Here is a 72,089-nt window from a genome sequence, read left to right on the forward strand (position 1 = left end):
AACCTCCCCCCCCCCCTCCTGGTCTTGTTATAGTGTTTGGATGCATTTTTCTAATGATTAGATTGAATTCTACAAGCAGAGGGTTGCTTTAAGAATATGCACTGTTGATTGCAAGAGGTTTATCAATTGAATTGAAAATAAGCAATTCTTCTATGTAAATAGTTGTCTTGTTTGATGTTTGATTTTTTTTTTAAAGTCTTTGTTTTTATGTTGTATTTAGGTAATGTCAAACGAAAGTATTGTTGCCCCAGTATTGGAACTTTCATAGATTCCCATGCTTTTGTATCATTCCCCGTCGTCGGAATGGGAGTCTCGGTAATAAAAAATACCATAGTAGTAGGTACAAAAGAGAAAGGAAAGGCCTAGGCCTCATTCCCTTTTGTAGCATATCAGCCTCTTTTTGTAAAAGAGACCAAATTTTAGGCATCAGCCAATCAGAAGAGCCTCACCCCTGGAACCTTCCTGAAGGAACCTCAGAGCCTCAGATTTTCTACCGCACGTTGTGCTAGGGAGTCTCCATTGAGCTCTGCTCTATTTTCAACTCTTTCAAGTGGATTTCTACAGTTTTGTCTTCAGGATTTCTTCAGTTTACTTCAGAAATCTCTCCTTTTCATCAGGATGTCTGAAGTTGAGAAAAAGAAAGCCCTTTTCAAGCCCTGTTCCACCTGTGGAAAGAAAAGGCTGTTTGTGGAGGACAAACACAAAGATTGCATTTACTGCCTTTATCCGGATCACAAGGCAGAGGACTGCAAAATTTGCCGCACTCTCTCCACCAAGACCTTGAGAGATCGTGCTGGAAAACTGCTTACATGGCTACAGAGACAGAAGGAGAGGAAACATGGAGTTTCCAGTGATGAGGAGGAATCGTCTTCATTTGCTTCCTCAAAAAGGTCAGTGAAAAGGGGTAGAGGTTCCCCATCTTCCTCTGTTGGGCGCCCCTCAAAGGCTTCTAAAAAGACCCCCGGAGAGTCTGATAGCCGGGGTTCAGGAAGTTCCCCCCACCGCAGTGAGAAGGATAAGGCAGAACTGGTTTCGCCTCCTAAGGGTGAGAAGACAGACCCAGCCTTCAAAAAACCCTCCTCACATTCTTCAGAGAGGAGGTCTAAGTCCTCTACGACGAAGACATCGTCGACGGTGGGTCCGTCGACGAAGAAAATGAAGCCCAAAATCCAATTGGTCCCGTCGACGGGCTCGTCGGCAGGAGAATCGTCGACGAAAGCTTCGTCGTCGTCGTCGTCTAAGAAGGTATCGTCGACGGCAGCGTCGACGGGGGGGGGTGCCGACGACATCGTCGATGAAGACGTCGTCTACGGCTTCATTAACATCCTCGACGAGGAAACCATCATCGTCGACGGCAGTGACGACGACGGCGTCGACGACGGTATCGACGACGGTGGTGTCGTCGACGAGTGCATCGACGACGACGACAATATCTACAACGTCAGCGGGCTCGTCGACGGTGGTGTCGACGACGACATCTGTAATTCCAATATCGTAGACGAGGATATCTCCGGCGTCGACGGAACCATCGACGATAGTGGCTACGGAGAGACGAGTGACGGTTTCTTTAACGAAAATCACTCCTGAGATGACATCCCCGAGAAGGGGAACCTCTTTACCGCCAACTTTGTTGTTGGACCAGGGAGAATCTGAGGAAGACGGACAGGATACTTATGACTATGCCAATAGCCCGTCTCAGCTACTAATCAAAAGTCAAGAGACAGATTCAGAAGGGGCATATGACCAAGGGGAAGGAGAATATCATCAAATGGCCCACTCTAAGGGCTATGAGCCACAAGACATGATTTCGGTTCCTACAACATTCCTGCATGACCTCCACAAGATGCTGCAGGACTATAAGTCAAAAGCAGAAAGACCAACACCACGTAGGTCTGCTCCTTCGACACCAGTGAGGAACCCCTCATCTGTAGTCCCTCTGGTACTTCCGATTCAGACACCACCTCAACCTCAGCGGCCGGTGCCTCAGGCTCCGTCAGAGCCAGCTGATGACCCGGATGGGGATGATGATGATGAATCATCCAATGGTAACCAAGAGTCGGATCATGATGGGGATGAATATGATGAATACATCATCCCAGACCAAGCTTCGCCTCATCCAGACTTGGTGGATTCACCTCCTGTTGACATCGGCAGTTTTCACCAGCTGATGGAACGTGCAGCTGGGAGATTTAAACTGGTGATGCCCGCTCAAACCACGGACTGTTTCTTATATGATTTCAAAGAAACACACTGCAAGACAACAAGGTCGATTCCAATTGTGGATCATTTGTCGGAGGAAGGTTTGAAAGCTATGAAAAACCCAGCGACGGTGGTCCCTGTACTACCGCGTCTGGATAAAAAGTATAAAGCACCAGATGATGGACCTGTAGCGCTAACGGGCCATCCAAGACCTGACTCTGTCATCTCACAAGCAGCACAGAGGAAGTCGCGGAACCCCTCTGCTCCCTTAACGGCCCCTCCTGACAAGGATGAACGACGACTTGATAACACGGGCAAGCGGTTTTCATCGATGGCTAGCCTGCTAATACGTGCCGCCAATGCTTTGGCGATATTAGGACGATATGATCGCCAATTATGGTGTGATATAGCTCCATATCTCGAACAGCTTCCACCGGAGTCAGTGGCGGAAGCAAAGAAGACTTTACAAGAGGGTGAGGCGGTCTCTATGGAAATTATAGACTGTGCCATGGACATTGCCACGACGTCCTTTCGGGCGTTAGCAGGAGCGGCAGTGTTAAGACGCCAAGGGTGGCTGAAAGCAACTTGGTTTAGACCAGAAATTCAGAACAAGGTCCTTGATCTGCCCTTCGATGGCGAAGCCCTATTCGGGAAATTATTAGATGATACTCTTCAAGAGATCAAAAAGGACACGGAAACAGCCAGGTCGCTAGGAACCCTCCAATATCGCAAATCTCCCTTCAGAGGTTCGAGAGGCAGAGGAGGTGGTTATAGAGGTTCATACCAACAACAGCAGCAACGCTATTCTTCAAACAGCTCAGGATACCACCAAAACCGCCTGTCATACCAGCAAAGACAGGGCCAATCTTCGGGTTACTCGAGGCCTTACAACAAGGGCAAGCAGGCTGCCCGTGGACGGGACACGTCCAAACGCCAATAGCGGCCTCCTGGCTCTGCCTACTGTTCCCTCCTCCAAGAAATCATCAGTTGGAGGCAGGGTGTCAAAATTCCTTCAAAATTGGCCCAAAATAACATCGGACCGTTGGGTGATCAACATCATAAAGCGAGGACATACTTTGGAATTTATGGAAGTCCCTCCACCCAGGCCCCCGGCAGCCATTCCATCGAAACATCTGCGTCTCCTAAGGCTCGAGGTACAACAAATGCTCCGCAAAGGGGCGATAGAGCCGGTCCCCTCCAAACAACAGAGCCAAGGTTTCTATTCCAGGTTCTTCCTGGTGAGAAAGACGCTGGAAAAATGGCGCCCCATCTTGGACCTCAGGGAGCTAAGTACCTATCTCGTCTCCCTATCCTTCCGGATAGTATCCCTACAGGACATATTGAAGATGATCAGCCCGGGGGATTTCATGGCCACGCTCGATCTGGAGGACGCGTACTTCCATGTCCCGATTCACCCAGCACACAGAAGGTTCCTACGCTTCACAGTAGCCAAGAGCCATTTTCAGTTCAGAATTCTGCCGTTCGGTCTTCGCTCTGCCCCAAGGATTTTCACGAAGGTGCTGGCACCGGTGGCAGCATTTCTGCGAAAGAACCACTTCCAGGTCTTCCCTTATCTGGACGATTGGTTACTGAAGGCCCCGTCCAGAAGGTTAGCGCAGGACGCTGTGCAGGCTTGCACCAATCCGTTCTAGAATCTGGGGCTCACTTTGAACAGAGAAAAATCCACGCTGATGCCCTCAAGAAGAGCACGGTTCCTAGGAGCAGTGTTAGATTCAAGGCTCTCGAGGGCGTTTCCTACTCAAGAGAGGATAGAGAAACTACAACGGTTGGCACGAAACCTTCGGGAAAAAAGGTGTCTTTCTGTACACAGCTACAAGTCGCTGCTAGGGGTGATGTCATCATGTATTCCCTTAATTCCACACTGCAGACTGCGGATGCGTCCCCTGCAGGAACAACTGGACCTCCAATGGAAACAAGTGCACGGATCGTTCGAGGACAAGGTGGTTGTCACTCGGGAGATGAAAGAGGCAGTGATTTGGTGGTCACATCAAGACAATTTGTGCCAAGGTCTATCCTTCGCAAGCGTACCATCGCCTCAAATACTAACGACGGATGCGTCATTGGAGGGATGGGGAGCAGTGATGCAGGATCTGCAGATCAGCGGCCATTGGTCTCCTCGCGAGCAAAAACTACATATTAATCTGTTGGAGCTGAGAGCGATCAGGCTAGCTCTTCAAGCCTTTCTTCCGCGACTCCAGGGTTCACAAGTGCTCATCAGGACGGACAACACCACAGCTATGCATTATGTGAACAAAGAAGGAGGAACGAGATCACTCCTCTTGTCGCGAGAAGCTCAACAGATATGGGAATGGTCAATTCTTCAAAGAATTTCACTAAAGGCGGAGCACTTACCAGGAGTGCTGAACGAAGGCGCAGACAGACTGAGCAGGTTATCCTCAGTCAGTCACGAGTGGGAACTAAAACAGCAGGTTCTGGATCTACTATTTCAGACATGAGGCACACCGGAGGTGGACCTATTTGCAACGCCAACCAACAAGAAATGCCGGTCATACGCCAGCAGGTTCCACCATCAAGGCTCATTTGGCAATGCCCTGTCAATAGCCTGGACGGGGAGGTTTCTTTATGCGTTTCCACTAATTCCCCTGATTCCACGCCTCATCAGGAAGATGAAGACGGAACCATGCAAAATAATCCTGATAGTCCCGGCATGGCCGAGACAATTTTGGTACACGGAACTACATCTGCTGTTGCTAGTTCCTCCATTGCTACTGGAGGTGGTTCCGGATCTTCTGACAATGTCCGGAGGACAGGTTTGGCATCCAGACCCAAGATCGTTACACCTGACTGCATGGCTCCTGACCAGCGAGAATTCATGAATGTCCCTCTTTCCAAGGAGATCAAGGACATCCTTTCCCAGGCAAGAGCACCTTCAGCAAACAAGACATACAGATTAAAATGGAAAAGATTTTGTATTTGGTGTGAAAAGGTTGATCCTTTTACTTCGAAACCTCATCAACTCCTGCCTTATCTACTCTCGCTAGCAAAGTCTAATCTGACCCATTCTACGATCAAGGTCCATTTGGCGGCAATTTCAAGATTCAGGAGATCTGACTCTGGTCCTTCATTATGGTCTTCAAGAATTGTCAAGCAATTTCTCAAAGGCCTGTTCAGGGTCTATCCACCAGTGAGACCTCCTCCTCCAACTTGGCATTTAAACCTGGTCCTGGCTCAACTGATGAAGGAACCATTTGAGCCGATTCACCGCTCAGACTTGAAATACTTGTCATGGAAATTGGCTCTACTCTTAGCCCTGACCTCGGTTAGGCGAGTGTCGGAGTTGCAGGCCCTTACTATCCAAGAGCCGTTTTTACAGTTCAAAAGGAACACAGTCATCTTTCGGACGAACCCAAGATTCATTCCTAAAGTTCCTACAGACTTTCACTTAAATGAGCCAGTAATTCTAAAGACATTTTTTCCAAACCCAGTCACTCCAGCGGAGAAGACATTGCACACTCTGGATTTACAACGATGTCTAAAATTCTACTTAGACCGTACCAAGGAATTTAGAAAGACTTCGCAATTGTTCATTGCCTTTGGTGGTCCAAGCAAAGGTCTCCCTCTGTCCAAACAGGGGATCTCAAGATGGATTTCGAGTGCTATTCTGCATTGCCACAACATGGCAGGAAAACCTCTGGTGGGCAGGATCCGTGCTCACTCAACGAGATCAGTGGCATCCTCAACAGCCCTCTTTGCGGGGGTACATATAAAGGACATTTTCAGGGCTGCTACCTGGAGCAGCGTGCACACTTTCACTAAGCATTAGTGCTTAGAGTCATTGCAGCAGGATGAGGCGGCGGTGGGCCAAGCTGTCTTGAGGAACCTCTTCAAGTGATTGGTGAGCTTTCCTTTCTATCCCACCTTCCATTGGTAACACATTTTGTGATTTCATTTTTAATGTTATAAGGTACTTATTTACAAAATGTGTTTATGATGGTTTACTGCTTGCTATTCTGATACAAAAGCATGGGAATCTATGAAAGTTCCAATACTGGGGCAAGAAAACAAGTTACTTGCCTGTAACTTTGGTTCCCCAGTATTGGTAACGTTCATAGATTCCCATGCGCCCACCCACCTCCCCGGGGAAAGCTCAGCCTTCAGCAAGTATGGTGTCTAGCACACAACGGCTACGAAAATCTGAGGCTCTGAGGTTCCTTCAGGAAGGTTCCAGGGGTGAGGCTCTTCTGATTGGCTGATGCCTAAAATTTGGTCTCTTTTACAAAAAGAGGCTGATATGCTACAAAAGGGAATGAGGCCTAGGCCTTTCCTTTCTCTTTTGTACCTACTACTATGGTATTTTTTATTACCAAGACTCCCATTCCGACGACGGGGAATGATACAAAAGCATGGGAATCTATGAAAGTTACCAATACTGGGGAACCAAAGTTACAGGTAAGTAACTTGTTTTCTTGTTTGTGCTTTGTATGTATGTAAAAAGGTGGGTGTGGATTGTATTTATGAGATGTGCAGATTATATGTTTAAAGTTTTTGATACGAAAGAAAAAGACAATAAGATAACGAATCACTTGAAAATGAAAAAGAATATGAAGTGTAAAAAGTTACTGGTGTCACATTGAGTAAGAGATGTGTCTCCATTTGAAAATAAGGAAAGGAATAGTGAACAGTATTGACAATTCTATTGGTGTGTCATTTTAGAGGTGGCATAAGTTGTGTACTGCAGAGATAATGTCTGCCCTTGTTTCAGAATCCCCTGCACCAGCAATGGACCACAACTAACTTAGCATCGGAAGGCTGGTCCTTTTTTGGGCGAGCTTTCGTGTACAGTGTTAGCAATTTGTTTCCTGTCTGTGCTCGTCATGCACAGGATGGCTGTTCTGGGTCGGGAAAAAATACAAAAAGTCCACCGGCTTTTGGGAGAAAATTCATGCCATGAGATGTCTTTATATTCCCAAAACTTTGTAGGTGTTGTCTTTGGAAAACCCCTAAAACTGCCAGCCAGCTGCCATGCTGCCATGTATCGTATCGTCTCTTTTCACACTAAAAATGCCCTGTCATGCTGCTAAGACAGCATTTTCGGCAACAAAAAACGTCGCCAACAAAGCGGGTAGGTTTAAATATGTCAAGCCGGCGGCGTCGCTGGCGCCTCCTGCTCCCCAAGCCCACAACACCATGTTAAGGCTCTCTCTTGTTTTCAGCCTACATTTTCTCATGCAGTCATACTTTCTATGTACTGTACCTAAAAAATCCTACAATTCTCGAATGTTTCATGTTGCATGTTTATGAAAGTAGAATTGTCTTAAATACAATGCAGTTGGCAGGCCCCATAATGCTTTCTTCACATTTCCTGATTGAAAACAAAGTAATTGACACCATCAAACCACCGAGGACGCTGGTGTTTCCGCCATCAAAAATCCAAAGCTATAACTAGGATCATGCTGGGTAAAAAGTGGCCCAATTTTGTGTCATATTTAAATATTACACATAGTGCATTTTAATCTGTCCAAGCTCTAAAACCGGCACTGCTGAAACTCTCTGTCATTCTTTTTGCAATAATCCCTGCAGCTGCCTGTCGCATTATACAGCAACCCTGAGGAGCAAACTGAATCAATAATCCTCATGCTTTGCACAATAACCCTTTTACCTGTTTTGTAATATACAGTAGCATTAAGAGGCACGAACAGTTTAGACCCTGCTTTCATTCTGCAGCAGAGTGCAGTACTATTTATTTCCCCCTTCACAACAATCAGCCTCCTCCCTCGCCAAGTGGCAGAGCAGCAAGTGGGGGCACCGCTTGCTTTCTACCATACTTGACCTTTTACAGTAAGGTTTTCTGTGATGAGGACGATTTTAAAAAGTGCAATGCCGTACACCAATTTTATTACGATTGCATGTCTTCTCCATTTTTTTGTGGCTGGGTGTGTGGGAATCCTCAAACTACTTTTTTCCTTCAATATGGCGGGCTAATCTCCATCTTTACATCTGGCTGAAAGGTGCCGCTTTCTGAAAAACCTATTTTCACCAGTTTTCTACAACACACTTAGAGTGGGGTTTGGCTCTGCCCCGATCTGTATTCCCTTTTCTGTTTATGCTATTGGATGTTTGGTGTATCATTCGATCTCCAGGTCACTCCTTGCATTGCAAGGCATGCGTGTCTGTTTTACATTTCGAACTTGCTCTGAATCATCAGATATTACATTCTTTATTTTATAAATAAATTAAACGCAGAAAACAATCTTGTTTCGTTTTTCAAAGCAGCAAGCTTGTTTATTGTTTTAGGCAGCACAAACAATTCTAGCTAGACAAATTGGCGTTGGTAACATTGCTTCTCTTCCAGGGGATCCTCATCAATCACCATAAGCACTGAATATTCCCGTCCATGTGCGGGGACCCCAGAAATAATATAAAAATAATAGATAGAAATCATGTACACAGCTCTACACACACATATACATATATATATATATATATATATATATATTCACTAAAAAAACCATAGGTTTCAGGCCCTATATAGTTAGGAATTAGCATTTAAAAAACCTTTAAAATTCACTCAAAAAACTATAAGTTTTAGGGGTGTTATAGTTAGCTGGACATTTCACTCATACAAAACCATTGAAATTGCTCCTATATAGTTAGTTGTACTAACTATATTTCGCGCACCCGCAATCCACTGCTGATGATGTCACATATTACATCATTCATGACATGGTCAGTGACATCACTGATGACATCTCAAATGACATGAGTTAATTTTCATAAAAACCACTGGAGCAGTTTTCACCAAATATAGAAAAGGCACTTCTGCGTACCAGTCCCTACAATTTTGCAAAGTTTGGTGTAATTCCATTCAGCGGTTCGGGCTGTAGCCTTGTCTATTCGTCCTATGATTTGGAAAATTACACGCAAATTCCTCAACCGGCGCCAAAGTTATTCCCAATAGAATGTTGCGGATTTCCTATGGTAGCTAGGTCCTAACTATATATACCTACTGGCTATCGCCAGTAGGTAATATATATATATATATATATATATATATATATATATATATATATATATATATATATATATATATATATATATATATATATATATATGTTCCAACGTAGAGTTTTAGCCCTCAGTGGAGGAAGCCACAAGAATGGTAAAATTTGGATCCATTTCTTTTAGGAGCAGCTGCAACAGGAGACGCAGGGAGAACAGTCACCCTCTTTTCGTGTACAGCCAGACCGGTTTCGGGAGTCTATCCCTTCTTCAATGGCTCCTGCTTGGCAATGATGATGCAGTATGCACTCGTGTTAATTAAAGCCTGCCTCCAAGGGCGTGGTCAGATGAAATGGCCTTGTGGGTCTTGTAGTGCATACACAATTTACCTCGTGTGAGTTCATCATTGTGGCAGTTAATAAAATGTACAATTAAAACCCATGTGGGCTGGTGAGCATGTGGCTCTGGGTGTCGAAGACTTCGGTGATGCTGGTGCACCATCAATCGATAACAAAATCATCGTCGACAAAGGATACACGTCCTCCATTGAAGTCAACCAGGCGATGCTCAACATCGAGAGACAAGTCTCTTCCATCACCGGCTCGGTGTACGACGCCGAGGCACATCACTCCGTCGTCGCAGCGGCGATCGACGTCGAGACACATTGCTCCGTCATTGCCTCATCATTGGCGATCGACGTTGAGGCACAGGTCTCCGTCGAGATCAATTCAACGATCTTCGTTGTCGAGGCACAGGACACCTCCTTCGGCGTCGAGGCAGAAGTCTCAGTCGAAGTCAGTACAAGGCTCTTCGACGTCGATCCGTCATACATCATCGACTTTGAAACAGATAACGACGCCAAGATCAGTACAAGGATATTCAGCGTCGAGACAGAGATCTCCGTCGCCGGCATCCCAACGCCGGTCGACGTCGAGACTCCAGTCTTCTGAGAAGGGGCAGCGGACGTCGAGCCATGACACTCCGTCAGCGTCGAGTAGACGTTCGACATCGAGAGGACTTTCTGCTGCAAGATCAAGTCCACCTTCTAAGAGAAGAAAGTCAACGTCGAGGCACACGTCTCCGTTGAGACGACAGACTGTGTGCAGCCGCTCCGGATCAATGTCGAGGCGCCCTTCCAGAGACGCCTCACCTCTAGTAAGCCTGTCATCGTCACCTTCAGGCTCTCATAGTTCTCACCGAAGATCAACGTCAAGATCCCTGGAGGTGGTGATCTTGACGTCCAGTGTCACGGGGACACCAAGATTCCCCAACCAGGACTGCATGCACATGAAGAGGTTTTTTCTTTAAAAAAAAAAATTTTTTAGGAGTTTTCTATAGCGCTGGCCAGACCCGAGGGTATCGGAGCACTTTACAGCAGGATGTGGAGAAGTCAAATACAGAGTAAAAGAGCAAAATACAAGCAAACATAAGTGTTCGGAGAGTACACATGAGTTGAGCGACTGAGGTGCGACATCGAGGTATAGGGATCAAGGGATCAGAGGTCGTCATTGAGATAGAGCGGTCAGGGTGTATTTCTTGTTGACGCGCCAACGTTTTATCCTGAGAATTTCTCCTAGTGGTGGTGACCCCATGCGATAGGATGGGGAGAGGGGATGAGGTAGGTTGAGGGTGCGTGAAGTACGGTGACTGTCAAGTTAGAGCTTGTGAGTCACGTAATTGAGTTTGGGAAGGCACGGTTGAGGTAGAGGACATTTAGGCGGCTTTTGAACTTTAGAAAGGAGGGGGTCGTTCTGATGTCCACGGGGATGGTGTTCCAGATTTTTGGAGCATTGCCGGCAAAAGAGCGGTCTGCGTTTTTTTGTGTGCGTGTTTTCAGGGGGATGAGAAGGAGTGAGTTGGAACTCCTGAGACTTCTAGGCTGGCTGGCTTTCTTGAGTTTAGAAGCTAGGTATTCCGGTTTCCCTGTGTGCAAGGCTTTGTGTGTCAGGCAGGCAGTTCTGAAGCTGGACCTCATTTCCACTGGGAGCCATTTTAGATCTCTGAGTGCGGGAGATATGTGGTCGAATTTTTTGACTCCGGAGACCATTTTGGCCGCAGCATTGAGGGTGGTTTTTAGGGGTGCTAGGTGGGAGAGAGCTGTATCGGAGAGGATTGCATTCCCATAGTCCAGTCTAGACAGCACCAGAGATTGGGTGGCTTTTTTGAGGTCCATAGGTGGAATGTGGGGTTTGATTTTGTTGAGTAGCTTCAGATTGAGGAAGCTGCTCTTAGCGGCGTTCTTGATGTGGTTAGTCATGGATAATTTGTGGTCAAGGGTGATTCCTAGTCATTTTACCGAGTTTGTCAGGGTGAAATGCCCGTTGAGTGCATTGATAGCTTTCAGCCAATCTGTCATTTGCGGGTTTTCTTCCTTGTTGGAGATGAGGAGGATCTCGGTTTTTCCTTGATTGAGTTTAAGGTGGTTCGATGATAACCACTCTTGGACTTCTTTGAGAGTATTGTTGAGTCTTAGAATGTCTTTGAGGGAGGAGGATTCCAGGTATATCTGGGTGCCATCTGCATATAGATGGAAAGGGATGTTGACTTTATTCAGAATGGTGGTGATGGGTACCATGTATATGTTGAACAGTTGAGGGGAGAGAACGAATCCTTGGGGGATGCTCCTGTTCACAGGGAGAAGGTCAGATGTAAAGGATTTGATTTTGACTCTCTGGTATCGATTCTTGAAGAAGGAGGAGAACCATTGAAGAACCAGTTCGTCTGCACCTACCCGCTCTTTGAGAGCCTTGATGAGAAGACTATGATCTACCGTGTCGAAGGCTACTGACAAGTCAAGGAGGATGAGCAGACAGCAATGGTCTGAATCAAGGTAATTGCGGATGTCATCCAAGATGTTAAGGTTTGCGGTTTCGGTGCTACAGCCTTTTCTAAATATTGATTGGTGCTGGTCTAGTAAATTGTTTGTGTCAATATGTTTGTTCAGTTGCCGGAGAACGCATTTTTCCAGAATTTTGACCAGGAAGGGAAGATTGGAGACCGGTCTGAAGTTATTCAGGTCATTAGTGTCTAGGCCTGGTTTCTTCAGGACAGGTGTGACTTGCCGACCTTGAGGCAGTCAGGTATGGTTTCCGTTTTTAGGGAACTGTTTGTGATTTCGCACCAGATTGGTGCAAGGGTGAGTTTCAGATCTTTGGCCATTTGGGAGGGTATGGGGTCCAAGTTGTGGGAGGAGGGCTTGGAGGAGGAGATTAAGTTGAGGATCTCAGCTTCCAGGACGGGGTTGAAGGAGGACCAGGTAATAGTGGGTCGTCTACTAGAGGTGGTTTCGATTGCTGTGGTGAAGTTGTTGCCAGGAGGATGGGGGTTGATGTCAAGGGAAAGTTCGATCTTAGAGATTTTTTTGTTAAAGAAGTTGGTGAAAATGTCGCATAAGGCTTTAGAGGGCTGGACATGGGTAGTAGACGGCTTGGACGTTTGTTTTTTGATGATGTCAAAGAGTTCTCTTGGTCTGTTTTTTACCTTGTCCAGCGCGGTACAGAAGAAATTGTTTTTTTTGTTATTGATATGTTTTTTGTACTTTCTTCTTGCTGATTTGAGCTCTTCGCAGTGGCTGGAGAAGGGGTTCTTTCTCCAGAGCCTGTCTGTGGCTCTGAGTTGCCTTCTTTCCTCGTTGATGTCCTTGTTGAACCAGGTTCTGGAGGGGATGCTCCTGGTTTTTTTCAGTTTCACAGGAGCAAGTTGGTCTAAGATGGAGGACATTGTTGTGTTATAGTGTGATGTGAGTTCTGTAGTTGAAAGGACATCCGGAGAGATGGGCAGGAGGGAGGATATTCTTTCTTCTAAGTCAGCCGTGTTGATCTGCGATAGGTTCCTAGACCAAGTAGGGGGTCTTTGATGGGGGTTGACACATGATCGGTTGAGAGAGGTGAAATAGGATTAGGTGATGGTCTGACCAGTCGACTGGAAGGATGTGGTCTATAGTAATTGCGTCCTGTTGGGCGATGATGGCATCCAGGATTGCCCCTTTGTTGTGGTTTTTTTTTGAGCAGGGCTGGGTAAGGTTGTTGGAGTGTAATAGTTCGTTCAGGAGTTGACCTGGAGCACTATTCTCATCATTCCAGTGGAGGTTGAGATCGCCTAAAATGAGGTTGTTGGTGTTTCGGAGAGAGCAGTGGGCAATCAGGTCTGACAGGTGCTCTGTGAACGTGACAGTGTTGCCTGGGGGATGGTACAGGAGGTGGCACTGCAGTACATTGTTGTTGGCGGTTCTGATGTTGGCGGTTAGGCATTCAAAGGAGTTGTGGTTAAAGGTATCGATTTCTGAAACTGATAAGTTGTTGTGGATAATTGCCAAGCCTCCGCCTTTTTGGTCTTTCCTATCATTGTTGATGATAGAGAAGCCTGGGGGTACAAGCATATCCAGGATAGGAGGCAAGGAGTTGTTTAGCCTGGTCTCGGTGATGAAGGCTATGTCTATATCATGATTGAGTATGGTTTCTGCCAGCTCTGTGGCATGTTTCGTGGCGGATCTGCAGTTTATAAGCATGCAGTTGGTGTGGGATCTTTCTTCTTTAGGTTCAATAGGGATGTTGATGAGGAAGGCTGGGGGTCTAGGGGTTTTTGGGAAGGGTTGATCACTTCTGAAGGCGGTGATTACTTGAATTGTAGATTGCACGACGCGAGCGATGGTGTATGAGGAGGCCAGCTCGAGGGCTTCCTCGGAGGACATTGCTTCCGCGGTTCTACTTGGTCTCGTGGCATAGGACGCGGAGGGGCAGGGGCTTGGTAGGCCTAGGGTGTGTGGGGGGGGAGGTGGGGGTGGAGTGGGTGTTTAGGGGCGGTTGTGTAGCGTCAAGAGGTTGGAAAGGATGAGATTCAGTCCCTGTATTATAATGGCGACTTGGCTTTCGATACGGGTGAGGCGGCAATCCGTCTCGTCTTGAGTGGGGGAGGGTTGCTTCTGAATGGGGTCACTTCGGCCGGTAGGGGCGTTGATGGCGTTGTGTCGTCTTTTGATGTTAATTACGTTATCTGTTAGGATACTGGGGTGGGTCGTATGGTGCGAGGTGTCGGGATGTGGTGGTTGTTTAGTCTTGGAGGAGGGTAGAGGCCGGGGATTGGGAGCCATGTGGGGTGTATTGCGGTCGTCTGGAGCTGATAGGGGGATGTTAAGCATAGGGGGTAGGTCTGGAGCTGATTGGGGGATGTTAAGCATAGGGGATAGTTCAGGAGGGTGGACTAGATCGGGGGCCGGCCGTGTCCTTGGAGCTGCAGGGAGTAGGGAGGGTTCAGGGTTGAGCGTAGGTGGTTGTGGTTGCTGGGGCGGAATGGGGAGGGTGTTTGGTATGGAGGACTGGTTGCCCCGGTGGATGGGGAACTAAGGGAAGGGAGGTGATGCGTGGATGGTGTTGGTATGTAGAGAAGGGAAGAGGAGATCAAAGGCCTCAAGATTAGGGGGTAATTCTGGAGCTAATTGGGGATGTTAAGTATAGGGGGTAGTTCTGGAGGATGGACTAGATCAGGGGGCGGGGCCATGTCCTTGGAGCTGCAGGGAGTAGGGAGGGTTCGGGGTTGAGCCTAGGTGGTTGTGGTTGCGGGAGGCGGAATAGGGAGGGTGTTCGGTATGGGGGACTGGTTGCCTGGGTGGATGGGGTGCGAAGGGAAGGGGGGTGATGCGTGGATGGTGTTGTAATTTAGAGACAGGAAGAGGAGATCAAAGGCCTCAAGATTGTCGTTGTTGGCTTGGATCAGGACGGTGCCGTTGGAGTATATGGTCACCGAGGTGGTCCCGTAGTTTGGCAGGTGGTTTGGGGAGTAGAATGAGAGTTTACAGCTATGAGTCGTCTTGGTGGTTTTGGTGATAGGGCATTTTGCTCTCAGGGTGGAGATCCAATAGCCGGGTCTAGCTGTGTGAAAGATGAGGTCCATTTTTACTTGACCTTTCGCGGAACAGTGATAAATGTCGGCAAAGGGGGATTCTGGGAATTGCCTGATCAGTTTGTGTTTGAGGGATTTGTTTGATTTAGGTGCGAGGTTGGAGGGGAGGGACATCGAGAAAGAGTTTGGGTCATGCCATTTTATGTAGGGTGAGGAGAGGGAGTTGTAGGGGGTTGTCGTGGGTGCAGGCATTATAGTTGTGGTGTCAGTGAGGATGGAGACTTTTGTGGTGGGTTCTTCTAGTAACCAAGTGGACGGGGCGGGAGTGCTTCCAGGCGGGCTGTTAGGGGTTGACCGATCTCTTTATCTGTAGTATGTTGGAGGGAAGTGAGACGTGATCTAGGGGGTCAGGGGGAGATAGGGAATAGGGGAGCTTGGGTCCGCTTAGACTCTGCAGGGGAGTGGGGTATTAGTGATGACCAGTGCGTTTTGGGGTCGAGGTGCGCTTGCCCCCCAGGACAGCGGTTCGTCAGTGGGCCTGCGGAATCTCCGAGGGGGGAGTAGTAACTGGGTCAAGTGTTAGCTATGACGTGGGGCTGCGGTCTCTCCGAAGACTGGGAGTAGTCACTGAGTATAGTGCTCGCTACGCAGCCAATTTGGGGTCAGGAGGTGAGAGCATTGGGGAAATTAAGTGTTCCAGTTCATTAAGAAAGCACCTAGGAGAGGGGCCCGGGGCAAGAGGTAGTCTCCAGGTCTTGTAATATGGAGCGGCTCACCTGTGCTTACTTCCGGATGCACCTGAAGTTGGGGCTGTGCATCCAGCGCGCCGTCCAACTGGTCTGCCAAATAAGGTAACGGCCAATGGATCGGTTAGGATAAGTTAGGAGTTCCGGATAGGCAGGTGGAGGTCAGGGGCAGGAGGCAGGCTCCCAGGCTTGTGGCAGGCGGGACTCACCTGCACCACCTTCAGGATGCTCCCAGACAGGTTGTGGCCCGGCGTTTCGGGTCAAGCCGTCCTGGCTGGGCCTCCATCTTAAAGTCAGGTGAAGGGGAGGTAAAGGTTAGGTGCTCCGGTGTGGCGAGTGGACATCTATGAAAGAGGTCAGTGGGAGGAGGGAGTCTCTAGGGCTTGTGGTACGGCACAAATCACCTTCAGGATGTTCCCATAATGGTTGAGGCATGGGATTTTGGGTCGGTCTGTCCTGGCTGCTCCGCCATTATGAGGTCAGGCGAAACATGGAGATTGAAGCGGCGCTCCGTTTTTGCATGTGAACACCACCGCGAGAGGCTAGGGGCAGGAAGCCGTCTCAGGGCCTGAGTCAAGGCACTGATCCCTTGCGTTCACTTCAGGGTGCCCCACCCGAGTGATTGTCACCCGAAGTTTCCTGGCGAGCTGTCTTGGTAGGGCCGCCATTTTAAAATCAGGCGGAACGGGGAGTTTGAGCAGGGCGCTCCAGTTTTGAAAGTGGGCACCTCAGAGAGATACCAGGGGCAGGAGACAGTCTGAGGTCTTGTGACAGGGTGCAGGTTCCCCTGCGCTTTCCTCAGAGTGCCCCTCGAGTGAATCCAGCCCGGAGTGTCCCGGCGAGCTGTCCTGGTTTGACCGCCCTTTTGAGGGCAGGCGGGACAGGGAGATTGAGCCAGGCACTCCGGTTTCAGCAGTATACCTCTTGGAGTCAGGCCAGAGGCAGGAGGCAGTCTCCGGGCTTGTGACCGGGCGTTGGTCCCCCGCGCTCGCTTCAGGCTGCCCCCCCAAGTGCTTCTAATCAGGAGTTTCCAGGTGAGCTGGGTTGTTTGGGGCGCCACTGTTAAGACAGGTGGCATGGAGAGAATGAGCAGATTCGTGAGTGATTCGCCACAGAGAGAGTCCAGGGGTAGGAGTCAGTCCCCGGGCTTGTTGCCCCTGCGCCTGCTTCAGGGTGCCCCCTGAGTGTTTACGGCCAGGAGTATCTGGCGAACTGTCCTGGCTGGGCCGCCATTTTCGGTACAGGGGAAGCAGATTCGCTCGCGTCCCGCATTGCAGTGCGCTCCGCAATCCTGCTGAATTCTTCAGATGGACCTGATTGCGAGGCAACCTGTGTCTGGTGTTGTCGCTGTTCCTTTCAGTGCTCCAGCAGTTCCGGGAGGGGGTGTCCTGTGGTCGAGGGAGGACAGGTAGGTGCCGTTCAACAAAGAGGCAGCATTTGGCAGCCAGAGAGAGTTGCGGCGATGCTCCACGTCATCCCGGCTCTATTCAGGCTTATCCTGCTCGGGAAGCCTGTGAGTACTCAAACTTCATACCACGAGTAGGTTGGGGGGCAGAAGGGAGTGATCTTTCATGGTGATTGTTCGTCCATTCTCGGAGCTTGATTTTCGGAGCTCCCTCAAAGGGGCCATCTTGCAGAAAGAGGTGAACCCCCCCCCCCCTCCTGCACAGTCTCCTGAGGGGAGAGAGAGGCGCAGATCGCCTTCCATCCATTTGAGACCAGGATGGAACAGGCCTTTGCATCACTGGTCCACTGCCAAGGTCACGGTGGAGCAGCATTACTCGAGCCCTCTGCACAGATCTCCGTTGGCTCGTCTAGTACAGGCAGTGGATAGAGAACGATCTACTTCAAGAGCCAGAACTCGCAGCCGCACTCCTGTGCACTCGCACAGAAGGAGGTCTAGCTCAAGAAGCAGGAGGAGAGCGCACAGATCCCGACTCCTTCCTGTTCTTCCACTTGTACGTCCCACAGGGACTACTCGCCTACTTTGACCGACAGTCCGCCATCGAGGGTCTCTCCGGTGGACGACGTCTACACTTTTCAGGCCATTTTTGGCAGAGGGGCGTTAAAGCTGGGTATCCCTATGCCAACTCGTCAAAGCAAGTCCTCTGTGATTTTTGAGACTCTACATCAAAGAGCAGCGTCTAAACCTCTGCTCCCATTGGTACCAGGCCTCATTGAACCAGTGATGGACATCTTTCTCACACCGGTGAGTGTTAAGACTGCTCCAGCGAGAATCGTAAAAAAGTACCGTTCACCAGAGGATGACCCATCTTCCTTGGAGCTGATCCTCCCCCGGATTCAGTCATAATTGCTGCGGCAAAGAAGAGCCATGCTGTCGTATCCTCCGCTACTGTTCCACCAGATAAGGAGAGTAAAACGCAGGATTCCTGGGGAAGGAAGGTTTGTGGCACTTTGGCCTCCATGTTGAAGGTCTCCAACGCATCGGCACTCCTGGGCCGCTATGACAGATCTCTGTGGGACTCACTACAGAGATTCACTGAAAAGTTGCCACAGGAAGATCGCAAAGATTTTTAGGTAATCCTAACAGAGGGCAGTCTGGTGTCTAACCAGGTCATCAGTGCTGTGGAGGATGGAGCTACCCTTTCGGCTCTTGCTTATGGGGTATGCGCAAGGAGAATTCTTGGCTCCGACTTACAGTGCTCAAGCCAGAAGCGCAGTCACGCCTCCTCAATCTTCCTTTCTCTGGTTCTTCTCTGTTCGGGACCCACACGGATGAAGAGATGGCCCGGGTAAAAACAGGACTGGACACGCTGAAGGCAGTAGGCCTTGAAAAGAAGAAGTAATTCCGCACGAGATTCCTACCTTACAATCAGTGATCCTCCCAACAGAGGGTTCAAACCCCACATTGGCAGAAAAATCAGGATCAGCAAGGCCAGCAAAGATCTCAGTATCGGGGCAGATGTTTCTCCAGAGGAGGAGGAAATCAGGGTCAAGGCAACAACTCTGCCAAGACACAGACACAGCAATGAGTACTCACTTCCTCCGTCGCCGTTCACCACTCCAGTGGGGGGGGGGGGTATCGCAAATCATCTCGAAGAGTGGTGAGCTATCACAAAGGATCGGTGCAGAATGGGTACTCTTTACGTTTTCAACACCGTCCCCCCTCAATCCCTCCAGTTCCACCATTGTGTCACCAGTTAAAGCTCTTGCAGAGAGAAGTTGCCACCCTTCTCAGAAAGTCAGGCATCGAGGGGGTGCCAGTATCTCAAAGAGGGAAAGGGATTTGCTCAAGATACGTCTTGGTAAAGAAAAAGGGCCAAAAGGCAGAATGCAGACCCATTCTGGACCTGCGGACACTCAACCAATCAATCAAAAAGGAGAAGTTTTGCATGTTGGCTATCCATCAACTATATCCACATCTCAGGTAGGGGAATTGGATGTGTTTGCTGGATCTGCAGGATGCATACTTTCATGTGCCGATCAATCAGCATCTCATACAATACCTACGACTCCTGGTGGGATCCTCTCATTACCAGTTCAAAGTACTGCCCTTCGGGTTGAAGTCAGCTCCCAGAGTGTTCACGAAGTGCATGGTGGTAGTATTAGCCGCACTGCGTCGCAGGGGCATCTTTGTGTACCCGTACTTGGACGACTGGCTGTTGAAAGGTCCTTCTCCAGACAGCGTGAGGAGTCATTTCTTGAACTGTCTCGAGCTGTGTCACCAGCTAGCCTGCATGTGAATTTCGTCAAGTAAACTTCACAGCCAACGTAGAGAGTACATTTCTTAGGAGCTCTGCTAGACTCTGAGGTAGGAAAAGTGTTTCCTTCGGAGGAGAGACAGTGTTCCCTCATACAGAAATGCAAGCTGGTTCTGCACAACAGACAACTGCCTGTGCGTCGGATTGCCTCTCTGCTAGGCATCATGCATCTTCCTGGTTCCCAATCCCAGACTACAAATGCGTCCTCTTTAGCAGGATCTGGAGGACAAGTGGGACCAACGGACAGCTCACTGGGACAAAAAGATAAATCTATTGAATGCAGTACGAGCGCCCATACCTTGGTGGATGGGAAAAGGAAATATGCAAGTCTGAATTTCTTTTCATCAATCTCCGCCTGCTCAAACGCTGATCACGGACACCTCACTGCGGGGCCCACACAGGACCTCTCCAGACTCAAGGACTATGGTCTCCAAAAGAGCGATCCTACCACATCAACATGCTAGAGCTGAGAGACGTTCACCTAGCCCTCAAAGCTTCCTCCCCTCGATTGAGGCAACCTCAGTATTAGTACAGATGGACAATACAACCACCATGTACTACCTGAGCAAACATGGGGGAACTTGCTCACGCACACTTTCACTGGAGTCTCAAACACCCTGGCATTGGCTCCTGACGTGGAATCTGTCAGTCACAGCAGTCCACCTACCGGGAGAACAGAACGTGAGAGCGGATGCTCTCAGCCATCACTTCGAAGTCAGATAAGACTGGGTTCTCAATGACGAGGTCGTCGAAGACATCTTCCAGTCATGGGGTTGTCCCACCATTGACCTCTTCGCGGACGACAAAAATGCGAAATGCCGAGACTTCGTCTCAAGGTTCTACCGACCAGGATTGAAAGGGAATGCCCTTTTGATAGACTGGTCAGGGGCATTTGTGTACGCCTGTCCACCCCTTCCGCTAATCCCGAAGGTGGTGACCAAGCTGTCTCATTCGTGCACGAGGATGATACTAATTGCCCCGGACTGGCCGAGACAATGGAGGTACCCGGACCTTCTGCACCTATCAGAATGCCCTCATAGGAAGCTGCCGTGCAGACCGGACCTGCTGTCCAAGATGAACGGGAGGATTCATCACCACAACCTTCCCTCACTGAACATGGCAGCATGGCTCCTGAGGTCCTCTAGTATGGCCACCTAGGAATACGGCAGGACTGCATGTCCATCTTGAAGGAAGCAAGAATACCGTCCACGAGGCATTCGTATGCATGCAAGTGGAAGCAGTTTTATATGTGGTGTGTGCAAAACAATTGTAATCCAACCAAGGGTCAGGAAGAGGTCATTCTTCCTTATCTACTTTATCCGGCAAACACAGGGTTGAAGTTTTCTTCCATTAAGGTGCACTTAGCAGCTATAACTGCATAAAGACGTTCACCTTCTCAACCCTCTTTATTTCAGTTACAGGCTGTTAAGGATTTTTTGCAGGGTTTAAAGAAGGTCTACCCTCCAGTCCGGCCTCCTTCACCACCCTGGGAGCTAAACCTGGTGCTATCAAAATTGATGGGTCCGCCTTTCGATTCCATACACAAAGCAATCTTACAACATCTTTCCTGGAAGGCGGCTTTCTTGGTGGCGATCACGTCAGCTCGCAGAGTGAGCGAAATACAGGCTCTCTGCTCTAAAGAACCTTATTTTTTTTTTTTTTTTAAAGTTTTATATAGCGCGAACAAGATCCTTGCGGATATCAGAGCGCTTTACATAGGAAGTACAAGGGGGAGCATAGTCAGAACAGGTAATACAGTAAGAACACATAGTATGAATGATACAAAAGTGGCTACAAAGCCAACCTGTATATGAGATGCAATGAAATAGCTTAGGATGGGAGATGGGATTGGGAGTGGCCACGTTGTGGGGGAGGGGAATTATAACAATGCACTACGAGTATTCAGAGTAAAGCTAGGAGTGGATTGTAATAGTAGGCAGACATTCTTTCACATATGAGGTAGTATTCCGTGCATCAAACATGATCAGAATATAGTTAAAAGTAAAAATGATACAAAATAGGCAGGCATTCTATCACAAGATGGTGTAGATAAGTAACTGAGCCAAGTGCTCAGCAGTTGTGATCAATCTAGAATGTGAAATTCTTATCGAGTGTTCAGCTAAGGCAGAGAGTGACTAATCCAGGAAGTACGTCCCTGAGAGAGACCAGTCAAACATGTCCGCCAAGTAGGTGGGGTAGAGACATCAGTCCTTTGTTTGTTGCAGTTTCCCTTTTCCTTCATGCATGCAGGGGAGGTGGGGATATAGTCCTCTGTCTGTTGTTACTGCTTCCAACATAGGGGGAGGAGTTTCACTTTCCATCAGAGCCCGCCATGCTCGAGCTATCTGGGAGAAATGCTGTGTGGGGGAGCCAAAGCGAAGAGCCACGTGGACAGAGGTACAGGGAAGGGTGGGAGGATTTACTGCTACAGGTTTATGGCTCCAGCCATTTTGAACCAAGGAGGTAGATTAACAGTGAATAGGCGGGAAGGAGACAAACAAGTACCTCAAGTCTCTGTGTGTCCGTAGTGTCTTTCAGCGGCCCAACATTACTCCATAATGTGCCTCATTCCCTTACGATCTGCTCAAATTTGTGAATTGGCTCTCAGGGCTCTCCTCAGCCTCTCCCCTGCTCGGCGGTGTCGTGTCCATCGGGCGCATCCCTATCCTGAGCCCGTGACTTGTCTCCGGTGTTGCGGTGCGTGGGGGGTATGGGGGGACTGCTCCTTTTTAGCAGCCTCCATCGCGGAACGGAAGGTGGGGGGGGGGCGCTCTCAGTCCGTCGCTCGGTGTGGCTCGCAGAGACTGCGAATCCATGCGGTGGAGCGGGCAGGCGGGCTGTTCCAGCACAGCAGGCTCTCGGGGGGTGCCCTCCTATGTTGCCGGGGGTGCCCTCCGATGCATGCCGTGTAGTCCTTTTGGCTTCCTATGCAGCCGCTCTCCAGTGCCTTCCTCCGCCGTGTAGCGGGGGACCTCTTCCAGCCCTCCGAAGTCGTTAGGCTGTCGGGAACAGGCTCTTGGCGTTTCAGCTGCAGTTTCCGCCGCAGTTTAGGGATGAGGCAGTAGTCGATCTCCAGTGCCCTCCTCCGCTGTGTAGCGGGGGACCTCTTCCAGCCCTCCGAAGTCATCGAGCTGTCGGGACTAGGCTCCTGGAATTTCAGCTACCCCTGTGATGTGAGGTTCTTATGCCGCCTTGAATCCGGTACCGGGCTGGTGGCAGGGTGGTCCGCGATGTCGGCAGGGTGTTCCGCCGTGTCGTCTCAGCAGGCTCCCGCGTCGGTGATGAGGTGTCTGAGTCGATGATCCGAGCGCGGGGCGTTTCGGGGGTCAGATATCCATCCAGATGTCATTCCAATTATTCCATCCGGTTACTCTTTCGTTCCGGTCTTCTTTTCTTCTTTCGTTCCGTCGAACTGGTAGGCGCTAACAGGGCTAATGCCCACATGGGATCCCCAGCGCTGGGAGCTCCTCACAGGAGCTCCTACCAGGCGGCCATCTTACTTGTTCAACCTTATACAGTCTTCCATCTTAATAGGGTTTTGTTGAGGACGCACCCCTCTTTCCTTCCTAAGGTGGTGTCAGATTTTCATGTGAATCGGACCATCTCTCTACCCACCTTTTTTCCCAATCCCTCCACCCCAGCGAGAGGTCTTTACAATCTCTGGACGTGAAAAGGGTTTTAAAATTCTATCTGGATAGGTCCAGGTCTATGAGAAAATCTGATCAACTATTTGTTAACTATGGGTCGATCAGAACTGGTTTTGCAGCTTCAAATCGGTCCATCTTCAGATGGTTTGTTTCATGTATCAAACTTCCTTATTCCTTATCAATTAGCGCAGTGGCCCCTTGGGTTTACCCCCAAAGTGCACTCTACCAGAGGAAAAGCGGCTACTACTGCTTTTCTTCATAACGTGCCCATGGCTGAAATCTGTAAGGCGGCAACTTGTAGGCCTGTCCATACATTTAAGAGGCACTACTGTCTGCATTCAGACACCATAACAGACACTCCTTGAGGAATCTGTTCAACAGCTGATTTCGGCTGTTATTATTTGTTGGGTCATTTTACTCTCATTAACCTTCAGGTGGTTGATGGGTTTGCTATTCTATGTAGTGCTTATGACTATTGATGAGGATCCCCTGGAAGAGACAGATAAGTTACTTACCTGTAATCCTAGTTCTCTTACAGGGGTATCCTCATCAAAGACATAAGCAACCCACCCGCCTCCCCAGGTAAATGAGATGTTTCTAAAGTGTTAAAGGATATCCTTGCACACTGACCTTCAGGGTTATGCAAAGAACAACTGACCTAACTGTCACCCCTGAGGCATGATGGGAAGCTAGGGGTCATGGCTGCCTTAATGGCACGGTGCCAGTTTTTGTTGAAAATGCTTTCATTTTCTATGCTACTGGTTTACAATGCAGCCTATAGGCTAACAATGTCTGCTTTATTTGCAGTTTTCACTCTTTATGAGTGCTTTGCTCATTAAAAAACAGAGTTTATTCATCCGCAGCCCGGCAGCAATTTGAGCACTTCTTTCATCCCTACACGCTTCGGCGTTCTCGCCTTGTTCACAGGTGGTTCACAAGTGGTCACATGGCCCGTGCTTCCGAACTACGAGCCCCAGAATGCACCATTAATTCAATTTTACAGCTTGACTTGCCATTCAGTTCAGTTTTACTCAATAGCATTATGTATTAGCCAATGTCCCTTTCATTTGCTGATATACTTCATAGTGCACACTGTTAAAATGTATTGCAAAGTGCATAAAAATGTATTGCAAACTGCATTTTTTCACTCTCTGCTGCCGCGTTCATAATTTGTACTTGCATTGCGAGGTTGCCAAAGAGAGGAGGTCGCCTCTCTCATCTCCCTTTCTTTCCACCAACACCAAATCGCCGTGAAAGTTCGCTGGCTGATGCAATGACCAAGCGGGTCATGCCCCCTCCTTTAATATTGCACAAAGAGACTCCACTTTACTGGGGGGCCCCGACCCTGCAGGGCGGGCTCTGACAAGTAAGGAATGAAGATCCTGTTACTCTGTACAAACACAAAAGAAACGCAGAGCCCAACTTTGTTTCATCCGCAAGTTGACATTAATTCATCCGCAGCCTGGCAGCCATTTGAGCACTCCTTTCATCCCTACGCGTTTCGGCGTTCTCACCTTGTTCACAGGTGAGTGCATTTGTCAAATCCAAGTGGTCGCATGGCCCGTGCTTCCGAACTAGGAGCCCCAGAATGCACCATTAATTCAATTTTACAGCTTGACTTGGCATTCAGTTCAGTTTTACTCAATAGCGTTATGTATTAGCCAATGTCCCATTCATTTGCTGATATACTTCATAGTGCACACTGTTAAATTGTATTGCAAAGTGCATTTTTTCTCTCTCTGCTGCAGCGTTCGTAAGTTGTACTTGCGTTGCGAGGTTGCCAAAGAGAGGATGTCGCCTCTCTCATCTCCCTTTCTTTCCACCAACACCAAATCGCCGTGAAAGTTCGCTGGCTGGTGCAATGATCAAGCGGGTCATGCCCCCTACATTAATATTGCATGAAGAGACTCAATTTTACTGGGGGCCCCCGACCCTGCAGGGCGGGCTCTGCCAAGAAAGGAATGGAGAACCTGTTATTCGGGACAAACACAAAAGAAACGCAGAGCCCAACTTCGTCTTATCCGCAGGTTGACATTTATTCATCCGCAACCCGGCACCAATTTGAGCACTCCTTTCATCCCTACCCGTTTCTGCGTTCTCGCCTTTTTCACAGGTGAGTGCATTTGTCAAATCCAAGTGGTTACATGGCCCGTGCTTCCGAACTACGAGCCCCAGAATGCACCATTAATTCAATTTTACAGCTTGACTTGGCATTCAGTTCAGTTTTACTCAATAGCGTTATGTATTAGCCAATGTCCCTTTCATTTGCTGATATACTTCATAGTGCACACTGTTAAAATGTATTGCAAAGTGCATAAAAATGTATTGCAAAGTGCATTTTTTCTTTCTCTCTGCTGCCGCGTTCATAATTTGTACTTGCGTTGCGAGGTTGCCAAAGAGAGGATGTCGCCTCTCTCATCTCCCTTTCTTTCCACCAACACCAAATCGCCGTGAAAGTTCGCTGGCTGGTGCGATGATCAAGCGGGTCATGCCCCCTCCATTAAAATTGCACGAAGAGACTCCACTTTACCGGGGGCCCCCGACCCTGCATGGCGGGCTCTGCCAAGACAGGAATGGAGATCCTGTTACTCTGTACAAACACAAAAGAAACGCAGAGCCCAACTTCGTCTTATCCGCAAGTTGACATTTATTCATCCGCAGCCCGGCAGCAATTTGAGCACTCCTTTCATCCCTACGCGTTTCTGCGTTCTCGCCTTGTTCACAGGTGAGTGAATTTGTCAAATCCAAGTGGTCACATGGCCCGTGCTTCCGAACTACGAGCCGCAGAATGCACCATTAATTCAATTTTACAGCTTGACTTGGCATTCAGTTCAGTTTTACTCAATAGCGTTATGTATTAGCCAATGTCCCATTCATTTGCTGATATACTTCAGAGTGCACACTGTTAAAATGTATTGCAAAGTGCATAAAAATGTATTGCAAAGTGCATTTTTAGGTCGAGCAGACCTACCCTCAATGCGTGAGCATTGAAGGTGTCTGCTTCAGACCTATTGTGGCCCGTATTTAGGAATGTGGACAGCTACCAGACGCGCGCTTTGACGAGGTCAGATTTCACCTCGGGAGCGAGCGTCTGATAGCTGCGCATGCGCGGTGCAAAGCCCTTGCTCACACACAGACACAGGCAGCCCCCACCCCTCTGCATGCACGCACACACACACACACAGGCGCGCGCATGCACACGCAGGCATACGGCACACATACAGGCACACATACAGGCACACTATCCCCTACCTCGCATTCTCTCTCAATCACACACAGTCACGCATGCGCACACACATTCCCTCGCGCACACACGCGCGCACACACTCCCCCCCTTCCCTCCCCTCCCCACCCCTCCCTCCCCTCCCCTCCCCTCCCCCACAGGCATACACACAGGCGCGCACGGACTTCGCTTCAGCCCTGGGCCCCACTCACCAACTGCGCTCTTCCGGCGGGGCTCCTCGCGGCGCGTCTCCTCATGTAAATCGGGGCTCCCTCAGGTCAGAGGAGCCCTGCAACAGGCGCCACACTCCTCCTTCTCCCCGGCCCCCTCCTGGGGACCCGGGCTACCTCGGACGGCAGGGCGCTCCATGCGCCGGCAGCTCGCGGATCTCTGGAGGCGGGACTTCCGGTCGGCCGCGAGCGGATTGGCTGGCCACACACAGCCCCACAACCACTACTACTACTTTGTGGATCTCTCAACCTCACCCTCACTCACACTCTCACACACCCTCTCACCCTCACACCCCCTCACACACCCTCTCACCCTCTCACACCCCCTCACACTCACACACCCACATACCCTCACCCTCACATACCCTCACACCCCCTCACCCTCACACCCTCTCACCCTCACACACCCTCACCCTCACACCCCCTCACCCTCCCTCACCCTCATCCCCCCTCACCCTCACCCCCCCTCACCCTCACTCCCCCTCACCCCCCCTCACCCTCACACCCCCTCACCCTCACCCTCACTCACCCTCACCCTCACTCACCCTCACTCACCCTCACACACCCTCACTCACCCCCACTCACCCCCCTCACCCTCACACTCTCACCCTCACACACCCTCACACACCCTCACTCGCCCTCACTCGCCCTCACTCGCCCTCACTCACCCTCACTCACCCTCACTCACTCACCCTCACTCACCGTCACTCACCCTCACAGGATAGCAAAACATAGCATAGCATAACATAACAAAGCATAGCAAAACAAAACAGCATAGTCGCCGCGGGCAGCGCGGCGGCGCCTGCCTCCCAAGGGATTATTAGATTATTCTCGTCTTCACTCTCAGATGAAAAGTGAGCCATTGATTATTCATCGGCTGGCCATTAAACACGGGTTTTTCCGAGATGATTTGACTATCAAGGTAGGTAATGAACAAGGTGGCGGCTTCATAACTAGAGGTTTCAATTTCCAGGACATCTGTGTCGGTTAAGTAATGCCTAACCCTATTAAAAGGAATAGCTTACAAATTGCTTAACAGCGCTGAAAAAGTAGACCCTAATGACTAATTGTGCTTTGAGTTTGGAAAGGTTTTGTCAGCTCTTTAAGCCAAACGGATGCGGGAGGACGGCGCTTATTTACTAGGTTAGGCTTTTTTTTTTTTTTACTCGAAGCGTCTTTTACTAAAAACTTCTCTCGAGCCACTGCATGCAAATATGGTACTACGTCAAATCTGAATGCAAATAAGAATATCACATTTTAGAGTTACGATTGTCACTGGTTAATACAACTCAATAATTTAAACATGTATTTTACATTTTGATTTAAGGTGATGTTTGCTATCGGATAACACGCATTTGAATTATAAATATTTCACACAACCCCCCACACACATACACAACTACACAACTACACACACACACACACACAAACAACCACAAGCACACACAACCACACTCAACCACACAACCACACACACAGCCCCACAACCACTACTACTACTTTGTGGATCTCTCAACCTCACCCTCACTCACACTCTCACACACCCTCTCACCCTCACACCCCCTCACACACCCTCTCACCCTCTCACACCCCCTCACACTCACACACCCACATACCCTCACCCTCACATACCCTCACACCCCCTCACCCTCACACCCTCTCACCCTCACACACCCTCACCCTCACACCCCCTCACCCTCCCTCACCCTCATCCCCCCTCACCCTCACCCCCCCTCACCCTCACCCCCCCTCACCCCCCTCACCCTCACACCCCCTCACCCTCACTCACCCTCACCCTCACTCACCCTCACTCACCCTCACTCACCCTCACACACCCTCACTCACCCCCACTCACCCCCCTCACCCTCACACTCTCACCCTCACACACCCTCACACACCCTCACTCGCCCTCACTCGCCCTCACTCACTCACCCTCACTCACCGTCACTCACCCTCACAGGATAGCAAAACATAGCATAGCATAACATAACAAAGCATAGCAAAATAAAACAGCATAGTATAACAAAACATAGCATAGCATAACAAAACACAACAAAACATAGCAGAACAAAACATAGCATAACATAACAAAGCATAGCATAACATAACAAAGCATAACATAACAAAGCATAGCATAGCATAACATAACAAAGCATAGCATAGCATAACATAACATAGCATAGCATAGCATAACATAGCATAGCATAACATAACAAAGCATAGCATAACATAACAAAGCATAGCATAGTATAACAAAACATAGCATAACAAAACAGCATAGCATAACGAAACAAAGCATAACGTAACGAAACATAGCATAACAAAACATAGCAAAACACAACAAAACATAGCATAGCATAACAAAACATAGCATACATAACAAAACATAGCATAGCAAAGCATAGCAAAACAGCATAGCATAGCATAACAAAACACAACACAACATAGCATAGCAAAACGAAACAAAGCTTAGCATAGCATATCATAACAAAACATAGCATAACAAAACATAGCATAGCAAAACAAAGCATAATAAAACACACCAAAACCTAGCATAGCATAACAAAATATAGCATAGCATAACAAAACATAGCATAGCATAACAAAACACAACAAAACATAGCAGAACAAAACATAGCATAACATAACAAAGCATAGCATAACATAACAAAGCATAACATAACAAAGCATAGCATAGCATAACATAACAAAGCATAGCATAGCATAACATAACATAGCATAGCATAGCATAACATAGCATAGCATAACATAACAAAGCATAGCATAACATAACAAAGCATAGCATAGTATAACAAAACATAGCATAACAAAACAGCATAGCATAACGAAACAAAGCATAACGTAACGAAACATAGCATAACAAAACATAGCAAAACACAACAAAACATAGCATAGCATAACAAAACATAGCATACATAACAAAACATAGCATAGCAAAGCATAGCAAAACAGCATAGCATAGCATAACAAAACACAACACAACATAGCATAGCAAAACGAAACAAAGCTTAGCATAGCATATCATAACAAAACATAGCATAACAAAACATAGCATAGCAAAACAAAGCATAATAAAACACACCAAAACCTAGCATAGCATAACAAAATATAGCATAGCATAACAAAACATAGCATAGCATAACAAAGCATAGCATAGCAAAACACAACAAAACATAGCATAGCATAACAAAACACAACAAAACATAGCATAGCATAGCATAACAAAACAAAGAATAGGATAGCAAACCTAAACCTAGCATAACAAATCAAAGCATAGGATAGCAAAACAAAACATAGCATAACAAAACACAACAGCACATAGCATAACAAAACATAGCAAAACACAACAAAACATAGCATAGCTTAACAAAACACAACAAAACATAGCATAGCGAAACAAAACATATAATAGCATAGCATACCAAACACAGCATAGCATAACAAAACATAGCATAGCATAATAAAACACAACAAAACATAGCATATCATAACAAAACGTAACAAAGCATAGCATAACAAAGCATAGCATAGCATAACAAAGCATAGCATAGCAAAACATAGCATAGCATAACAAAACATAGCATAACAAAACACAGCATAGCATAACAAATCAAAACATAGGATAGCAAAACACAACATAGCATAGAGCCTCACTCAGCACCACTCAGGGGCACCACAGCATCACTATGCGCTACCACAGCATCACTGAACGCAACAGCATCACTCGTTCGCCACCACAACACCACTCAGCGCCACCACAGCATCAATCTGTGCAACCATTCAACACCTGGTTCAAATATATTCTCTCAATGTTTCAAGCTTTATTACAAATGTCACAAAAAGATGTTAATATTTCACTTCTGTTCTTGGATTTTAGCCACAATAAAATACAATGAACATAATCTTCACATAAGTTATTTACAAAAGTTTAATCTATTGCCATTATAAATTACAATAACTTTTATTTAAGTATTAATTATTTAAAAAAATTAAAAGCCATTGTTATTTGTAATATCAATACATCTAAGTCACGTAAATACAACACATATTGCATTACAAATGCTATAGGTGTAACATTTGTGAAAGTTAAAACTATTGGAATTGTAAATGACAAAGCTATTACTTTTACTATTTTCAAAAGCAAAACCTAAATAAAAAATTTGTCATTTACAATACCAATAACTCAAACTTTCCTAATGCGAGACCTATTGCATTGCAAATGCTTGTTTCTCTCTCTGCTGCTGCGTATATATAGCTGTATATATATGATTTCCCTATATAATTTTTATATTATTTCCGGGGTCCCCGCACATGGGCGGGAATATTCAGTGCTTATGACTTTGATGAGGATACCCCTGGAAGAGAACTAGGATTACAGGTAAGTAACTTATCCTTCTATAACTCCCTGCTGCCCTTTTTTAGGTCTATGTCTACCAGACAGGGCAGCTGTCTGTTTAGCTAAAGACATCTTGGGGACAATCGGAGAGCTTCACTGGGAATGCATCTCGACCATTGCTTACCACTGGCTCTGTGGATTGTGACTCACATTTGCTTACGTTCTATTTGCTGACTCTATATGTTTTAGGCCGTGCAGCGTGGCTTGTACCTTCCCTTGCCCAAACCCTATATACTGTATTCTTCCACCACAGTACAAAGTTTCTGTAAACATGCCTTTAAATCTTCCTCTTATCTTGTCACATTTGCTGTGCATTCAAAGGCAGAGGTCAAATGTCAGGCTCTATCTTCTGAGGGAGCTTGGTGTGGAGCTTGGTGTTTGCTTTTCTTCCTCCGACTTTAAAGTCAGAGGGTTTATGTGACAATCATGCTGGCTACTCAGGATGTGCTGGACGGAAGGCTGTATAATGGTATTTGTTTTTCTAGCACAAAACAACATTTTATTGTTAATAAATGAACTGTGCAGATATTTCAGAATATGGAAAGCACAAATTAAGCAAATTTTTGATAATTCTGAAATGTGGTGGAAAAAAATATTTTAATACGATCAAAACAAATCAATACACTAGGCAATGACCTCTCCGCACATTACTGTTTGTTCGCTGTATTCTTCAATTTGTAAATCTGTAATGGCAATTCCAATTGAAGATGTGTTGTCTGTAAAGGCAGTGCGTTACCACACCATGCATACTTCACTTTACCCCACTCAACTCCACGCCACTGCACTGTACTCTGTACACCGTGCCGCTCCACACTGCGACACTGCACTCTGCTCTGCACCACTCCCCTGCACTCTACTTCACTTGACGCTTCTCTACTCTATACCAGTGTACTCTACCCCACACTACCCTACTATGCACCACTGCACTCTATGCCATTCCACTCTAATCTACTCTGCAGCACTGCACTCTATGACACTTTACTGTACTCTAAAACAATCTACTCTACACCACTTCACCCTACACCACTACAATTTACCTAGCTCCCCTGCACTCTACCTTACTTCACTCTACTCCAGTCTATTATACACCACTGTACTCTACACCACTGCACCCTACACCAATGCACTCTAGGCCACTTTACTCAAAACCAATACACTCTACAGCACTGCACTCTACACCGCACTATTGTACTGTAAACCACTATTATCTATGCTGCAACACTCTACTCAACACCACTGTACTCTATGCTACTTTAATCTGCACCAATCTGCCCTACTGCACTCTACAATGATGCACACTACGTCACTCTACTCTATACCAGGGAACCCTGCACCACTCTACTCTTCACCACTGCACTCTATGAGACTCTACTCTGCATCACTGCACTCTCTGCCACTGAACTATATGCTACTCTACTCTGCACCACTGCACTCTACTCTGCACCATGCTACTTTATGTCTCTCTACTGCACTCTAAGCCAGTGCACTATATTCCACTACACTGCACCCCAATTCACTCTATTCCACTCTAATTTACTGTGCACTACTGCACTATATGACACTGCTCTCTATGACACTTCACTCTATGCCTCGCAACTCAGCACCACACTACTCTGTGCCAGTGCACTCTAACCCACTCTGTTATGCACCACTGCACTCGTTACCATTGTACTCTGCACCACTGTACTCTGTACCACTCTATCAAAAGCCAATGCACTCTATGCCACTGCACTCTATGACAATATACACTGCATGACTGCACACTCTGCCACGGAACTCAGTGTCACTCTACTCTGCACCACAGCACTCTATGCCACTTTACTGCACTCTACGCCAGTGCATTGTACACCATGCCACTCTACTCTACATCACTTTAATCTATTCTACACTCTGGACTCCATGCCACTCTATTCTTCTATATCACTGCACTCCATGCCACTCTACACCTCTGCACTCTACCCTCCACCTCTGCACTATACGCCACTTCACTCTACTCTGAAGCAATCTACGTCATTGGACTCTACGCCTTCAATCTACTCTGCACCACTCTACTGTACATCACTGCACTCTACGCCAATGGACTCTACACCACTTTACTGAAAACCAATGCGCCACTCCACTTTACGACACTCCACTCTAAGACACTCCACTCCACGATACTCCAACCTATGAAACTCTATTCCATTAAACTATTTCCTACTCCACTCTATGCCACACTACGACCCTAATCCACTCCAGGACTCTCTACGCCACTCCATAACACTCCACTCTACTCCACTTTACGACACTCCACTCTCCCTTACCCCACAAACCTTTAACAATGCTGAACAGCAGCCACAATGGTGTATAACAGGGCGGTACTGGGCATCAGGTGTTTCCCCAGGAGGCTGGAAGGGTGGGGGCCAGTTTTGCATTGGTGAGGGTTGGTTTTGTTACTGGGGCCAGTTTTGCAGCGGTGCTGCAACATTAGCCCCGAGTAACAAAAGCAGCAAGCAAGCATTTCCCGGAGCCAGGCAGTGCTTTCCCAGGGACTGGTCTGAGCAAATTGCCAGAGCTGCTTTGGGTTCCCCACCGGCCCTTCTGTATAACATTGCTAAAACATATTGGAAAAGTCAACAGCTCTTCCATTGGTGAGACCTATTGTATTTGCCAGTGCTTGTCTTGGGGTGTCTTTGTGACAGTTCAACTTTTTTTCGGCCACTATGCCATGCCTTGGTAGCATGGTGGGCCTTTTGGGAAATTATTCTGTCTCCGCTACTTTTTCTGGACAGTCCTCCATACCTTGGCAGCGTGGCGTGCTTTTGTTAAACTATGTCGGATTAGCTTTTTTTGATGCATTTCTGCACTGTATTGCAACATTTATATAGCGCTTAGTACACTTAAATGGAGTACTTAATCACTTGTCTACATGCACAGCATGCTACAACGTGTAAGGTGTGCAGTTGGAAGTTTGTTGCGTTCGTTTTTGATCCTATGTGAAAAGTGCTTTCATGTCGTGCATGATGAGCACTGACGTACGGTCAGAGACGACTTTAGCATTGGTGGCACCAAGTGTGACAGACTTTGTTGGCATACCCCTCCCCCCCCAACCCACCTGACTTCCTCCATGAATTCCCTCACTATCACCCCCCAACAGTGCTCCACATCTATCCACAGCCCCTTTCTCCTATGTATTTATTTTATAGCGCTGCTCATCCCAATATAGGGTGTCAAAGCACTCACATCACACACACATATTTTACAGAGACAATGCATTATACAAGTGTGTAAATGAAGGTATATGACATGTTATATAAGACAATGAAGGCTACAAGATGTAGATGTCACATGTCATCCATACTTGTAGGCATTGTATATTAAGAGTGCTGGGCTAGAGAATCACAAACTCTGGTTTTGCGACGTAATACATTGATTAGGGTCATAACTCTGTACTAATAAGATATCATTACTCCTTAACGAAACCCTCTTTAGCAACCTTAGAATAAAGTAGGTTTCAGAAAAAAATCATTAAGATTCTAAACCTATGCCTTGCAGTTTATATGCAGCTCCCTGATGTGTCGTGGGAGAGTAAGAGTTTTTCTCTCTTCCCTTTTTGAAGCTCAAGTATCTCCATCCTCCACCTCCTGGTTATCTCCTGGGCCTGCTTCCTTGCATAAACTAGTGCTTCGTTTTAGAATACCTCTGTATTACTACGATGTTTTGGTTCTGTAGCATTGCTTAGTTGTCAGTCTCCCAATTCAATTCTCCTGGCCTGTGAGAAATGAATACCCCTCAGGGAAAAACACAACGTTATATATGCCATGGCAGACCATGTGTTACAATCTCTTCATAAGAGCAAAAATCACCTTTGGTGCTAGGAAGCAGCGACGTGGCAGATATTTCAATATAACTGGTAGAATTAACAAGTTTCTGGTGGGACTCTAGTTTGTAGCTCTGCTCCCGACAATGTATGATATAAAAAACCTGTGAAATGAAAAATACACTTCAGGTTTCAAATGATGAAGTTTACCTTGTTGCAGAAGCTACTTAGAAACATCAATATTACATGTAACTGCTACAAAAATAATAAGTGTTGTTCGATAAATAAAATGGATTGCGAGAATAACTTTACCTAACCTAATGGCTCACTGTCAATAAGTGGGATATTATGTAGTGAGGCCAGTTAGGTCTCACTATGCAATACTTTCATGTTACCCCAAATAGGTCCTTTAGATTCACACAGAGCAGTCAAGCTGTACTATAGAGTAACATGTGTTAAGCATTTCAGAGTACCAACATGGATGATAAGAAATTGATGGTACTAGGAAGAAATCCAACAACCGTTTAGAAAAATAAAGCAGAGTTTTATATAAATTTAGGCACCAAAATGAAGACAATCGGATGAGTATAACCGGAATTTGGATTTTTAAAGAAAAAATAAATCAGTGTATTTCACTCTGGTAAAACCAGAACGTTGCTGTGAATGGGGAAAAACACTAATGACAATCGGTCACTTGCAGGTCGAGTTCAGTCGAAACCACTGTGTAGTAAGGTGATGTGGGCCCCAGGACCTGGGTCATACAGTCAGTGAATTTCCCTGATTTGTAGGGCATGTATGCAGAGTTGTCCTGGTTATCCCTGGTGGTGATGCAGGAGCCACAGGTTTGCTGGTTTTAGCACTTAGACCATGCTGGTGAGGAAAGGAGTGTAAAATCACAACAATGGGGCCACTGTAGCCTTGGGTTGAAGATGCTTCAGAGCTCCCTCAAGGCACAACTTTGAAAAAAGGTAGAAATAGTCAGACTGGCCACCAACAAGGCTTGGCAGCAGCAAGCTCAGCCTTGGGTTATTTCGACGTCCTATAGTCTGAGGGAAAATGATAGCTTCCTGAAATTTGCTAAAGGTCAGGACTACGTTTTCCACAACACACTAGACCAATTACTTTTGGGCAAATCAGCAGTTGGATCCGATGGCCAGTGATTCTTTGGTTCCAGGAGCGTGCCTTACCTGCAGGGGACTAGTACCTCTAGTCCAAGTGAGTTCTGGTGTTGCCTTTGGCTTTCAGAGATGTTTCACTTTCCCTTGGAACCGGTCTATGGACGGGGACGAGTCCCAGTCATGCAGTTGCAGGGCGGTTGCCACAGGTGCAGGTTATCACTCCCTTATTTTGTGCAGGTCCTGAAGTCGCAGACTTGGGTCTCTTCTTTGTCCTTGGTTACAAGTCAATTAGATCTCAGATTCTGGTACAGGGTAGTCCTGAAGTCTGGTTCCATAATACTGATTTTTGTTGTCATAGGAAAACACAGATCATGAGTGTCCGCATGACATAGGCCTATCTCATGGATTGCAGTTGTGTTGAACTGGGAGGGACAACCAGAACACTTCCCTCATAGTGGTGGAAGACTAATGCCTTCTCCAGGAGTTAAGTTACATGAGTGCTGTGATGGCAGCCTACTTTGTAGTGAGAATTAGGAGTGAGCATGCCTTTTTAAACATGTGTCACTTGAGAGAGGTCCACAGGGTCACTCACTTTTAGCGTTCTGCTTATGTGTGCTTAACTCACCTGTGGCTTATATCTGACTGGTGTGAAGTCCTGTTTAGCGCAGAAGTGGTGTATCTAGGCTAGGTGTATGTGTTCCTGGGAAGGGTGCAGTACAGGGATAGTGCTGTACTGAGCAGTGTGTGCATGTGCAATGTAAGTGCTGGAGGTACATGTGGCTATGAGTGGTGTAGTACCTGAAGGATGTTGTGCTGTACAGTCCATATGCATATGCTTGGTGTATTGTACCTGTGAGTAGTACAATACATGAAGGATACAGTGTGTGCATGTTACATGCATATGAAGGATGTATCTATACTTGAGAGTGGTACAATAAATAAATGATACAGTGGTGACCATGGGCTAACCTTTTGATGCACATATGACTTTGGCTACTATCCAGGTGTGAATTCTAGTCACTCCCAATGCCTGTGTGTGGGACTATCAGCTTTGGGGACACTCCTGTTTTGACAGGCTGCTTTTCAAGAAGAAGAGGGAGCAGAGGAATGGGAACTGAAAAAGAAGCAGAACCCCAACATAAAACACCAAAGATTCAGACCTTAAATGACATTTGGTGTCTCGAAATGGACTATAAGAAAGGAAGGTTGAAACCCCCAAAATTGCCATCTGTCAAACAGCCAGATGGGCTGTATGAGGAGAGGAGGCTCTGCAAGACTTCTGCCTGTGGTCAGGACTGGGGGCCAAGGTCTGCTTGTCTCCCTGCTGGGTGAGGGGACATCATCCAGGGAAACCATGAACACCTGCCCTGGAGTACCAGAATCTTCTATGCTTTCCAAGACCAGTGTACCCTCTGAGGAAAAAGAAAGCGCTGGAGGAAGTAAGGTCCAGAGGGGAGCCTTGTCGAGTGATCTCCCTATTCCAGGTGTGAGGAAATAGCTGGTACACCAATCGGAACATTGCCCGTGTGCAGGACAAAGTCGGAGCCCCCCTTATGCCTGTAGAGGGCTGTAACTAATTAAGCGCTGTGTTGTGCTGCGCCTATTTTACCATAGCCATGCATGGTAGCTAGGCTGCAACCTCGTATGCTAGGAGGGGCTGGCGGAGAAAGACTAGAGTGAGGAAAGGAGCCGTAGCACTGTGTGGTAGTGAAGCAGCAACTACATATGCAAAAAGGTGCCGCAGAAGAATGAATGACCATGCTGATTGGGCTGGAGGCCACAGACTGTGAGTTGCGGTGACCCCATGTGCCAGGGGAGCACTCGGGCCACCAAGGACTGCGAATTGTTTCATACTGCTGGAGACGTGAGGCCACTGTAGGAACACCTGAGTGAGGGACTCAAAACAGGATCATCGTAGCCACCACCCATCGAGAGCCGCACAAATACTTACCCCACCAGAGGAGCTGCAGAAAGCCTTCAGTTGGATACCCCGTGAACCAGGTTACCTACACCAGTGAAGCCGGGCGCATAGGTGTGAAGTGGGGTCAGAAACCGCCATCGAACCCAATGGAAGACTTTAGGAAGATGCAGCTGCTGGAGAAGGAGAAAGTGTCCGGTGGACCCCGAAGGTGGATTCAGGTCGAGAAGTACCTGAAAGCAGAGGGGACAGATTATATGCCACTTGGAAGTGACCAGGAGGCACGGAAGATGAATGCCCACCAGTGTCCGGTGCTGCAGGAGAGTTGACGTGACTGTGACACTGCAGCTGTGTGGACCAGGCAACACTGTGGAAGACCAGGAGCTGTAGACGAGCTGTCCCAGGTTGGATGTCAAGAGTTGAGGGATCGGTGTCCAGCGGGAGCACTAACAAGCCTTGGCAACTGCAACCAACGTGGAAGTGGAGAAAGGTGCAATGTCGGGACCAGCAAGGTCCAGGAGACTGACCACAAGCAGGGGAGTCAGGGCAGACCTGAGCAATTGGGGGTGCCCATAGAATATAAAGATGACTCTCAAGAGGACCCACAGGCCGGAGACACTTGAGTCGCAAGAGGACCTCGAGCAGCTCACAAAAGATGCAAGCCCATGATGCACGAAGTGCAGTGTGGGTGAAGACCTTGGTCACTGGAGATGCTTAAGGTTGGGGCTACTTGGAGCCAGAAGATATTGGTAGAAGGAAGCCAACAAGCCTTTGCAACTGCAAGTTGACGCGATGCACAGGGGTTCGGTTCCTGCGGCTCCGACGAGGTATACTGGCCTCAAACTTGGTGATAGGACAGGGCAGGCCTGAAGGGATATGAAGAACCACCTCCTGTGTTACTGAGCCTTTAGGAGTCTGTGGGAGCACAGGATCAGAAGACAAGTCATCTTAATTGCAGTGCCTGCAGATGCAGGGAAGTGACTTCTTCACTCCAAGGGAGATTCCTTCAGGTGTCTTGGATGCCCACAGACCTTGGAAGGTTCATATATGGTACAAAGGCACAGACGTTGCAGGAGACGAGCAGGGCAATAAGATCAGGAGCAGCAGAAGTCTTCCTAGTTGCAGCCTTGATGCCCAGAGCGAAGTCCAGCAAAGTCCAGAGTGCCCACATGAATGAAGAAGAAGTGGTGTCAAAAATTTATCTAGTCCCACAATGAATCTGAGGACCCACCCACAGTTAAGGCCTTAAATACCCTAAGGAAAGGGTCGGTGTGATACAGGGGTACCTCCCTAAGGAGGAGCTGGACAAGGGGGAGGATACTTCCAACCTTTATCTAGGTTCGCGCGAGAGCCAACGGTTTGAACTGAACTATGCATGGAGGACACCAAGCATGCCCTGCACGCAGACAATGTGATGCTGGTAAGCACTCCCACCCTGCCCCAATGCACTACATCCTGTCTGGGAGGTGGTCACACCTCCATGTGACAGGATACCTATTGTTCTATCTTCCTTTGCCCGAGCTTGGCTTAGCAGCAGGAGGACAGAAACGTGTCTCTGGCCTGCAGCAACCCTAGCTTGCTGTCTGGGTCTGGAAAATGGTACCAGGAGCACGAGGGCCTCCAAGAGGAGCTTTACAGTGCCTGGAATCATATCTCCCACATCGTTTATAGTGTGATTCCAACATATTTGATACCAAACATGATAGGATTTGTGGCAGCCAGTTTCGAGATGGTCACCGCGTAATGACGCGGTGCCCTCTAAATGTCATATGGCTTTCTCACAACCCAGGAGAATGGACTCCATGGACTGGAGGGGTGTCCTGCTCATGCAGGGGCACCCTCCCATTTATAACCAAGCACCCTGCCTTCAGGATTGAAAAACCTAGTTTAGGGGTGACTTATAGGTTTTAATTGCTGTGAAATTAGATATAGGGAAACCTATATCTTTCGTAAGTGGTGCTAGCACCAGCTTACACAGGCTGCCAAAGCAGGCCTGTAGTTGCAAATTGAGTGGTTTCTCATTGGTGGCATTATACATATTTCAGCCCATTGGGGATCCCTGGTGTACCTGTGCCCTGGGTACCTTAGTACCATATGCTATGGACTGATAAGGTTGCGTCAGTGCCCAATCTGGGATGTACCTAAGTACTTATCAAACAATTTTAAGGAGAAAGCACAGAGACTGGGGTCCTGATTAGCAGGATCCAAGTCAGACTAGTCAGAAACAGCATCACATCAATCAAAGAGTGGGAGTAACTATAAAAGGAGATCCTACTTTCCTACACCGTCACTACATCACTGTCTCAGTTTGGGAGCCCAGCAACATCTTTTGCATTCCCCTAAACCTCCAATGCTCTCTGGCTAATCTTGCTCCCACAATGGCCTACATCCCAACACCGGAGAATAGGTGCTGCACGTCTGCAAGCCCCCTCCTCCATGAGTGGCTGCCTTGTCCTGCCAACAAAAGTACTGTTGGTGCAGCCTGCACCACAAGGTCATGCACTTGCCACATGTTGTGTAATGTACTACACATTTAACATACATCATGAGCACTACTCAACAAGATGGCACGCAGGCGGCAGCAAACCAACAAGCTGCCCCACCCCGTTCCATGCTGCTGTAGCTCCTCCACAATGCCTCATGTCTGCTTACACCAGTGGGGGTGCGTCCAATTCACTGCCTCCATTCAGCACACATTGTGACTGCTGCTTCATGGTGGCGCACTTGAGTTAGCCGATTGAATAACTACTTTAAAGCCACCAAAGGAGAAATAGAAAAATCCCTTTCTACCTCACTATTCAGGCAAGGAAACCTTCCAACTATTTCATAATATTACCAGCCCTGGAGGGGATGCTGACTATGACTGAGCCATGGCCGCACTAAACGCATATTTCAACCCCCAAATGAATACAGACTTTGAAAGACTTAAGCTCTGACAGGTGCGCCAACAAGAGGTGGAGTCCATTGAACTTTTCTATGCCTGCATGAGGGAATTTCCCCAGCACATGCACCGAAGATGGCCATAGGAAAGAAAACTGTCCAAGTCTGTCGGTCGGCCGCCTTGAGGCGTCATATCTTACGTCAATCTGTCAAGCTGCTAGATGAAATCCTCACACTTGCTTGCTCCCATGACTGTCTGTTGATCAAGCTGAACAGGTTGAAATGGCATTCTAAAAACGTACCATGCCAAAGAGCCCGCACCCTGGCCAATCTAAGTGGAGATGACAGTTTCTGTCTCAAAAGGACCCCTGATGCAAGTAGCCTTAACCTCTTCAGCGCGGCGCAAATTTTCGCTCTGTGCTGAAGATTCGAAAAACGGGTGTGGTCATGACGGAACGGTTCCGTCATCAGCACAGCCCAACCGACGCTGATGATGGAACCGTTCCGTCATAAGCATCGAAGGGGTTAAAAACATCTCTTACAATGACCACATCAAGTTCCCCTGTGGCTATTGCAGGCTCTCACCCTCTCCAGGAGTGCCCTGCCACATGCAAAACATGTTCAGTGTGTCAATGACTCAACCACTTTGTGAAAGTCTGCTATGACGGGAGCAAAACATTCATGTGCCAAGGGCGTGGTACACTTCAGTCCAAGAATACACACTGTAGCAAATGTCCTCACAACAGACCCCGAAGACAATGAAAAACTCATACCTGGTGGCGTTGCTCACGCTGAGGACAATGACGGCAAGATCTTCTTACTCTCATCTGCGCTGGCAACCAGTTGCCCTATCTATCAAGCGGTCATTGGACACACGCCTGTCACATCTCTCATCGACACTGGTACATTCGTCAATGCCACCAGCCTGGTGCAGTTTGAAACGCTACAAACTGCACCAGGCTAGAACCTACCACTGCAAAGATCTTTGCCTATGGGAACTCAATACATATCTCGCATACAGGGGTGTTTGTCTGTTCCATCTATCACGATGCACAATCTTGCACAACTAAATTCTTTGTTGTATTATCTGGCTCTGAAACACTCTTCAGCTGTGACCCTGCAAAGCCTTTCCAGCTTGTTCACTTCACCGCAGCCATTGACAGCACCAGTGTTGACCACCTGTTTGCCGACTTTCCATATCTGTTCAAAGGCCTAGGACGTCTAAAAGCCACCAGTATCCTTGCATATTGACCCCACGGTGTGACCTGTCGCTTTGCCAGGCTGTTGAAGAGGAACTTCAGAAACTCGAGGATGCTGGGGTCATAGAGAAGGTGCCTCGGCCCACCCTGTGGGTGTCAACCATGGTAGTAGCCAGCAAGCCTAAGTAACCTAGATGCCTTCACATCTGTATTGAAATACATCTTTCCAACAAGGCTTTTAAGCGGGAACGTCCCATCTCTCCCACAATTGATTTGATGACCTCATTGCTGACATGAAAGGCTCCTTGAGGTTTTCAAAACTGGATTTGAACTCTGGCTATCACGAGCTTGAGCTACATGAGGATAGCAAGATCATTAACTTTTCCACTCACTTAGGCCTCCGTCGCTACTGTAGACTGAACTTCAGGATCTTATCAGCAGGGAAGTTTTCCAAAACGGAATATAGGAAGTCCTCGCCAGCCTTGATTGTGTCATCAATGTCAGCAACGACATCCTCATCTATGTCCCTTGGGAGAGCCACTACACCACTTGTGAGCGGCCCTTGAGAGATTGAAGCAGGTGTGGTTCTGAAATTCTGGACCCTGCTGTAATACTGGTACCGAGGTCCAACACTCGTGTCACAAAATATCATCGTACCATGACGAATTTGGTGTCTACAGACCGGTAATGATTAGGACATTATCCCTATGCATTTGCGTCTTGATTGAGTGATGCTGTCACCCTTAAATCGTGGTTTCCGTCCTGAACCCTCGGACTCCATTTTGTGAACTGCATCCATCTTATGGCTTGCCCTCATATAAGTCAATCGATTAAGGCCGAGCTTGATCTGAAAGGACACGTCCACCTTAGCTGACTCCCCCATGACCTGGCCGAACTGACTCCGCCGCCTCCAGCCCAACCTGTTTGGGCAGCTCCTCGCCCAGTGGCCGAGTAAGATATCATCAAAGCACAACATGCCATAAACCATTCACTACATACAGATCATGTTTTCTGCACACATACACCTGTCCATGCTCCTTGTTTATGGCCAGTTTTACGACGAGGAGGTGCCCTGTTTTATTGGGGTTTCATCGATATCTGATTGTAATTCCGGGCTGGGCTGGGTCATCTATCACAAACTGGACATCTAAAATATGGGTTGGTCAACATGACTGTGCGTTTTGCTCTATTGTTTAAATATGTCTATGACCGTATTGTAAACTCAAGAATTCTTGCCCGAAGTGTAATACTATGTATAAAAGGAGAAGGCTGGTTCTGTAAAAACGAACAGTCTCCTGAGAACTTACGACCCGTGCTGTTGTACTTCTAGGACACATGTTACTTGGTTGCAGCCAATAAAACTCGATCTCTGACTTCACCTAGAAGACTCTTGGTTTCTGTGGTCCGGAACAGGGAGAACTCAGAGGTCTTCGGGTGTTATCCCCTGGCACCACCGGGTTCCTAAAAACCCGGCACCTCACAGGAAGATTCACCCACAATTTGAACAAATGGCAGTTCTTCCTTAAGTGGTGGAATTCTTTGCTACATCTTTTCAAACACAGGTGTCAAGTTCGATGTGGCCAAGTGTGTAGACATCAAAGATGCGTTATTCAAAAACATGAAAAGGGGCATCCCCAGTATATAAGAAAAGGACACAAAAATTCCAAATATAAAGCCAACCAAAGGCACCCACAGAACAGCTGCTTTACTTTTCACATTTTATTTTTATAGTCATTTAAATAATACTCACATTATGACAAACACAGAAAAATTCATTTTGGTCAACTTATTATTTATAACATTTCATTTTGTTTAAATAATACAATCAAAGAAAAACATATTAGACAATAAAAAAATGACGCACAATTCAGTCATTCCATCAATCAACCACAAGCTCACTACCACACAATGCATACATTCAAACTCAAACGGAGCATCATTTCATCATACAGGTGAGGAAAAGCGCAGACGCGCGTTTCGGAGAAAAAGATTATAAGAAAGTTCCTTCATCAGGGCGCATATCATGAATCCATTAATCGTCACGGTCTTTTAAGATCCAAATTGGAATGAAGGCCCAGTTTATCAGGTGAATAATAGTCTCAATCGGGGCTGACGAAGCATATCTAAGAGCACATAATTGCTCGGTACTCCTCAAGGATTAACGGAGGTACACAACACAATGAGGCTCAACAAAGGCGCGGTTGTAGCAGGAGTAGAATTGGCAAACATAAATCTCCGCAATTCTGTCACTAGTATCGTGTAGGACAGGAAGAAACCGGCTCAGTCTGGTAAACGACGCTGTCCGGATATTCAATTAGCACAGTAGTGCATTCAAGAGCTTGAGTCCAGGTGCTTCCTCCTGGTAACGTCTGGAAGGACATGTAGAATGCTTAAAATATCGATCGAAACCAGGGTGTCGACGCTCCCTAGTACGTAGAATACTGTTTAGTGTTTCAGCACGTATCTTCAATCTACCGTGTCGGCAAGCACTCCCCGTGGGTCCGGAGGCATGAATGCAACCAAAGATGCGGCCACACCAACATCTCCAGCTGAAGTCCGAAGCTTCTTGTGTTTTGCAACATATTGTGGGAGATTCATGCCCAACCTAGCGATATTTGCAGGCCCCCTGAGACACCTCATCAAAGCCTTGACTGCCTAGTCATGGGGAAAGTTCAAAGACCAGGCGTTTCAAGCCATCAAGTGTGCCCTCCTCCAAGACACTGCAATGGCCTACTTTGACCCCCGCCAAGGAGTCGAAACTAGTGGTAGATGCCAGCCTTATCAGTTTCAGACCCATTCTGATGAAACACACTGTTGGCGATCGCTGGACACCCATCTCATTTTCAAGGAAAGCCATCACTGACACCTAGGAGCGCTACGCCTATATAATAAAAGAAGCACTTTCTATCATGTGGGGATGCCACCACTTTCATTTGCATCTCTACAGCCGCCCTTTCAGGGTTGTCACTGACCACAAGCCACACATCCCACTGTTCTTGGCCACAGCACTGCATCCTCCTTCACTCATAAAAAAAGGGCCCTTCAGTTCCAGAAGTACCAGCTGTCTGTAGAATACAAACACGGATGCAGCAATCCCACAGATTATCTCTCCAGACACCTAAGGTAAACACCTTGTGACTCCAAAGCACCCCTATTGGATATGGATGCGTATGTTTTCTGGATCGCTGAAGTTGCTGCCCGCAGAGAGTAACTCTACAAGATATTGCTGCAGCAACCACATCAGATCCATGCCGCCAAAAAGTTCTTGAGGCAACCAAGTCCAGCAAATGGAGAGATTTCCTCCAAGATGTAGGGAAATATGACAACCTAGCTCAACGTGACCTGTCTGCCCTGTGGACCATTTTGCATGACATTAGCGCCACAGGACAAGGGATCCTGCTTCGAGGCCACAGACTCATCATTCCCCGCCAGCTGTGACTGGTAATGTTATGCCTCGCCAAGACTGGGCATCAAGGGTTGGCCAAAACAAAAGCCCTACTGCGGAGATAAGTCTGGTTTCCTGCTCTACAGGTGGATGACATTGTTATCTGAAGTCACTGGTGTCAAGTATGCATTGCTCCAGAACAACCGCCTCTGGTCACAACTGACAGCCCAAACACTTGTCCCTGGTGCAACATCAGTATTGACTTGTATCCCTGCCCAGACCCCCTGGCCCCCGAAAACCGCGCTCCTCCCGCATATCGTATGACACCGCCAACCTCTTAGCCCTTAACCCCGGACGCACACCACAATGCTACGAAGCTGCCCCAGGACGTACCCACGGCCCATTCGCCTGCCACTCCTGCAAGTTCGCCTGCATCAAGACCCACACCAAATCCACTTCCTCCAAACACAGCTCCGACTCTAACCACCTGAAGTGCATCCTGCTGAACACCCGCTCTGTCCACAGACACGCCACTGAACTCTGGGACCTACTCGACACTGCGTCACCGGACATCCCCTTCCTTACAGAAACCTGGATGAATGCATCATCAGCACCCGACATCGCCATAGCCATCCCGGACGCTTACAAGATCATCCGAAAAGACCGCACCAATCAAACAGGAGGAGGCATCGCCATTGTCCATAAGAACACCATCAAAATCTCAACCAACTCAGACGATAACCTTGCAACTGCCGAACACCTCCACTTCCAGATCCACACCGACCCTAGGACCACACTTAGAGGCACCCTCATCTACAGGCCTCCTGGAACCTGTAAACAATTCAGCGATGACATCACTGACTTCATCAGCCCACATGCCCTCGCCTCCGAGAACTACATTCTACTAGGAGACCTCAACTTCCACCTGGAAAACAAAAACGACTACAACACCACCACCCTTCTGGACAACCTGGCCAATCTCGGACTCAAACAACTTGTTGACTCCCCCACCCATGTAGCCGGACATACGCTCGACCCTATCTTCACCTCCTGCAAACACATCTCCTTCGATCACTCCACAGCTCTCCATTGGACGGACCACAGTTGTGTTCACTTCAGCTACAAAACCCCCTCGACCCACAAACCCCAACAACCTATTCCTCGAAGAAACTGGAACAAAATCACCACCGACCAACTCCTCACATCACTCAATCAAAACCCTCCCACCCTCACATTGGACCCAAACCAAGCTGCCACCAAACTCAAGCAATGGATCACTCACAGCGCTGACGAATTAGCTCCCCTGAAAAACCACCAGATCAAATCAGATAACAAAAAGGCTCCCTGGTTCAATGATGACCTTAAGAAATCCAAAAAGCTATGCCGTACCCTAGAGAAAACATGGAGAAAAAACCCAACCGCCGACAACATGACCACCTTCAAGGCAGCCACCCGCAAACACCACCAACTGATTCGAGCCACTAAGAAATCAACATTCAAGGATCGACTCGACAACAACGCCCATAACAGCAAGGAACTTTTCAACATCGTCAAAGAATTCACCAACCCCACAGCAGCCTCAAACGACATTACTCCCTCCCAAGACCTCTGCGACTCGTTATCCTCCTTCTTCTACAACAAAATTGTCGACATTCACAACAGCTTCGAGAACATTCCCTACGAACAATCCCCCCCACCCACCTCAGAACCTACACCGCCATCCAACATCCTTAGAGCCTGGAACCCAATCACCACTGAAGACACCATCCGCCTAATGAACTCAATCCACTCTGGCTCGCCAACCGACCCCTGCCCCCACCACATCTTCAACAAAGCAGACTCCATCATCGCACCTCATCTCCGTGATGTCATCAACTGCTCTTTCAACTCTGCCACTTTCCCAGAAAGCTGGAAACACGCCGAACTCAGCGCCCTCCTGAAAAAACCCACAGCAGACCCCTCTGAACTTACAAACTACCGCCCCATATCCCTCCTCCCATTCCCTGCCAAAGTCATTGAGAAAGCCGTCAACAGCCAGCTCGCCGCCTTCCTTGAATCCAACAATTCACTCGACCTCTCACAGTCCGGCTTCCGTGCCAAACACAGCACCGAAACCACCCTCATCGCTGCTACAGACGACATCCGATCACTACTGTACAACGGGGAAACAGTGGCCCTCATTCTTCTCGACCTCTCCGCCGCTTTCGACACTGTCTGTCACAACACCCTTATACAACGCCTCAGCAACATCGGCATACAAGGAAAAGCCTTGGACTGGATCATCTCATTCCTCGCTGGGAGAACTCAAAGAGTCCGACTTCCCCCATTCAAATCAGAGGCCACTGAAGTCATCTGCGGCGTACCACAAGGATCATCACTCAGTCCCATCCTCTTCAACGTTTACATGAGCCCACTTGCATCCATCGTGCGCCAACACAACCTCAACATCATCTCCTACGCTGACGACACCCAGTTAATCCTTTCCCTCAGCAAAGACCCTAACACCGCCAAAACCAATCTTCACGAAGGCATGAAAGAAGTAGCCGAATGGATGAAACACAGCCGCCTAAAACTTAACTCAGACAAAATGGAGGTGCTCATCCTAGGACCTTCCCCCTCTGCCTGGGACGACTGATGGTGGCCTTCGGCTCTGGGCACAGCACCCATACCCACAGACCATGCACGTAACCTTGGATTCATCCTAGACTCCTCACTCTCGATGTCCAGACAAGTCAACGCAGTCTCATCGTCCTGCTTTAACGTACTTCGTATGCTCAAAAAAATCTTCCGTTGGATCCCCCCGGAGACAAGAAAGACTGTCACTCATGCACTGGTCATGAGTCGACTGGACTATGGAAACACACTATACGCCGGAATCACAGCCAAATTACAGAATAAACTCCAACGCATCCAAAACGCATCAGCGAGACTCATTTTGGACATCCCTCGCCAAGAGCACATTACCGGACACCTGAAAGACCTCCACTGGCTTCCCGTCAACAAGAGAATAACGTCCCGTCTCCTCACCCACGCACACAAGGCCCTTTACAAACTAGGACCCGAATGCCTCAACACTCGACTGTCCTTCTACACACCCACCCGCCAACTAAGATCCTCCAATCAGGCCCTCGCCTCAGTCCCGCGTATCCGAAGATCCACCATGGGAGGTAGATCCTTCTCCTACTTAGCGACCAAGACCTGGAACTCACTCCCCACTCACCTCCGCCTTACACAGAACCACATCTCCTTCAGAAAAGATCTTAAAACCTGGCTATTCGACAAAAAATGACCCCCCCCCCCCTCCCCAAGCGCCTTGAGACCCTCTGGGTGAGTAGTGCGCTATATAAATCCCTGAACTTGAACTTGAACTTGAACACTACATTCTGGCAATGTTAGATGCTTTTTCCAACTTCCTTATTGTTAAAATACTAGCAAGCATACCAAATGAAAATGGGCTTCTGTGCATGTAAATCATTTGGTGGGCCTGCCCCAGTCTAGGGCATGGCATTCTGTTTTTGTTTAGGGACTGGTGTCACCTCACCAGGGGCCAAGTTCTCAAGCTCTGGGGAGGTGTGTGAGTGTGTGGGGGGGGTTGCATTTTGACACTTCTTACAGGGTCAAATTCACAAACTTTAGACCCATTGTGAGCTAACATTTTATAGGGTAAAACTGTCAGTTTACCTCTGGTGATTAATGTATCTGTTTGAGAGATCTGAGTTGTGTCTTGCCTGAGTTTTGCCTTATCATAAAGTAGCACAGAAGGAGAGGGTGCCTCCAGCAAAGCACAATGTGTAACATGCAGATCAAAGAATTGTTTTTTTATGTAGACAGCTCAGTGGCTTACGGTTTTTGTCTCAGGGACCCTTTTGTTAATTGCCTTTCATAAGATACAATCTTAATAAAGCACAGTGAGCTATGAACAAAATCAAATAGCAGCCTTATTGTTTTTCTCTAATCTTTCATTATTTTAAAGTTGATATATAGGAATAATAATAATTACTTATTAGTAAACACAAGCCCACCGTTATGTTTTACATCCTGAGTTTTTATTTCTCCAGACTAAGCAGTCTTATCATGTAATGCCTACCAGAATGGATGAAAAGTGGCTCCTACATTTTGAAGTGCTCATTGTCTTAAGCAGGTCCCCTGGAATTATGCATCCAAGGATGGTAAATTATGCAGCAAGAAAAGGCAAATTATGTGGCGTAATGTGGCACATTTTGTAATAATATTACCTAATTCTGTTGTCATTTTTAAATTTGTTAACACTGCCTGGGCATAAGTTGCACTTCATGAGTACCAGTTTCACATCCAAATATGGCAATAAGCAACAGAAAGGTGACCAGTCATTTTTTGCAAAGCGCCTTCCACTGCACAGAAACATGTGTTGCTGTGTTTTTAGTAATGTTTGAATAATTTGAGCTAAAATCTGCTGAATATGCAGCAGATGATGGATTATGTGAAAAATGCACCAAATCTATAACTATGCGAAAATCACATGAGCAGACAATTGAATAATTCCAGTGGTCCTGGTCTCAAGTAACATTTCCTACAAAGGGACTCACACACTTACACAAACCATTGTGTACGTATAATATGTATGTGATATAATGCACTTCAACACCCTAATCTACTCTACATACTTGGAATGAGTAGCAGTGTAAAAGAAGTTAACTACACATGAGAGTGGGTCTACAGTGAGAAGAGGGGCACCATTGGAGGGTGGTATTGACTAAATCCTTGGAGAAGGAGGCCTGGTGGGGGGGCACAACAAGTATTCGCACACCATCTGCCACCACGAGTAAAGCCAGCCCTGTCAGGGGCATAGCTATCATTCCTCCACCCTGTGCAGTGTTCCAGGCTCTAAAAGCACTTTAGCAGCTGATTGTGGGATGGCTGCTAGGAAGGCATAGTCTATGAACTGAGGGATTTAATTTGATTGTAAACAGTGTTTCAATAAAGGTTTTATTTTAACATTTCCAGTTAAGGGAAAGTGAGGGGCACAAGTAGAAATATACCAAAAATTAGGAGAATGGTCCTCCGCACCAAAGGGACAGGACACAATAATGACACCAAGTCAAAGAAAATTCCCTTTGGGGCTATTCGGTAGCATACACTAATACTCAAATTTCGATCACACCTCACTCATATATCAACCATTCAAAATGCCAAAGAGTAGTGTATAAATGTTTTATTCACTAAGTGAATGCATAAAAAATATATATTTTTTGTATCCAGCAAGATATCTAAACCTAATATACAAACAACAAAACAATATAATACACAATATTTAAAAAAAACACTTTGTGAAGCACATCAGCAGAATGACTATTTCATAATTCGATATTATAATCAATCAATATTTAATTCATAATTAAAAACATATATATATGTAAACATTCCATATGTGAGCATCATAAAAAGACACCAAGATAAATACAAAATGGCCAAAGGCGACGCGTTTCGGTGGCAGTAACTGGTCCAAACCACCTTCTTCAGGCTTTCTTATAAAAATGTGTCCAAGGCTCATAACATTTATATAAAAAGAAAAAAATGTATATAGATATTGCACTTAGTTTACATAACAACAATAATACTGCCAATGAGCAATTGTTAACGAAAGGGCTTCCCCTTTAAATAAATCACTCATACACCAACCCAATGGCATTGTCATTAGGAAACCATACCTGTGTTTCATACATTACACACATACACTCACTCACCACTATCTTCATACAAAGATTCCAGCTGACATAGAGCTTGGGATTAATGCCATTGAAAGGTAATTAAAAACTCTTTTAGAGGCATTATCCACAGAGAATGTAACTCATCCCTCGGCCATAGAAACTATATTTTCATATAACGGTGGGTTGATAGGTCTTTTGATGCCACTTTTAGTAATATGATAAAAGCACTTGGAATAAAAGGGATGAGTTACATTCTCTATGGATAAGGCTTAAGCTCCATGTGCCTCCTATGACGATCAGCTTTGCTCCCTACGCTCACTCGCCATAGGGCACACATCCCAAACTGTTACGCCTCACCTCTTTCAAATGTCACCAGCCGCCACTGAGCAGTAGCGATTTCATTATTAGTGCTGTGTGGCTCCGCCCATCTCTCACCTGCTTTGCAGCCTCCATTAGCATTTTGAAGAGTAACTCGGGCATGGAGTTCACGTAAACGGCCTGATGAAGATTGCAAGGCTGTAGCGAAGGTCAGGCAATCAGGTGCTTCCAGAGTAGGGTGACCAACCGTCCGTAAATTTCACGGACAGTCCGTAATTTCAGCCGTCTGTCCGTTGTCCGTGAAGGATTCTTTAACGGACGCCATTTGTCCGTAATTTTAACCACCCACCTCCCTTCTTGACTCTGATGCTGTTGGGGTCGGGTTTTTAACAGACTCCGATGCAGTATAAAAGCTCAGATACCCAGCAGCATTGGAGAGGCACAGTGGGATGGCAACCCTCACACCTCCAGCCCTTGATGAGCTGTTAAGAGGTGCTTGGAGGTGACTGAGAGGGAGGGGCGGCAGCTTCAGGAGCAGGGGCATCTATTCAGATGCAAACAGCCCTGAATGCGTCTTGTCTCTGCAATTTAGAGGGGCCTCCCAGGGCCCCAAACGTCCTAGAACCGGCCCCATTACACCGAGACAGCACGTGGTACCTCGGTTCTGCAAATATGCAGTCTATAATGTAATAAAATAAAGAAATGGCACAATCGCACCCACACTGATTGACAAAGTATGGAGGACAATCAGTTCTCTTGGAGTATCTCCTTTAAGTGCTGTACATCACAGAGGGGGCTGGCAAAAGTAACATTTTGGAAAGAGAGCCTGTCTTCTCGTTGTATTGTCCAGGAGGGGGTGAAAAGCCCTACCCCACCCTGGAAGAGACCAAGATGATACTAGAATACAGCACGCCCACTCCGGTGCCCACACTGGTGGATCCTGTTCCCCCTTCTGGGATAGCTCCTGCCCCCCCCCCCCCCCCCCCCCCAGTGATGGCTCCTGTCCCCCCATGTGGTGGCTCCTGCTCCCCTGCCCTGCGCCTGTGATGGCTCCTGTGCCCCCATGTGGTGGATCTGTCTCTGCCCTGGGTGGCTTCTGTCACAGTCCTGGAATGGCTCCTGCAGCGAGGGTGAAGTTCTTGATGGGCCTCTTCTCAGAAAGGCTCAGCTAACAATTAATATGTTTAGGTGGGTGAGTGAGTAAGTGAAGGGATGGGTGGATGACTGGATGAATTAGTGAAAGGGTGAATGGATGAATGAAAGACTGAATAGATGGATAATGAGAGAGGATGGATGGATTGATGAGTGATTGGAAGGATGGAGGAGAGAAAAGGTAAATAGCTGGATGTATGGGTGGAAGGGTAGCTGGATGGGTAAAAGGATGGATGGATGAGTGAAACGGTGGATGAGTGAAAAGGTGGATGATGAGTGGGTGGATGGATGAGTGAAATGATGGATGGATGGGTTGATGAATTGATAAGTGCAAGGGTGAATGTATGAACGGATGAGTGAAAGGGTGGATGTAAGGATGGATGAGTGAGTGAAAGGGAGGGTAGATGGACAAAAGGATGAATAGATGAGTGAAGGAGTGAAAGGATAAATGGATGAGAGGAATGCTGGATGAGTGATAGGGTCAATGGATAGATTCATGAGTGGATGAGTAGAAGGATGGATGGGAGGGTGGATGGATGGATGGATGGATGGAAGGAAGGAAGGATTGCTAAGTGAAAGGGTCGATGGAGAGAGAAAGGGAGGATGGATGGATGGATGGCTGGATAACTGAAAGGGTGGATGGGTGGAAGGATGAGTGACTGAGTGGATGGATGAATAATTGAAAGGATGGCTGGATGGGTGAAAGGGTAAATGGCTGAATGGATGAGTAAATGGGTGGATGGTTAGGAGAGTGGATGGATGAGTGTACAGATGCATAGGGTGGATGGATGGATAATGGATTGATGAGTGAAAGGATGAATGAAGGGATGGATGAGTGAAATGATAGCTGGAAGGATACATGATGGCTAAGTTTGCAACTGGTTGAATGTTTGGATATGGCTGGGCTTACTTATATACTATTGCGCGACCTCTGATGTGTCTGTAAAACGTATCCAATTGCCCTAAAGTTTTGTCCTGAATTTTGACCTCCTGTCCTGAATTTGTGTCCTGAATTTTGACCCTTTGTCCTGAATTTTTACACTCACCGTCCTGAATTTGCACCAATGCCAGTTGGTCACCCTATTCCAGAGGCCTCAGAATCTTCCAGAAATGACGTAATGACGTTGGGCGTACCGTTGTTGCCGTCCTTCATCTTACTTTAGCGGGTGCTGTGGTTGAGCACGGCCGAGGCGCAGCGCCTCAGGCGTTCTCGGAAGAAGCCTTGCGTAACGCTTCACGTTTCTTATCCCGGGAGTCTCCTCGCTGGATTAGAGTGTTTCTGTGGGGAGGAGAGGAGGACTAAAGGAGGCAGTGCGTGAGGCCTTTTTGCAGAAACCGTAAACGCAAGTGCAAGTGAGAACAGACTGTGACTTCTTTTGCAGGTCACGTTTAGAGGCAGCGTCGCTAGAACTACTTGTTAGTTGTGAGGAGAACAGCATAGAGAAGGAGTTAAATGTGGACTAACCTGGACCATCTGCAGCTGGCAGCCTGCAATACCAAGAACTGGGTATGTAAGGTATACCAAAATTAAATGCTGGGCTCCCCGCTAAGGTTTTGCCACTTTTTTTGATTCAGCAATGTTAGGTGACCCATTGCCTCCAACAAATTATAATAGATTGCTTCCCGTTATGTGGTATCATGTGGTGTCCATTCCGCCAGTTCCCTTTCCCCATGTTCATATTAATTTTATATGTGAAGAAATGGTTTATTTTAATTCCATCGGAAAAATTGATCTAGCCAGTCCAGGGTTTACATGTTCATAGTAAAAGTTAATTTTACATTAGGGCTCCTACTTCAACAACAATAATGGCATTGCCATAAGGATAGGGGAGGGTATACATGTTTTTAGGTTCTTCTTTCAAAACTATTTTAATAAATACTTCTCATTGCAGTGATATAATCTGGTGTACTACAGTAAAACATCTCCGTATGTTAAAGAAATACACTTGGTTGAATTTTGAGGGGACTCTAATGTTGCTTGTTGCTAGATTTACATTCCAAACATATTGATGGCTTGGCACTGGCTCTAAAAAAGGTTAGAGCCAGAAGGAAATTGTGCTGACAAACGCACCATTTTCTCTGTTACAAGAAATCCCAGGGAGGAGCCACTTCTCTCTCTCCATCCACTTCCCCAAAACACAGGATAGGGGCTCGCATGCATGGTGCGAACTGGGGCATGGGTTTATGCCTGACCACTTTCTAAGTTCACCAGCCAGCACTGCTCTACAAGCTATTGTAGTGTTTTTAGCATCCTTGTAATGTAGCAGTCATCCATCCTCTCTATCCCAGACATTGTCCAAGCTTAAAGCTGCATGATCATTAATTGGCTATGAGCTTTCAGGAGTCAAGGGAAGGGACACATCATTCATTGCAGAATGTTTGGTGAATGTTCTACTCCTTTTCCTGGCGGTCTCACGGTTCGAAGTAGCCTAATCCCAGAAGCAGGGGTGTCCACCTCTCTAATGAGAAGGGCAATCACTCATCCCTCAAGTATAGCACCTTCGCTCAGTCCTCTTTCTTAGAGGTGCACCCCAGTGGCGTAACATGCCCCCACAGTCCCCTCAAAGCGGGGGTGGCCAAAGCCACGGGGGGCCCTCTCAGCCCAGTACCCTCGCCTGAAAACTCCTGGTTGAGTTCAGAGGGGACCCCTCCATGTACCTTGCAGGAAGGCCCCTTCAAGTTTTGTTACGCCACTGGTGCACCCCTGCCACCCACTGCGCCATCCATTGCAATTATGCTGCTGTGTAGTAATGACAAATCCAGTGATTTCAGATTACCCTTAGTTATCAGCAGTCTAAGTTTGGCAAGTGTGACGTGGTGCCTGCTATTGCTCTGGATCAGTAAGGAATCAAGCTCTCAGAAGAACAGTTCAAGCACCCAGACTGGTAATTTGATGAAATAGTACAGAAAATGAGGTAGCATAACCATCTTGGCAAGATATTCTTTAGCCATTACAGAGATGAGCAGGTTGTGCCAGAAATTCACAACTCTATTACAAGATTGTAAATTCAAGTCCAGTTACCGATCTCTTCACAGATAGTATAATAAGTAGATGGTATGCACTCCATAGGTCAACTTCAGCTCCTTCAAGTTCCCTTTGTTCCTTGCAATATTAGGGGAGGGCTACATTGTTAAGGCAACACAGCCAAACAACAGGTTACAGCAGGCATCTTGTCTTGTTCCCATAGATATCTCCATGGGGGATGATATTATCTTGCTGGTCGTGACCCTGGCTGCTGGGCTGCTAAATAATGGGGAGATTCATTTTTTTTTGTAAGACGTTTATTAGCATTTGTAAGCAGTACACAGCATGGAGCCTACAACCCTGGGGCCGGCTGCAACACGTCAATAAGTAAGAATAGAAATTATACACAGCTCTTCAGCCAATAACGTCAGATCCGGCAGCATAGAAAGTATTATATGCATCCCGTGTACTACCATTTCGTATTTACATTCAAATGACGTCTTATTTTTACATTTTACAACAAACGGAACCAAATCAATAGACTCAACAGTTCTTGTCCGTTTTACACAGAAATTCCGTAGTATCGACGAGGTATTACTCCGGTATCCGCAGTACGGATACATATCGTAGTCTAATATAGACCCTATGATTATTTTTGCTTGAATATATTTTATTGGTTCATGTAATCAATCTTTCGATACATGGATGTACATTGCCTAAATATAACGGTAAGCATCTTTCCAAATACCATTGCATAAGAGAAATTTCAGCACAGGTAAGTAATGCAGTTACATTGTATGCGGGATAGGTTCTGCATTTATCAAGCCCTGTAGTAATGAGGCTAGAGCAGTTCTGTTCTCCACAATGCAGCTATATTATAGAAGTGTGGCTCAGGGGTTAGAGACGGCAGACCCGGAAGCTGAGATCGGCCCTGGACCAGAGTTCAATTCCCCGCCTCGACGGGGCTTGGGCTCAATAATTCCACGGACTCGATAATTCTCGCTCCGGTGCCTACTCGACTCACGGGTTCACCCTCTGCGACTCTGGGCAATAGCTTGCTTAATCTCCACAACGGCCCCTCGCGGCGGGATGCCTGGCTTTCACCTTGTGGATACCCTGCCGGGGTTATCTCACAGGGGAATACCAGTATGGGTTCCCTAAGCAAGCGCTTAGATGCCTGCGATGTGGGTGATTTGCGCTATATAAATACATGTACATTTACATTTACATTTACATTGTACTTGATATTACTCCAGTTGTAGGGCAATGTATTCTCAGGATGTTGTGTGTTGGTGTCCTATAGGAGGTGGCATGGGTGTGTAACTCTTGTGTGTATCCACCTCATGTCTGGCTGACAGTGTGGGGTATCATTAGGTGTATCGTATGGTCAGGGATATCGAATAATTGGTGTGTCTAGACCTCCCAATCAATACATTCAATATCTTAACATGCAGGGCAGTTGAACCTGCCATATTAACTCCCAAACTAGTTCCAATCTGGGACAAAGGGTCCGACAGGGCAATCAACCATGAAAATAATAATACGGATGTTTCAAGTGCCACTAAACATTCCCCGAGTGGGACGAGGAAGGAAAAAAAAAAGAAATGTATGCAAAAAGAACAGGGGGGGGAATATAGGGGAGGTGGGGTGTGTCAGGGGGAGTATTATGCCGTGTCGTGTATCAGTGGACAGTCGTGTGAGTGAGCGCCCGGACCCGTGGCCAGTATGGCAGAGGTATATTACAATCATTGCTTGATGGAGCAGGGGAGGCCAAGCCCCCATCAACCTGGAGGCGCCACATCGCCAGCTCCCAAGTCTTGCAGGTGTTAGGGGGATAATACAGTCTAATCCCGTGGTGGCATCATATCACCTCAACATGTGTCTCTTCTAGTGCATCAGCATCTAAGTGAGCCCCCTAGCCGCGCCCTCCCGCTGGAGGGAACCCAAGGTGTCATCCCAGAGTTGTGCAATTAGGAATTTCCTCAAGCCCGCTGTTTCTTCTCGATGTAATGTGATGCTTTCAGCCCTAGCCCAGTTAAGAAAGGAAATGTACCAGTACTTAGTGAGCGGAGGTTCCTTCTTTTTCCAGTGTTTAGTGAGCATTCGCTTGGCAATAATAATTCCTAGGTCCCAGAACCTGGCTGGTACATTATTTAATTTAGTCTTCTTGTATAGCCCCAGAATGCATGCCTCCCATGTGTGGGGCAGGCCTGGGCCAGCGCTGTGCGTCAAAAGGGATGTCACCTTGTTCCAGTACGTGGCAAGAGTGGGGCAATGCCAGAGCATGTGTAATATGTCCGCGCCTGTCAGGTCACATCTGGGGCAGCTAGCGGTAGTGGTCGTAAAATACCTATTAATCTTATCTGGCGATAAATATGCCTGATGTAATATATAAAACTGTATTATTTTGAAACGGGAGTTGCGTGGGATATTCACGGGGCTGGCTAACACCATTGTCCATTCCTTGTCTGTCTATTCCCTCCCTCGGGGGGCCGCCCACTTATCTCGTAGTGGTTGCGTGGATCGCTGCGTATGCAAGAGGAGGGCCTGCGCCAGCCAATGTATGATATGGGAGCCATTACCCCTGACATGCAGGTATTGCACGAGGTGGTGTATCGGCAGTTCCTCGCGTATATCACCCCAGGATTCCGTGTATGCGTGCATTATGGATGCATGGAGAAGGAATTGTCCGACTGGCAAGCCTGTGCTCTCTGTCAGATCTACAAAAGGGTGTATAGTTCCATCTGCGTAGAGGTCGCCCGCATTTTCCACACCAGCCGCACTCCAACTCTCCAGCATGTGCGATGTCACCATTCCACCCCTCCTGGGGGTACCCAGCAGGGGGAGCGCGGGAGCATAAGGTTTGACTTCTCTGGTCAATTTCAGGCTGCGTAGGAAGCATTTGCGAGCCACTGCTACATGTAATGGTAACGGGCGGGGTCCCTTGGTCAGAGGGTGGAACAGCGTGCATATTTGCGCATGGGTCCATATAGTGGCGTCAGTGGCGGTATCATCCAGGTTTGTGCCACTCAGCCAGTGTGTCACCCATTGCAGCTGTGCCGCAAGATAATATAATTCTAAATTGGGGACCGCCAACCCCCCAGCTTCAGTGGGCGAGTAGAGTTTCGCAATACAACTCGAGGTCGCCCAGCGTTCCAGATCGTGTTCCGAATCATATTTTCTAGGTCGCGGAACACTCGGGCAGGGACATACAGCGGAATGTTGGCAAAGTGGTATAACAGTCTCGGCAACACTATCATTTTGGATAGCGCTATCCGGCTGGGCACATTTAGGGGTAGTGTCTTCCAGAAGGCCATTTGTGCACGCAATGAGGAAATAGCACGCATCAGGTTCCCTTCCAATTTGTCTGGCGGGTCTCTATAGATGTGCATCCCGAGGTATTTGAATGTAGTGGGATACCAAGTGAGCCCCACACCCCCAAGGCGAACATCGCACTCCTGTGTGTCAGGACTAAACGAGTACACTCCGGTCTTGGCCCAGTTGACCTTAAGACCCGACACCTCCTCAAACGTCCGGAATATTTCCCACAATAAGCACGGCACGCAGGCGAGGTCACGCACATACAGAAGCAGGTCGTCTGCATAAAGCGAGACCACATGTAAGCCATCAGCCATTGGGATCCCCATCCCACTCCTCGCGTTCGCAGTATCGCCGCAAGGGGCTCTATGGCCAGGGAGAAGAGGAGTGGTGACAGGGGGCAACCTTGTCGAGTTCCTCTGCGCACCCCCACTTTATCCGAAAGCAATCCGCCTGTTTGCACTCTCACACTGGGTCTCTGGTAGAGCAATCCAACCATGTCGACATATGCGTCACCCAGGTTGAATTTTTCAAGCACTGCCTTGAGGTAGGGCCATTCTACAGAATCAAAGGCTTTCTTAAGGTCCAGCACCAGGCACCCTGATCTCGGCCAGTGCAGTGTGGCAGTTTCCTGTATCCGGAAGAGGCGGTGGATGTTGTGTGAGGTGCTTCGCGCAGGTACAAAGCCATTCTGATCACGATGGACCATGGTCGAGACTACGGCGGCTAGGCGCCGGGCTAATAGAGAGGTGAAGATTTTATAATCGGTGTTTAACAGGGCTAAAGGTCTGTATGAGCCCATGTGCGTTTCATCCCTGCCGGGTTTCAGGAGCGAGACAAGAGTGGCTTCATTAAGTGTGGCAGGGAGCGCCGAGTCATCTATTGCAGCAGTGTACACTTTAAGTAACTCCGGGATTATGGTTTCTGAGCATGTTTTCAAAAATTCGTCAGACAGCCCATCTGGGCCAGGCGATTTGCCATTGGAAAGAGCAAAAATAGCTTCGCGCATTTCCTCCGGCGTAAACGGCGCCTCCAGGTCTCCCTGCTGCGCAGCTGTGAGGGATGGCAGCTGTAAGTCTGTGAGATAATCTGTGAGAGTCTCAGTTGTGACTCTCAGCTGTGACCGGTATAGGGCCTGGTAGTGTTGCACGAAAGCTCGATGTATTTTGCTCTGAGTGTACACCACACCTTCCTCAGCCGTATGAATGGCAGACACTGGTGTAGTGCGGCCTTCTTGTCTGACAAGCCAGGCCAATAGTTTCCCGGGTTTGTCGCTATGGTGATGTACACGCGCCGAGTGGGCTGCATAGTTAAGGTGACATAGCCGTTCCAACAGTTTCGTATGTCCCTCGCGGGCCGCAAGCAGCGGCTCATCAGTTCCTGCCACTGTTTCCTGCTCCCGGCGGAGTAGGTCAGCCTCTACCCGCCGCAGGTCTGCTTCCAGTTTTTTCTGCATATTCCCCTGTGTGCCCAGGCAGTGCCCCCTGATCACGACCTTGAAGGCGTCCCATTCGATCTGCGGGGAGGACGCTGTGCCAGAATTATCTGCGAAGTATTGCGCTACGCAAGCTTGTAGGGAATCTCGGAAGGGGGCATCTGGTAATAGGGCGGGCTGTAATCGCCAAGTAGGAATGGGGGGTGCGGGCGTTCCCATGCTATGTCTAGTGTATGTGGATTATGGTCTGATTGTGTTCGGCCAAGGTATTGTGTGTCTGTGATGAGGGGCAGCAGTTCTGATGATACCATATATCTGTCCAGACGTACATGTAAAGCGTGTGCCCCTGAATAGTAGGAGTACACCCTAGTGTTCGGATTGCGGGTACGCCAGGCATCTTGCAGGTCCCATTGTGTTGCCCACTGAATGAGTGCCCTCATTGTTCCACAAGACGGTGCATCAGGTCGGGGTGGAGCGGAACGGTCTAGTGTTGTGTCCAGTGTGCCATTGTAATCGCCCCCGAGTATCCAGGGGACTCCATGCCAGGGCGCCAGTTTCTCTGAGAGGTGTGCAAGAAAGCCCCCCTGATCTATATTGGGAAAGTAGATGGATGCTAGAACCACGGGTTGCCCATCAAGACGGCCGTGCACAAGCACATATCTGCCCTCCGGGTCAGCGTGAGAACGCGTCATCGCAAAGGGAGTGCGCGGTCTTACCCACAGTAGCGCTCCACTGGCATATGAGGAGTACTCTGTAGCATACAGTTGCCCCCTCCATCGGCGGCGCAGCGCTATTGCTTCCGCCTTGTTCAAATGTGTTTCCTTTAAAAGTGCAATTTGGATCTGGTGTCTTTGGAGGTATGAGAATATTTGATAGCGACGTGATGGCATGTGCATGCCTCTGATGTTCCAGGTACAGATTTTTATCGCAGACATAGTATCAATTTAGGCAGTCTCCCCTCCTCTCCATATACATTGGTTGACCCCGGGTCCGTCACATCCCCCCACTGAGCACGTCCACAGCTATTTCCACTGACACAGGTATCATAACCCAGGAATTCACAAAAGGGGTAGTAAGTAAATAACAAAGTTAACCAAAGGGGGGTGAACCATATGTGAATGCCAAAAGGGCAGTAGCGAAACGTGCCACCGTCCATACTGTCGATCGAGAGGGACAACCGTTCAAATCTAGGGGGCGTTATGTGCTAGGCACAGTCTCAGCAGTACAGCAACCTGGATAAAGAGGGAAATCACTATCCCTCCCTGGGCCATACGGTGTAGGCATCATGCAACCAGAGTCTATTGTGCGGGATTTGGCTTAGCCTGCGGCGCAGGGATTCCGGTCCAGCCAGCCATTCTGGGATAAAGTGAAGTAGACCGCACACCCCAGGCCATAAACATGTTCAGTCTCCTATGGGCAAAGGCCGGCGGGCAGGGGGGGTGCAGGGAGGCCCTCCCACTACAGTACCGTGTCTGTGGTCAGGTGAGTGGAGGATTACTCCCTGCGTCCCATCCCCGCCGCCTGTCCCAGAGGCAAGGAAGTCGCTCCGGGTGTCACCGAGCTCCAACAGTACAGCAGCGCCCATCCAGCCCCTATTACCGTCACCTTGATTCTGGCAGGTTCTGCCAGGGCTCCTCGTGTGATCTCAGTTAAGCAGGTCAGCTGTCTGTGGTGTGATATCTGGCAGGTCTACAGAAAGCTGAGAGTCCGGTATACCATAGATGGCTTCATCATCGCTCGGAATTATCCGAGGGCTGGTGCCCGGTGCGGCGTCCGATGTCGGGGAGCTGCTAAGCTCGGAGACCCTGCGGAGTGCATCCTGCTGCTCCTGGATAATTTGGTCCGCCGGCGGGGAGTGACGTGCCGCTTCCTCCGGGCGACGAGACTGATGTTCTCTGTTCCTACGGCGACGTCTCGGTCCACGTGCCCGTGGTCTTGCCGCGAAGCCCTGTGTTTGTCTGGGTGCCGTGTCAGTGCCACCATCAAGCCAAGCGTTTACTTCTTCAGGGTTAGTAAAGAAATACGTTTTATCCTGTGCCACCACCCTCAGCTTTGCGGGGAAGAGGAGGGAATACTTGAGACCCGCTGTGCGAAGCCGTCGTTTTACCTCTAGGAAGGAATGTCTTTGACGCTGCACTTGGACAGTGTAATCCAGGAAGAACATCACTGTGGCATTGTCTATGCGAATTTCTCCGAGCCTTCTAGCTTCCCGCAGGACAGAATCACGGTCACGATAATTCAGTATCCGGAGGAGCAGTGGTCTCGGGTTGGAGCCCGTGGGAAGTGGCCTCGTCGGTACTCGGTACGCCCGTTCCACCACAAAGTAGGGCGAAAGCGTGCCTTCCGGCAGTATGGTCCTCAACCAGTCCTCTACATGGTGGGCTGGATTGTTGCCCTCCCATTTTTCCGGAATTCCCACGAGTCTGATGTTGTTCCGCCGTGCCCGTCCTTCCGCATCCTCGGCACGGTCTTCCAAAAACTCGACCCTGTTCAGAAGGTCCTGCACTTGTTTATCCGTCTAGCTAACTCGGGGCTCAAGGTCCGCCACCGTCCCTTCCAGGGCCTTGCTGCGAATTGCCAGTTTTTTGTGATCGTCCCTTAGGTGGGTGGGGTCTATGGCGACGCTGTCTATTTTAGTCTCCAATGAAGTTCTGGTCGACTGGAGCGACTCTTCCAGGCGTTCCATGGCAGTGAGCGTTGATGGTAGTCCCTCAGGGGGTCGCGGTGCCTCCGACCACGGCACTCAGCAGCCGGGTGGTAGCGCTCGTGGTTCGGGCCCTCACCAGTGTAGCAGGCAGTTCTGGCGGGTTAGGTCTCCGTTCCCCTCAGGCTTGGTTCCCCTGCAGTTCCTCAGAAGTGCTGCTGTTCTTGGATCGGAGCGGCAAAAGGGCTCCCAGATCCCGTTTCCGGCAGGCAGGGAGGCCGAGCTCGCCAGTCCGTAGGCCGCATGCGCAGGCCCGGTTGTCAGTTCTAAGCCACGGCCTCTCGTAGTCACCCCGGCTGGCCAGGCAGGAAGGAGTGCCGCAGGAGGTCTTCGGGAAGGTCCGGTGCGGACAGGATCGGTCCTTCAGTTCAAAAATCGGCCAGCAGGTCGATGTCGTCTCTGCAATGGTCCGCTCGTAGTTTCAGGCAGCTGCAGGAAGAATTAGCGGAGAATCGGCCCAGGGAAGGGGAGCTCGGCTTGGAGCTCTACCCGAGTGCGACCGCCGCCATTGCGTGTCTAGCCACGTCCCCATAATGGGGAGATTCATAACAGCCTATTGCCTTCAAACCACTGTGGTGGAGTACTGCAAGCAAGTATCTACAGTTTATTGGATGAAATGTTTTTGCAGGTGAACCAACACCACCCTGGCATTTGTAAATTGATACTTGTATAGCGCACTACTCACCCGCAAGGGTCTCAAGGCGCTTGTACGAATACCGCTGTGGAACCCGTCCTGGCTTTCCCTGTGAGGCGTCCACTCCTGGGCACCCCCAGGGTGAAGGCCAGGCATCCTTAGCGTTGTGGGGGCCGTTGTGGAGATTAAGCAAGCTATTGCCCAGAGTTTCTGAGTGGGACTCTATGATTGGAATAGGCACTGAGGCGAGAATTATCAGGTCCGTGGAATTTTTGAGCCCAAGACCCGCTGAGGTGGGGAATTGAACCCTGGTCCCGGGCTAGACCTCTGCATCAGGGTCTGCCGCTCTAACCATTGAGCCACACTTCTCCACAATGGATGATTTTGAGGACCTTCTTGTGATACGCTAAAAAGGTGGGAAAGGTTCAGGGTGATGCTCTTACGAATGAGGTCCTTTTGATCAGTGTATTTGGTCTGGCAGAAGTAAGTATATGTATGTCACTAAGATTTTACTAGATATCTTTTAGTCCGAAGTAAGAATTGACAAGGGTATAGTAGGCCATATCAAATGGATCTTGCTGGTTTTATAGCAGTCAGCCATTCATTGCTTCTCTGGTGGTGCTGGAGACAGTACCAAATTGCAACACCGCTGAGTACTTTCGGGCCAAATATGATATCATTATTTCAGTGTATACGTGATAGAATTCTTTAAGTAGACTGTAAGGTCCTGGGGCCTTACCCTTGGCCATGACATTTATTCCTTCTTTAATTTCGATTGCCATTATGGGACAGTTCAAGGATTCATTGTCTTATAGGGACCAGGTCACTGTATTGAGATATAAACTTGCTTTTTCATTAGGTATACTCATTTCTTTCTGTTTGCAGAGAAGAATAATTGTCTAGGGAGTCGAACACCTCCACTTCCAGATCCACATCGACCCCAAGACCACACTCAGAGGCACCCTCATCTACAGACCACCAGGACCCCGCACGCAATTCTGTGAGGACATCACTGACTTCATCAGCCCACACACCCTCCCCTCCGAGAACTACATTCTACTTGGTGACCTCAACTTCCACCTGGAAAAGAACAACGACAGCAACACCACCACCCTTTTGGACAACCTCGCAAATCTTGGACTCAAACAACTTGTGAACACCCCCACCCACCGCGCCGGACACACGCTCGACCCAATCTTCACATCCAGCAAATACATCTCCTTCAACCACACCACAGCCCTCCATTGGACAGACCACAGCTGCGTGCACTTCAACTACAAAAAGACCACGTCCCACAACCACCCTCAACAAATTCCCTGCAGAAATTGGAACAAAATCACCACTGACCAGCTTTTCACATCGCTTCACCAATACCCTCCTGCCTATTCATCAGACCCAAACCAAGCAGCCACCAACCTTGCACAATGGATCACCCGCAGCGCTGACGAATTAGCACCACTGAAAAACAACCCTACCAAGTTAAACCTCAAGAAAGCCCCCTGGTTCAATGATGAACTTAAAAAATCCAAGAAAACATGCCGCACCCTCGAGAAAGCCTGGAAAAGAAACCCATCCACCCAAAACCTAGCCACTTTCAAGAACACCACCCGTAAACACCATCAACTAATACGCTCCACTAAGAAAACAGCATTCAAAGATCGACTCGACAACAACGCCCACAGCAGTAAGGAACTGTTCAACATAGTAAAATAATTCACCAACCCCTCAGCAGGCACCAATGACATCACTCCCTCCCAAGACCTCTGCGACTCCCTAGCATCATTCTTCCACTACAAAATCGCCGACATACACAACAGCTTCACAAATCAGCCGGGTGACCAGTCCATCCCACCCACCCCTGAACCTAATCCCCCTCCTAACAACCTTTGTACCTGGAAATCAGTCACCACTGAAGACACCATCCGCCTGATGAACTCCATCCACTCAGGATCGCCAACCGACCCATGTCCCCACCACATCTTCAACAAAGCAGACTCCATCATCGCTCCCCACCTTCGCGACATCATCAATAGTTCCTTCAACTCCGCTACCTTCCCGGAAAGCTGGAAACACGCCGAACTCAGCGCCCTTCTGAAGAAACCCACAGCAGACACCACTGAACTTAAAAACTACCGACCTATCTCGCTCCTCCCATTCCCTTCCAAAGTCATCGAGAAAGCTGTCAACAGCCAACTCGCCACCTTCCTCGAATCCAACAATTCCCTCGACATATCACAATCCGGATTCCGAGCCAAACACAGCACTGAGACCGCCCTCATCGCAGCAACAGACGACATCCGTAAACTATTAGACAATGGAGAAACAGTTGCCCTGATCCTACTTGACCTCTCCGCAGCTTTCGACACAGTCTGTCATAGCACCCTTATACACCGCCTCAGAAGCATCGGAATTAAAGGAAAAGCACTGGACTGGATCATCTCATTCCTCGCCGGAAGAACCCAGAGAGTCCGCCTTCCCCCTTTTAGATCAGAGGCCACCAAAGTCATCTGCGGCGTACCATAAGGATCTTCACTCAGTCCCACACTCTTCAACGTATACATGAGCCCCCTCGCATCCATAGTTCGCAAACACAACCTCAACATAATCTCCTACGCAGACAACACCCAGCTGATCCTCTCCCTCACCAAAGACTCAAACACCGCCAAAACCAATCTACACGAAGGGATGAAAGAAGTGGCCGAATGGATGAGGAACAGTCGCCTTAAACTGAACTCAGACAAAACGGAAGTCCTCATATTAGGATCATCCCCCTCCGCCTGGGATGACTCATGGTGGCCACCGGCTCTGGGAAACGCCCCCAAACCTACGGACCACGCACGTAATCTGGGCTTCATCCTAGACTCCTCCCTATCGATGACCAGACAAGTCAACGCAGTCTCCTCCTCATGCTTCAACGTCCTACGTATGCTCAGAAAAATCTTCCGATGGATCCCCAACGAAATAAGAAAAACAGTCACCCACGCACTGGTCACTAGCAGACTAGACTACGGTAACACCCTTTATGCCGGTACCGGTGGAGAAGTGTGGCTCAGGGGTTAGAGGCGGCAGACCCGGAAGCTGAGATCGGTCCTGGACCAGGGTTCAATTCCCCGCCTCGGCGGGTCTTGGGCTCAAAAATTCCACAGACTCGATAATTCTCGTTCCGGTGCCTACTCGACTCACGGGTTCACACTCTGCGACTCTGGGCAATAGCTTGCTTAATCTCCACTACGGCCCCTCGCGGCGGGATGCCTGGCTTTCACCTTGTGGATACCCTGCTGGGGTTATCTCACAGGGGAATACCAGGAAGGGTTCCCAAGGCAAGCGCCTTGATGCCTTCGGGTGATACGTGCGCTATATAAATCGCAATACATTTACAATACATTTACATTTACCACCACCAAGTTACAGAAAAAGCTCCAACGTATCCAAAATGCCTCAGCCAGACTCATTCTAGACGTCCCCCGCAGAGCTCACATCTCCAGTCATCTGAGAGACCTCCACTGGCTCCCCGTCAGCAAAAGAATAACGTTCCGTCTCCTCACCCACGCACACAAAGCACTATACGATCTAGGACCTGAATGCCTCAACACACGCCTTTCCTTTTACACCCCCACCCGCATACTCCGATCATCCAATCAAGCCCTCGCCGCAATACCACGCATCCACAGGTCCACCATGGGGGGAAGATCCTTCTCCTACCTAGCAGCCAAAACCTGGAACTCCCTCCCCACCCATCTCCGCCTTACTCAAAACCACCTCTCCTTCAGAAAACAACTCAAAACATGGATATTTGATAAGTAACTCCCCTCCGCCCACAAGCGTCTTTAGACCCTACGGGTGAGTAGTGCGCTATATAAATGCTAAACTTGAAACTTGAAACTTGTGTTCATTCATTTTGACCGTGCCCTTCTCCTTCATAATTTGTGTCAAGGGTATGTCCCTCTGCATGGGTTTAATGAGCCTATCAAGGCAATGGCCCTCCCTGTCTGCTTCTGAATGGTGTGTGTAAGACATTTAATGTGATTATGACTCTCCCAACTCCCGGCCAAAGAATTTGAAAAAGCCATCAACCAACAACTCTCCTCACATTTGTAATGAAAACTCCGACTCAGCTCCTCCCAATCCGGATTCCCCAGCACAGAGACAGCTCTCATTACGGATACCGTTGACATATAAGCCCTACTTTACTGAGGAAAGAAGGCGGCTGTGATCCTCATAGATCCTCCTAGACCTATCGGCAGCCTTTGATACAGTCCTCCACCACACACTCATCAGAAGGCTTCACAACATCAGCATCTAAGGAGCCGCTCTTAGATGGATTGCCTCCTTCCTCCCCAGGAGAATGCAAAAAGCCTGCCTTCACCTCCGAACCCAAGGAAATCATCTGTGGTGTACCCCAAGGATTCTTGCTCAGCTCCACCCTCTTCAACACTTGTATGACACCTCTAGCCAGCATCACCAAAACCCACGGACTCAACATCATATCCTGGGCCGACAACACACAACTTATCCTCTTCCTCTCTGAAGTCACCGCTAACCCCAAGACCAACGTCCGCAACTGCATGACAGACATTGCCAACTGGATGAAGGACAACTGCATGAAGATCAACTGTGTCTCCTGCTTCTTCATCCTCTGCATGCTTCGTAAGATACCCAAATTCCCCCCTCCCCAAAGCTCAAGACGCACCATCACCTAGGCCCTCATCTCCAGCTGACTGGACTATGGCAATGCTCTCTACGCAGGAATTACAGCTGACCTCCTCCTCTGACTACTGACCATACGGAACACTGCAGACAGACTCGAGCTGGCTATCCCTAGAGGAACCCTTATCACCCCTACCTTAGGGAACCCTACTGGTGCCCTGTACAGAAAATATGTAGTTCTTGCTCTAGACCCATGCATGCACTGCTCTACGCAACTGCAGACTTGCTTACTTGAACCACCGCCTGAACTTCCATCAGCCCATCAAACACCTCTGCACCACATCCCTTTCTCTAACCCTCACCCCCCACATCATGCATCATAGATGTGGAAGTTGCTCCTCTTACCTAGCAGTGAAGACATGGAATGAGCTACTCTTTCATCTATTGACCTCCCCATCTCTTTCAAAGGTACAAAAGTCCCTGAATACGTGGCTGTTCAACTGGACCCTGCCAGCACCTGGATACCCTCGCGGGTGACAAGAAGTGCTCAATACATATATATACTGATTGATTAAAGTTTTGAAATTTGTGGTGTGACAAGATCTTTTTTCTCTGTGTCATTGAGAGTTTGCAGATCCCACTTTTGTAAAGTCTGGCTGCTTTGTGAAACTCAGAACTTAGCACTGAAATCCCATGTGTATGTCGAGTGTGTGTGCGATGGTATTAAGATTGTGTGTGTGTGTGTGTGTGTGTGTGTGCGTGTGCATGTGCATGCATTTGTGTTCGTCTACAGACAGGGAAAGTGTATTGCCTGCAGTGCTGTACCAGAGGTCGGAGACCTAGTTTCTGATGGAAGAGGATGGAAACAGCACTGCCCTTAGAAATACTGTGTAGTCTTTGTTAGAAAGGAGCTACTGATTAGGTCTTTCTGAACTCCACATGTATGGTCAATGGTAGGGGTGAGGTGCGGGATTACAATTTCTTTTGTTTAAGGTGAGCACGTTTCTAAGCCTGTCCTTTTGTCTGTTTCTGATTTCAGCCGGGTGTAGCGCTAATACTTTGTTGTGCCACCCTTGTGGGTACGCCTGCTTGCAGCCAGCCCATTACTACCAGCTGTGCAAGCCACCACTTTGCATAAAGTTAGTTTTTGGAGAACAGCCTAGCAATTACATTTTTTAGAGGTACCAATCAAAACCAGTTCTGAAGTATGGGTCAGTGAATCCACACCTGCTGTCTGGAAAATGTGTATAAGAGAGTGATCCATACTGGGTAGGGTGACATTCAATATATGCTGGCATAGTTAGGGGAATTTTACATTACGGTTCTTACACAAATTTCCTAAAATTCTCTAATTACGCCAGGTCACATAATACGTGGTTTGCCATAAAGTTTTTCCACAAGTGTGTAGGAATAATAGAAATTACTAGAAAAGAAACAACAGTTGTGCGCACCACTTGTGTTTTGCGTTCTATTTTTTTCTGCCGTATGTGTCCTTGTATCAAACTTTTATATGAGGATGCATTTCATGCCCAAACAAAACGTTAAAAGATAGATTCGCATTTTGTATTGTTACATGTAATTTTGTATCATTTCCCCCAAATGTCTAATAAGTATGCGAAAGTCAATTATGTGAATTTCACACACCACTAATCTATATCCACCCCAACTTGTTTCAGTCCTATATTCTTGACCAAGTACGGGAGTGCTCCACAGAGTACTCAAATACCTGCTGTGTAGCCAGGCTGTTCGCTGTATAACAGCCAGTCTCCGAAAGTGAGGAAACATTACCTGAAGCATATACTATATGCTGGAAGAGCAGAGGATCTCCTTTGAAGAGCTTGCTGGGAGAGGGAAGGAGTGTGCTTGACTCTGGAGAAAGAGGGACTGTCAAGGAGGAGACGGCCAATGTGTTTCTGATAGGAATGGCACCCAGGGGAAGCCGACAAACCTGAGAGAGATCCAGGAGTAGCCTGTGCTCTAAAGAGAACACCAAGTCACTGTGAAGTTCTTGCAGAGCTGTAAGTAAGTCTATACCAGAGCACGTCATTCTGTGTCACCTGTCACCACCAAAGGGGAAGCAGTAAAATGGTGCAGAGGCCACTATTGCCCCCAAGCCCCACAAAAGTAGTGACCTGAAGGTCATTGCTTTTGCAACGAAAGGGCTGGTCTGCTACCAACCCTGGAAGGCTGTCACTGTCAAAGACTGTTGCCCAGCATAAACCTCACACAGTGCCATCCTGTAATCATTGTCATGCTCACAGTTGTCCCTCTGGTGATTTACAAAGTAGTCAACCCCCTGAGGGCAAGAATACCCCCGCATCAGCAGCTGATTACCAACAGGTAACTGTGGGACTTTGCAGCACCTGGGGATGAGAGAAAGAATGAGACACGCAGGCAAGTCTGCTGCGCCAGCTTGATGCTTTTTAGTACAGATCTGCTAAATACATTGATCTGAGTTGCAAAATTAACTTGTGAAAACTTCTGAGTGATATGCACCGGAGCATAACCCTTGCCTATACTATAGCACAGTGTGGACAGTAATAACAGGATCTCAAACATAGCATAAGGAGTGATCGCTACTATGAAAGAAGCAGAAGTGTAGTACTGCATGGTTAAAAAGCTACTTATGAGAACACTATATGACAAATTAATAGAAACGTATGTATTTAGTTTGTTGTGAGATTAAAAGTACTTTCTTTTTCATATAGATAAACAGGGGGCAGGACACCAAGGAATTGTCTGTTGTTTCACTATTGAATTCTGAGCACTTGCCCCCACACTACCCACTGAGAAGCCTGTGACTGCTTACCCTCGCTGCCCTGAAAGTCAAGTGCAAGTTTTTTTTTGTCCTCATTTGCCTTGCCCTCCTCTTAATAAGCCGCCAACCGCCATGCGTGTCGTATTCCGAGATACGAGGTGTTTACCGTTGCCCACTCGGTGACGCGATTTCTGAGGATTGGCAGTAGATGGACTTTAACAGGTATAGGGAATAAACAGGAGCGGGCCTGCACTTACTCCATCTAGGTGTTAACAACCTGAAAGACCAACCATAGTACGATGAGAAGGGGGCCTGGTCCTTGGAGTAAAAATGGCATAATCATAGGACCGAGGGAAAGAAAAAAAAAAAACCCTGGCAGCTATTTCCACTGAACCAGAAGGTCCCAAAAAGCCTAGTTACGATTATTGCTTGATCTGGCCATATCTATCTTAGATGTTTCATACATAGATGACAGCCAGTTTGCGTGTAGTGGTGCCATATTTTCTGCCCAGACTTTACATATCTGTCTCCTGGCCAGCAAAACTGCATAGAACAAGAGAGACCTTGCATGACCGGTTATACTAGCGTCCCAGCCAAAAATAATAAGTGGTAGTGTGATGGACACAGATATGTTTAGGATAGAATCTAGAGTTACCTTCACTTCTTCCCAGAACTGGGCTATGTAAGGGCAGTCCTTAAACATGTGGATGTCCGAGGCCTCGATGTAGTTGCACTTGTTGCATTTCTTGCCTGGGATAAATTTAGACAATTTCAAGGGTGAGAGGTAGGCTCGATGTATCGTAAAGAAATGATTACGTCTCAGCCATGCTGGTTTGACAGTTTTATATAGGAGAATACAAGATCTTTGCCAAGTTTCTGTACTTTGGGCCCCTAACTCTTCCCCCCACAATTCCTCCGGGAGAGTAAACTCTCCATCATCCTCCTCTAACAAGCTCCAGTACCACTGAGTCACTTCTTTACCCCCCCTCGTTGTTCCACCAACTGTTGTTCCAAGGTACTAATGTTCCCTAATGTTACCCCTGTCCTACACAGAGCTTTGACCCAACTGTCTCATTTTAGAACTTAAATCTAGAGAACCCAGGGCCCAACTGTTCCCGTAACTCCTCCCAAGACCTCAAGGACCTTCCTGCCAACAGTTCTCCCCATCT

Source organism: Lissotriton vulgaris, chromosome 12 (genome assembly GCF_964263255.1).
Source record: "Lissotriton vulgaris chromosome 12, aLisVul1.2, whole genome shotgun sequence".
NCBI classification, from domain to species: Eukaryota; Metazoa; Chordata; class Amphibia; order Caudata; family Salamandridae; genus Lissotriton; species Lissotriton vulgaris.